This window comes from Gossypium hirsutum, chromosome A12 (genome assembly GCF_007990345.1).
Source record: "Gossypium hirsutum isolate 1008001.06 chromosome A12, Gossypium_hirsutum_v2.1, whole genome shotgun sequence".
Lineage (NCBI taxonomy): Eukaryota > Viridiplantae > Streptophyta > Magnoliopsida > Malvales > Malvaceae > Gossypium > Gossypium hirsutum.
Window position 1 is genome coordinate 99,404,359 of NC_053435.1, and position 56,979 is coordinate 99,461,337.

General features: G+C 33.0%; 5 protein-coding genes and 1 pseudogene across 12 annotated transcripts; 3 read left to right on the plus strand and 3 right to left on the minus strand.

Moving 5' to 3' along the window:
* Positions 1 to 22,645: 22,645 nt before the first annotated feature.
* Positions 22,646 to 24,721, plus strand: LOC121211048 (cytochrome P450 736A117-like; annotated as a pseudogene).
* LOC121211049 (rhodanese-like domain-containing protein 11, chloroplastic) lies at positions 24,680 to 28,452 on the minus strand. Of its 5 annotated transcripts, none has more exons than XM_041083251.1 (11): positions 28,057 to 28,452; positions 27,837 to 27,932; positions 27,506 to 27,613; positions 27,037 to 27,133; positions 26,861 to 26,900; positions 26,649 to 26,723; positions 25,798 to 25,885; positions 25,607 to 25,674; positions 25,425 to 25,432; positions 25,099 to 25,171; positions 24,791 to 25,010 (listed from the first exon to the last, which is right to left on the minus strand). In XM_041083251.1, the coding sequence occupies exons 1-11, from the start codon at positions 28,195 to 28,197 to the stop codon at positions 24,893 to 24,895; spliced, it is 912 nt and encodes a 303-aa protein (XP_040939185.1). In that variant the 5' UTR covers positions 28,198 to 28,452; the 3' UTR covers positions 24,791 to 24,892. The 5 variants fall into 5 exon arrangements, with proteins under 5 accessions (XP_040939187.1, XP_040939185.1, XP_040939186.1 ...); XM_041083252.1 differs by having other exon boundaries at positions 26,649 to 26,729; positions 26,867 to 26,900; positions 28,057 to 28,302; XM_041083253.1 differs by lacking the exon at positions 25,425 to 25,432 and having other exon boundaries at positions 24,680 to 25,010.
* A 924-nt stretch (positions 28,453 to 29,376) lies between these two features.
* On the plus strand, positions 29,377 to 33,588 carry LOC107946581 (E3 ubiquitin-protein ligase RGLG2). 4 transcript variants are annotated; one of them, XM_016880978.2, is made up of 13 exons: positions 29,377 to 29,626; positions 30,213 to 30,278; positions 30,550 to 30,815; positions 31,070 to 31,154; positions 31,228 to 31,368; positions 31,456 to 31,569; positions 31,687 to 31,784; positions 32,133 to 32,212; positions 32,289 to 32,394; positions 32,505 to 32,632; positions 32,735 to 32,915; positions 32,999 to 33,055; positions 33,134 to 33,588. In XM_016880978.2, exons 3-13 carry the CDS (start codon positions 30,573 to 30,575, stop codon positions 33,212 to 33,214), a joined length of 1,314 nt encoding a protein of 437 aa, XP_016736467.2. In that variant the 5' UTR covers positions 29,377 to 29,626; positions 30,213 to 30,278; positions 30,550 to 30,572; the 3' UTR covers positions 33,215 to 33,588. The 4 variants fall into 4 exon arrangements, with proteins under 4 accessions (XP_016736467.2, XP_016736471.2, XP_016736468.2 ...); XM_016880979.2 differs by lacking the exon at positions 29,377 to 29,626 and adding an exon at positions 29,653 to 29,771; XM_016880980.2 differs by lacking the exon at positions 29,377 to 29,626 and adding an exon at positions 29,669 to 30,078.
* Positions 33,589 to 33,947: 359 nt separating this feature from the next.
* Positions 33,948 to 35,645, plus strand: LOC121211050 (aldehyde oxidase GLOX). Its single transcript, XM_041083256.1, has one exon. It carries the CDS (start codon positions 34,152 to 34,154, stop codon positions 35,628 to 35,630), a length of 1,479 nt encoding a protein of 492 aa, XP_040939190.1. The 5' UTR covers positions 33,948 to 34,151; the 3' UTR covers positions 35,631 to 35,645.
* Positions 35,646 to 42,374: 6,729 nt separating this feature from the next.
* Positions 42,375 to 43,370, minus strand: LOC107944137 (flavonol sulfotransferase-like). The gene has a single exon (XM_016877971.2). The coding sequence runs from the start codon at positions 43,368 to 43,370 to the stop codon at positions 42,375 to 42,377; it is 996 nt and encodes a 331-aa protein (XP_016733460.2).
* An 8,396-nt stretch (positions 43,371 to 51,766) lies between these two features.
* On the minus strand, positions 51,767 to 52,345 carry LOC121211460 (cytosolic sulfotransferase 16). Its single transcript, XM_041084227.1, has one exon. It carries the CDS (start codon positions 52,343 to 52,345, stop codon positions 51,767 to 51,769), a length of 579 nt encoding a protein of 192 aa, XP_040940161.1.
* Between the last annotated feature and the right edge of the window lie 4,634 nt (positions 52,346 to 56,979).

Genomic DNA, 56,979 nt, shown 5'->3' on the forward strand with positions numbered 1-56,979 from the left:
TAATTAATTAACTATCAAAACGTTAAAATTTTCTAACGAAACTTTAATACCATCTTAATAACACTCCGTAAATATTTATAAAAATATTTACGGCTCGGTTTATAAAATCGAGGTCTCAATTCCTTGTTTTCCAAACCACTTAACCTAATAAATCATTATAAAACACAAATTACTAATTCATAAATCTTTCTAAAATCACATTTGACTCGTAAATACTAACTAATAAAATTTACGAGCTTACTCATTGAATTTGGTGATCTTGAACCATTATTTCCGGCACCACTAAAAATCAGGCTGTTACACTAAAGCTCTAGACAAACAATAAAAATCGTACTAACCAGCAGACAAAGACGTAGTAAAACAACATAATATTAATTCTTTTTTTCTATATTAATTTATTATTTTTGATATCTTTATTTTATACATTTAAGAACTTTAGTATAATGATAATAAAAAAAGTATGGTTTTTTGGTGTCTTCATTTATGAAAATCTATACTTCAATATTTGATTTTGTGCTATTGACTAACTATCAATTTAGTTTGAAAATAAATATTAATATACGATTTTTTTAAAATGATAATTAATATAAATATAATGATGATTTTATTTTTTATATTTTTATATAATATTTAAATAAAAAAATATACAAATCATCTAGTTGGTCATCCAACCTTTAGAGTGCTTTCATTTTGATCACCCGAAAAGAAATCCTTATAATTTCATCACCGTTGTTATAGAAAGCTTTCATTTTAGTAACTCAAGCGTTAAATTTCTAACGGCAGTTGACTTGTTTATTCTATTGCCTAAAATTCTATATATTTTTTTGTTTTCAATCTTAAAATTTTAAATTTCAAAATATCAAAATCAATTAAATAAATTGTTGATAATTTTTATTCCTCGATAGTTTCAACTGATTTGTTACTATAATATTAAAATTAATTAAATTAATTAATTTAAGAGTAAAGTACAAAAAATAGTCACTCAACTGTCTTGTTTATTCTATTTTGGTCACCCAACAATTAATTTTTGTCAATTTGGTCACCTAACTTTTCAAAATTAATATTTTAATTACTCTCATTGTTAACTTAGTAACTAAAGTCTAACGTGGACTTTCTTTTATTGGCCTAATAAAAAATTTAGCCCTCATTATTTACAAAATATTTCATTTAGTTCTAATTCTAAAAATTACAAAATATATTTCAAAAGTATTAAAAATAATTTTATACTTGTTAAAATTTTTATAATTTATATTTAAACTTTCTATACTTTATATTTATATTTTCTCATCAACCAAACATGTAAAAAAAAACCCATAAATTAAAAAAAATTGACTCAAATTTTTTTATTTAGTCCTTTTTTTCTCTCTTTTGTTACATTGTTCATCTCGGTTGCCTAATTACAACTCAAGAAGTTCAAATTTAAAAAATTTATAAATCCAAAAAAATGATTGGGTTAATGACACTAGACCTGTTCATGGGTTAGGCCATCTGACCTGCCTGAAAAGTGGGAGGTTTGAGAAAAAATATAGGGTCGAAAAATGGGTTAGGGCAAAATAATAAGACCCATTTAAAAAATAGGTTGGGCCTCGGATAAGACAGTTTTGGCCTGGCTCGGCCCGAATTCACAAAAAGACAAAAAAAATGTTGTTTGTTTTAATACTATTTTCTTGTTTTCTTCTTATTTTGCTATCATTTCACTATTATGTTGCTACTATTTTATTGTTACTGTTTGGATATTGTATAACACTTTTTTTTGTTAATTTTGTTATTATTTTAGAGGCATTTACTTGCTAAGTTGCATTTATCTTTATGTTATTTAAGTATACATATTTTTTAAAATTTATTTTCAACCTGTTGGGAAATAATTATTTTAATGTTTTTAGTATGTTTAATATAATTTATATTTAAAAATTATATAAAAATAATATAAAAATTTAATATGGGCAGGTTGGGCCGGGCTCAGGCCTAATAAACGGGCATAAGATTTTGGTTGGGCTTGACCCATGAACACCTCTAGATGACACCAACTCTAATGGCTTTCCTCTTTGCTACAAAGATGGTACCAGTTTCAAGCTCTGGTGTCCTCGTGTTTTTATCATTTCTAGCTCAAGCATTGGAGAAGGATTGCGAATTAAGGTCGTGGTAATTGACATTTCCAACTTGGTTAATTGAATGAAAGAACAAAATGGAAGAACAAAATGGAAGATATTGTTATTTTGAATAAAAAATCTAAAAAAGAAAATCATATTTACATTTTACTTTTTTTTATTTTGTATTTACTTTTTTATATTTTTTATAATCAAGACTAAAATGAAAAATATTGTAAACATTGAGGGTTGAATTTGTTGAATATTTTAGATTTAAGATCAAGTTGATAGAACATGTAAAGACCAATAAAAAAATTCACATTAGACTTCCATTACTAAGTTAATTGCAAGAGTGACTAAAATATTTAATTTCAAAAAGTTGAGAGGATAAAATATTTAGGATGATTTTTTGAAATATTAAATATTAAATTTTAATCACTCATTAAATATTTTATAATTTTAGTCACTCAACTATCCAGTTAATGATAAAATAATATAAAATTGTCAAATGGTACTTGTTTATCCCATTGCCTAAAATTTTAAATTTATAGTTTCAACAGATTTGTTATTATTAATTAATTAATTTAAGAGTAAAGGTAAAAAATAGTCGCTCAACTATTCAGTTTGTTCTATTTTGGTCACCCAACTATTACTTTGTTATATTTTAGTCACTCAACTATCCAATTAACGATAACATGATATAAAATTGTCAAATGGTACTTATTTAACCCAATGTCTAGAATTTTAAATTTCTAGTTTTAACTGATTTGTTACTATAATATTAAAATTAATTTAAGAGTAAAGTACAAAAATAGTCACCCAATTATTCGGTTCAGTCTATATTAGTTACCCAACTATTAACTTTTTTTCAATTTAGTTACTCAAATTTTATAAATTAAATATTTTAATTATAAAAAATAAACAAATATTTACAATATAATTATAAAATGAGAAAAAAAACACATGGATGCTTATGTAACTTGTAACAGCCCGTTTTTTAGTGAAATCAGAACAGTGGTTTAGGGACCACAAATCCGAGTCTGAAAGAAATTCTATTTTAATATTATTTTATATTTTACAGTATGATAGCAATATCGTATGAAAATTTCGTTAAGAAATTTTACTGATTTCATGTTTAATATGATAAAAAGGACCAAATTGTAAAAATGAAAAAGTTGAATTCTAGTAGCTATAGAGTTCAAAATTTGAGGTCCTTATATGGCAATTAGAACATTAAGAGAAGTTAATAGATAATTATGATGATCCATCCATGGAAATTTAAGAAAAGAAAAGGATTAAATTGGAAAGTGGAAAAATAAAATATGATAATTAATTAAAAGACAAAATATAGTCTTATTTCATCATCGTTCCCAAATTATTTTCATGGAAACCCTATCTAGAGAAAATAATTCAAGCAAGCTTAATTGGGTAAGCATTCTTGTCTCGTTTTTAGTAATTTTTATATTTCCGAGATCGTAATAACCTAATCTAGCTATTTTGGGGATTAATTTGCAAAGTTATCAAGGTACTAGGGTTTTTTCATGGATGAATTATGAAATTTATGGTAGAAAATGAAAGGTTGTTGATAGATAAACAACTTTTGTAAAGGAAGTTTTGATGAAATTATGATTTAGGGACTAAATTGAAAAGTTGTAAAATTCATGGAAAAAATTTGAATTTTTTTTGAAATACATGGGCTGTTATTGTTACATGTAAAATTTGGTTAGGCTTGGAATAAGGATTAAATTGCATGAATTTCATTTTCCGAGCCTAAAGACAAAATTGGAATTAATCAAAAGTATAAGGGCAAAATGGTATTTTTGCCTAATATGTGAATTGGACCGAATTGAATATGAAATGTATTAAATTGATGTTAGACTTATTTATATAGATTCGGAAAGATCAAAGAAGGAGTTAGATCGAGGAAAAGAAAAAGTATCAGATCAATAGATTTTTGTACACGATCAAGTATCGAGGTAAGTTCATGTAACTAAGTTGTATATATTTATACGGTTGAATACAATGTTGTATATGTGAATATTGAATTGTATAATTGTTATGTCTATGAAATTAATCATATATCCGAAAAATGCTTGATAAATATTAAATCCTATTTGAATTTATGAAAATCGATTGGATATAGGGCTTCTGGATTGGTTATGTTTTGCATATGTTGCAGACACACCATAGCTTGAAAGAGCGTTCCGTTATTAGCTCTCCTGAGCATCCCGTTATATGGTTCTTGCAAGCTTCCCGTTATAGCTCTTCAGAGTGTCCCGATAGGTTGTGGTCTTACATGTGTTGCGGACACACCTTAGCTCTTGTGAGCATCTCGATATATGGCTTTTCGTGAGCTTCCTGTTAATTGGCTCTTTGTGAGCTTCCCAATATGGCTCGCTTGAACTTCCTGATATATGACTATCTGGACTTTCCCGTTAATGGCTCTTCGGAGCTAGTCGTTATTGGCTCGCATGAGCTTCCTGATTATGACTTTTATGAGCTTCCTGTTTATGTGCTTTTATAAGCACTCCTGGATAAGAATTGATGGATTTACCATATTGTACACTCCTTGTGTACTGCCATGTCTCCATCGATATTTTAAATGATTCAATGGGTAAATGTAACAGCCCGATTTTGGGCCTAGCAGAACAGTAGTTTCGGGACCACTATTTCGAGACTAGAGAAAATTATTTTAGTATTATTTTGTGTTATAATATAATTTTATAAGTGCATGTAAATTTTGGTAAGTTAATTTTAGCGATTTCTAGTCCAATTTCGAAAAATGACTAAATCGCGTAAAAGGTAAAAGTTGTGTGTTAATGCCTAAATGTGTTAATAGACTAGAAATCTAAAATTGGAGGCATTTAAAGGGCAATTAGACCATTTTTAAGTGTGTGGCCGGCCAAGGGGAGACCAATTGGTCAAAAGGCCAAAATTTGTGGGTTTTATGTGTTTTAATTGACTAATTAGTAATAAAATAAAGTAAAGAAAATATCATCTTTTCTTCATCTTATCTCCACCGAAAAATGGTAGCAAAGAAAGGGTTTAGAATGTAACACCCCTTACCCGAGACCGTTTCCGGAGTCGAGCACGAGGCATTACTTAGCTTATCTTACCAGTTCGGAGCATAAAAACTAGGTTTGAAAATTTATTTCATTATTCGCAGCAAATCTGTCTAATCGCGCATCAGTTACTAAATTAATTATAACTTGAGCTACAGAACTCGAAATTTAATCCCGTAAATTTTCCCTGAAACTAGACTCATATATCTACTCACCATAAAATTTTTAGAATTTTGGTTCAGCAAATTAGTACAGTTTATTAGTTAAAGTCTCCCCTGTGTCACCACCAGACTGCCCTGACCTCTAGTCACTAAAAATAAGTTTTCTCGCTATAGGATTTTCATATGAAGTTCTTACTTGTTTCTATAGAAAATAGACTCATTAAGGAATCTAAGCATGTAAATTTCAACTCATAACCATTTTTGTACAATTTGTAATTATTTTGTAAACTCAGAATAGGGGACTCCAAAAACATTTCTGACCCTATCTTACTAAAATTCACATATCTTAAAATATAAATTTCTTTTTTCTACACCGTTATTTTTCCATGAAAATATACTCAACAAGCTTTAATTCCATATATCATTCACCCTCTAATTCATTTTATACTATCTTGGGTGATTTTTCAAATTCACGTCACTGTGCTGCCTGAATTCTGTTTCTTTGCAAAATTTTATCCTTTCATGATTTTCATGCATAATTTATCACCTAATCTTTCATAACAACAAACACCTTCATCCTTAATCATTTTAATAACCATACATCATCAACTACTTACACATCACTCATTAGCAAAATCATCACTACAAACATACAAAATAACTAAATCCCTATACATGCCATAACTTAAACGTGTTTCGATATAAAATACCGAGCAGTTGTAGTTGATAGTGTGGACGATCTCCGACTTCTTTAGGATCCTTGAAGTAGCTTTGCAATACTATAAGAGAGAGAGAAATAAAAGAAGTAAGCATAAAGCTTAGTAAGTTTACTAGCAAATAAATAACAATATTTAACTTAAATAATTAAACTCAATGTCTATATCTCTAGTTTACTCTTTAGTTAATCTCATACTAGTTCTCTTACTTGTTTACTTAGAATATTTGTGTGCATAACTTACTCAATCCTTGCTGCATCGTTGAACATCAATTGATAGTATAATAAGTTCTTAAGTCTTACAACTTACTTGAGCTTGCCATTTATGCTTTAAACTGAACTTTCATGAACATGATTCGTTTACAAGCCCGTTGAACTACATTGGAATAATAAGGATACTCGGGTCTCTTCTGATAATAACATGCCAAAGCCATGTCCCAGACATGGTCTTACATGGGATGTTCTCGTGATGGTGCCCATGCCATGTCCCAGACATGGTCTTATAGGGGACCTCTCATCTCGGTGCCAACGCCATGTCCCAGACATGGTCTTACATGGGACCTCTCGTCTCGGTGCCCATGCCATGTCCCAGACATGGTCTTACAGGGGACCTCTCATGATCTTAAGGATGCTAATGCCATGTCCCAGACATGGTCTTACATGGGATCTCTTTACCCAAATGCCATGACATTCGTATCCAGTACCATCCTTATGTATCAACGGGACTTTTAAATTTTAATTCTCTATCATTCCATGCTTGGATCATCATCAAATAAATTCATAAAATAAATTCATAATTGCTGGAAATTAACAGCATTAATAATAAATATTGAAATATTGCATTTATTTACCGTAAACTTACCTCGGTACCAATTATAGCCAAATTTACCAACTTAGTCTTCAACTTTATTCTTCCCTTTGTCTAACCTCGAGTTTCGTACTTCTTGATCTAAAATAGTAAATTTAACTTATTTAATAATCACATTCATCAAAATAGCCCTCGACTCTAACTTTTTGAAAATTACAATTTTGCCCCTAAACTTTTACATAATTACATTTTTGCCCCAAGGCTCGGAAATTAAACTTCATCTCTTATTCTTATGTTTTATAACATTCTGAACATTTTTTTCCTTCTATGGCAACATCAAATTCTAATTTAATCCCTTATCAATACTAATTTTATTTTTGCATTCTAACTCTATATTCTTTCTTAATTCTTACTATAAACTCAGTTTAATTCTTCAATTTCCCCATAAATCCCTAATTTCGGGATTCTTTCAATTTAATCCCTATCAATTCAAAACTTATATTTTATTTTACAAATCAATCTTTTACTAACTTCTAACTTAAAATTCAATCATTTTAACCTCTAGTTCATCAATTAATTCAACATAACTCATGTCTAACAATCTACTAACTTTCAAAATATCAACATAAATCAAGTAGTATTTATCTCTAGGATTCCAAAAACTCAAAAATTATAAGAAAAAGACTTAATTTGACTTACCAATTGAGCTTGGAACCTTAAAACCTTAAATTTCCCTTTTTCTTTTTCTTTCTTTCTTTCTTTCTTTCCTTCCTTCTCTGCCCGTTTTGCTCTCTGTTTCTTTCTCTGTTTCGTCTCTTCTATTCTGTTTCTTTTCTTTCTTTTTTCTATTCTTTCTTTTGTTTTATGTATATATATAATATAATATAATATATTAATGATAATATAATATAAAAACATAATCATTACTATAATATAATAATATTTTTTAACACATAAAAATCTCAGATTTTTATACTTATGCCGCCTCAACTTTGGAAAAAGGCATAATTGTCTATTTGGTCCTTTTAACTTTTCTTTAATCTATAATTAAACTTTTATCCCTATTGCAATTTAATCCTTTTTCATAATTAACTATCGAAACATTAAAATTTCTTAACGAAACTTTAATATTATCCTATTGACACTCCGTAAATATTTATAAAAATATTTACGGCTCAGTTTATAATATCGAGGTCTCGATACCTCGTTTTCGACCCAATTTACCTAATAATTTCTTTTAAATCACAAAATTCACTAATTCAAAAATATTTCTAACTTCTTCATCGAATTTAGTGATCTCAAATCACTGTTCTGACACTACTGAAAATTGGGCTGTTACATAGAAGCTGGAAACTTTCAGCAAAGAAACTCCCTTTATAGTAAGTGATTTTAATGTCTTTGCTTGATGATTTTTACATTTTTGGAACCCCTAAAGCACGAGCTTTCATAAGAGGGGATTATTTTGCAAAATGATGAAGAGTCTAGGGTTTTACCATGAGAGTAAATGTGTTGTTTTCTGTCTTTTTATGGAAGATTATGAGTCCTAGTTGTCTAATAAAAAACTTTTGTGAAAGAAATTGCATGAAAATACCTTAAAAAGGGCTAAATTGCTAAGCTGTAAAATGAGTTGTAAATGTGTAAAATAGTTGAAATTATGAGTTGCTGTAGTTATGAAAATGGTTCATCTAGACTCAAGGAGTAAATAAATGTGATAAAAATTAATTTACGAGCATTGGGGCAAAAGTGTAAATATGCAAAAGTTTAGGGGTCAAAATGAAAATTTTTAAAAATATGATTTTTAGACCCATATGAATATTGTGACTGATTGTTAGGCTAAATTGATGTTATAGATGATGAAAATTGAGATTTGGACCTAGAACGGAAAGAAATCGATTTATGGACGAGTATGTCTTTTCACCTTTGTGGTATATAGGTAAGTTCGTATGTAAACAATACCATGCTATACATGTATTTAAATGTTATCATTACATGAATTGTACAGATATTAATGTGTATGTGATTAATAGAAATATGATAAGACAAAGCCTTAATAGGCAAGGAAAAATCCCGTTTGAACCTTAGGAATAAATTAGGATACGAGTGACATGTCACTAGGAATTATGAGTCTAGATGACTGGCTCGATAGTGAGCATTGAAATGTCATGAGCTATGAGATAGCTTTAGCTACAATTGAGGCACTTATGTGCAAAGGCTTTTTCGAGTATCCAATTAGTATTCCAAGTGTTCAACGGGCAATCCAAGGAAAGAGTTGATGATGGTCCCAATGAGGTAAGTCATTGGTGAGTATGCACTCGAGTTATGTTACGAGTTGTGCAAGTATGTATACTAAGCCTATGAGAATGCCTTGATATGTGATGATCTATGATACATAATATGTGTTCTTACCATGATGGATAAAATGGTGTTGTATTAATATTATGAACAATGACCATGAATGAGTAACTTAGCCTTGACAAATTTGAGTTACTGCAGTAGTGTAACTTTGAAAATACACTAAAAATAGTGGAAAATGACTTAGAGGCAGAATAAAATATGGGATTAAAGCTTAATGAGTCTATTTTCACATGAAAGAAATAGAGGAAGAAAAAGAACTCTATATTGTGTGATATTTAAATTCTCGTGAAATAGGGTTTGAATGAATTTGAGATCCCCTGTTCTGATTTTATAAATTCATCTTAAATTGTAAAAAAATTATTAAGAGTCATACCTTACATGCATGGATTCCTTATTGAGTCTGTCTTTAAGGGAAAAAAACAGCATGATCATTGGAATTATGTACAGGGAGAAATTCGGTTCGAAGTGCATAGGGGTCAGAGTAGTCATACCCTGAAACATGGGAAACTTTAACTAATAAACTGTACTAAATGGTTTGACCAAAAATTCTAGAAAAAAATTAGTAAGTATACATATGAGTCTAGTTTCAATAGAAATAGACGAGAACATTATTCGAGTCCTGTACTATGAGATAATTGAACTTTAGTGCAGAAGGGTTGAAACTGTCAGACAGTGAATCAGGAGCAAACTTGAGGAATAAACTGTACTAATTGGCTCAGTCGAAAATTCTGGAAATTTTATGGAAGAAAGATAAATGATTCTAGTTTCAGGGAAAATTAACGGAACTTAATTTGGAGTTTCGTAGCTCTAGATATAAATAATTTAGTGACTGCTGCTCAGGAAGACAGCTTGTAGTGAACTTGAGAATATGTTGTCAACATTGATAAAACAAGTTAATGAGTTGCTTATTGTTTTCATATGAACTTACTAAGCGAAAGCTTACCCTCTTCTTTCCCATGTTTTCTAGAGTTTCTAGGTTAGCTCGGGTTGGAGGCCGTCAGAGATATTATCACACTGTCGAGTTAACGCTATCGGCGTAAGTAAACTCAAGTGATTCTAGTCTATGGCATGTATAGGGTTTTAATGTGAGTATGTAATATTATGATTTAGCCAAAGGCATTGGCTTGTTATTAAGGTAGTATTGTAATATTATGATTTAGCCAAAGGCATTGGCTTGTTATTAAGGTAGTATTAGTCATGTAAATTGGCCTATGTCAGCTAATATCGTTATGGGCCCATATGATTATTCTTATGCATGTATGTTATTATCTCTTGTGATGTGGCTTACAACATGTATGCCTAGAGATTGAATTGAGATTCATTGATGAGCTAATAACTAATGCAGGATTAAGTGATTGGTAAATAGTTAATAATGCTTCATGAATGGTTTGTGGATATGATTATGCATGCTTTGTGATGGACATGAGGTTTGATGACATGTTGATAGCTATAGCATTAATATGGTAAAGATGAAAGAAAAACTTATTGTAATGGTTGCATGTGAAATTACCATGGTCATGTCATGTTAGGAAGGTTTAAGTGCCTAATTTTGTCATGTTGTATGCTATTGTATAAGTATGCGTGCATGTGTTGTGAGTGCGACAAAATGGCTTGGAAAATAGCCTTGTATTTGTCCAGGTTTTTGGACATGGGTTCGGGACACGAGCGTGTCCTTAGCACCCGGGCGTGTGCTCTATACCTACACGGGCGTGTGGAGCCTTGATGCAAGAGATTTCCTAAGTTTTTCATGAGATTTCGGTTGAGTCCCGAACCATCCCGAATGCATGTATTGGGCCTCGTAAGCTCGCATAAGGGACAGATTACATGTGAAAAGAAAAGTTTTTAATTATTTGAGATTTCATGGCCTTGTTTAGTATGGAAGTGTTAGTAAAAGTCAGGTAGCACCTCGAACCGCGTCCCGACGTCGGATGCGGGCAAGAGGTGTTACATTTAGTGGTATCAGAGCATGGTTTAGTCGGTTCTCGGACTAACCTAGCGTAATAGAGTCTAGCTATACATGCCATAGTATTACTCATGATAGTGTGATATCTCTCGGCCCTAACAAAACTGTTGGTTAAGACATGAATGAGTTCCAACCGAGCAAATCTTGATAAAGATAAGAGTAAAGTTGAGATTGTTGAATCATGCTTATGATATGCTGAAAATTGGGAAATGTATGAAAAGAAATTCATGATTTTTACATGACCTAGTATTCATTATATGATACTCTTGAGTTAAAGAATGTGAAATAGTGGAGCAAAACACAGTTAAGTTGTGAAAAACGCTTTTATGCATGCTAGTATTCATATGATGTTAAATGTCCAACTTGATTGGCCAAGTGTTTATGAAAAGAAAGAAATTTGCTTGAAGTGACAAAATTTATGTATGAATGCTTTTATTGCATGATTAATAATCAGTATATATATGAGGTTGACATTTATGTCTAGATTAAGAAGTCAAGATGCAGTAATGTTATGTTTTATAATCTCAGTTAGAGAATCATAAATGTCACAATAGCATGAAAGTTGTAATGAAAGATCAAATTGGGTGGAACGCAAGGAATGAGTACGATCGTTCACTAATGAATTGACAGAAAAGACCATGGTTGGACCATGGCAATACATGAGATTTGTGTGCCAGTGTAAGACCATGTATGGGACATGGCATCGGCATTGAGACGAGGGCTAGTGTAAGACATGTCTGGGACATGCATCGGCCTCGAGATGTTAGCCAGTGTCAGACATGTCTAGGACATGCGTCGGTTACGAGATGTGCTAGTGTAAGACATGTCTGGGACATGCGTCAGCACGGTTACATGTGTCAGTGTAAGACCTGTCTGGGACACGGCATCGACCTAGATGGATGAGAGCTAGTACAAGACCATAGTTGAACTATGGCATCAAGTAAACGATGTACTCAAAATCATAAGACGTTCTCCAATTTGATAAATATTGGAAAGTGATTAAGACTAAATGTGGAAACTTGATAAGACATTAAGGGTAATTTGAGAAAAAAGAAATGAAAGTTTGAGTTATGATAAATTCACTTATGTTTAGCTAATATTCGCATGAAATAAAGTTGCATGTATTACTGAGATAAGTGAAAATGTGTTTATAACAAGTTGGAAATTTGAAATGTTTGAATTAATATGCTTAAAGCTATGTTGTTGTTGAATATGTATTTGCTTGAGAGTCAAAAGTTTAGAGGCTTTACAATCTTCGCCCTCTTACTAGAATAGAGTTATACATGAGATTCTCGAGAGATATGTTGCATAAGCTTGCAAAAGTGAAACTGAAGAGTACAATAATGGAATAGTATGAGATTAGCGAAGACAGAATTAGTTAGAGGAATAACATCAGACTCACACAGATGTCTGAGTATAACAGATTCAATTAAACAAAAGTGATGGCTATCTTTCTCTTCTGAATATTCTATGTTTTCCTCAATTCTGGGGAATATGTATGGTTATCCCTTTCGAATGGAAATTCTATCATACGAGGATGCTAGTGACTGTGATATTAGATGAAAAGCTCTATTGGTCCAGTTAGTTATGATTGACATTTTCCCCATCTCTTCAGATTTCTATTCTGATATATTGGAATGAAGTTGATAGTAAAAAAAAATCTATGTGAGATTATTCTGATGTTCTATTGATTATGGTTTATATATGTGAGAATTATATTATCTTTGTTACGAGAAATTCTAGAGCGTACAGACAGTAGTTTCCTTATGGTTTTCTTTGAGGGATTTTCCGGATCATCTTTAGTATTTTCTTCTGGATTATATTCTCGGATTTCTGGTATAGTCTTTATATCTTAGAATTTCTTATATGGGTTTTTTTCTCGTTCTTGTTTCGAGAATTATCAAGCTTGGCTTATCTTTACGAGTAATCTTTGACTTGCGATATTAGAATCTGTTATGATTAAGCTTCTGGCTCGACCATAGAAGTGTGGGGATTTCAGTGTCGAGATTTTTTAAAAATTCCTGGGGTAAAGAATGGTTATTCTGCAAAAGTAAATCTGAGTTATGTGCATTTAAGTTTATTCTCTAGTTCGAGAATACTGTTACGTGTTCCTTGGTAAGTAGTCGTACAGTCAGAAATGATGGGGTTTTATTCTTGAAAGTATGTTATGGAAACATATTAGTTGGATTTCTCTTGTTCGAGAGATTTTATAAGTATAGTTATCCTGATTAATAAAGAGACCACATCTATGAAGTTGGAATCATTTGATTCATGTTAGTAAAGTTTCTAAACAGTTGATGATCAGAGTATAGAAATGTGGCTATAAGTGGTAAATTAAACAAGTAAAGCATGATTCGACTTTTAATTTGGAATTTCAGGGAGGATTTGATTTCTGGTTTCTATTACTATTAATTCAGAGTAAGATTTCAGTACTGAGAAACTCTGGGTATACAGAGAATTGAGTACAGAGTTCACAGCAGTATCTTGTCTATTTGTTCAAAGGATGTCAAATTGTCTATAGGGTAAAGCCAAATATCAAATGTATTCGAGATTATTATTGTCAGTGATGACAGTGGGAAGAAAATGAGAAAGGACTGTTATGAATTTCGTATCGGGATATCTCTCATTCCCAGGAAAAAAGAGGGATGCAAGTTGATTTGTGATAAATTGATGATGGAAGTCCGCATGATTATTTTAGTATGTACAGATATATTATTTGATAGATGTGACTGAGTTGTATGTTTCTGAGTTTATAGTTCCAAGAATGTCAGTCTCCAGTGTTTCAAATTGAGCTCCAAGGTTTATACCTCAACTATGGAAAAGCTATAGGAAATCTTGAATATGAGCTTGTGCTGAGTTGTTTTGTAAGTTGTGAGAAAAATATATAAGTGACTCGTGAAAGTAGAGAACAACTTTTTCTGGTAAGATTTTCGGGGACGAAAATTCCTAAAGAGGGGAAGAAATGTAACAGCCCGATTTTGGGCCTAGTAGAACAGTAGTTTCGGGACCACTATTTTGAGGCTAGAGAAAATTATTTTAGTATTATTTTGTGTTATAATATAATTTTATAAGTGCATGTAAATTTTGGTAAGTTAATTTTAGCGATTTCTAGTCTAATTTCGAAAAAAGACTAAATCGCGTAAAAGATAAAAGTTGTGTGTTAATGCCTAAATGTGTTAATAGACTAGAGACCTAAAATTGGAGGCATTTAAAGGGCAATTAGACCCTTTTTAAGTGTGTGTCCGGCCAAGGGGAGACCAATTGGTCAAAAGGCCAAAATTTGTGGCTTTTATGTGTTTTAATTGACTAATTAGTAATAAAATAAAGAAAAGAAAATATCATCTTTTCTTCATCTTCTCTCCACTGAAAAATGGCAACAAAGAAAGGGTTTAGAAGCTGGAATCTTTCAGCAAAGAAACTCCCTTTATAGTAAGTGATTTTAATGTCTTTGCTTGATGATTTTTACATTTTTGGAACCCCTAAAGCATGAGCTTTCATAAGAGGGGATTATTTTGCAAAATGATGAAGAGTCTAGGGTTTTACCATGAGAGTAAATGTGTTGTTTTCTGTCTTTTTATGGAAGATTATGAGTCCTAGTTGTCTAATAAACAACTTTTGTGAAAGAAATTGCATGAAAATACCTTAAAAAGGGCTAAATTGCTAAGCTGTAAAATGAGTTGTAAATGTGTAAAATAGTTGAAATTATGAGTTGCTGTAGTTATGAAAATGGTTCATCTAGACTCAAGGAGTAAATAAATGTGATAAAAATTAATTTACGAGCATTGGGGCAAAAGTGTAAATATGCAAAAGTTTAGGGGTCAAAATGAAAATTTTTAAAAATATGATTTTTAGACCCATATGAATATTGTGACTGATTGTTAGGCTAAATTGATGTTATAGATGATGAAAATTGAGATTTGGACCTAGAACGGAAAGAAATCGATTTATGGACGAGTATGTCTTTTCACCTTTGTGGTATATAGGTAAGTTCGTATGTAAACAATACCATGCTATACATGTATTTAAATGTTATCATTACATGAATTGTACAGATATTAATGTGTATGTGATTAATAGAAATATGATAAGACAAAGCCTTAATAGGCAAGGAAAAATCCGGTTTGAACCTTAGGAATAAATTAGGATACGAGTGACATGTCACTAGGAATTATGAGTCTAGATGACTAGCTCGATAGTGAGCATTGAAATGTCATGAGATATGAGATAGCTTTAGCTACAATTGAGGCACTTATGTGCAAAGGCTTTTCGAGTATCCAATTAGTATTCCAAGTGTTCAACGGGCAATCCAAGGAAAGAGTTGATGATGGTCCCAATGAGGTAAGTCATTGGTGAGTATGCACTCGAGTTATGTTACGAGTTGTGCAAGTATGTATACTAAGCCTATGAGAATGCCTTGATATGTGATGATCTATGATACATAATATGTGTTCTTACCATGATGGATAAAATGGTGTTGTATTAATATTATGAACAATGACCATGAATGAGTAACTTAGCCTTGACAAATTTGAGTTACTGCAGTAGTGTAACTTTGAAAATACACTAAAAATAGTGGAAAATGACTTAGAGGCAGAATAAAATATGGGATTAAAGCTTAATGAGTCTATTTTCACATGAAAGAAATAGAGGAAGAAAAAGAACTCTATATTGTGTGATATTTAAATTCTCGTGAAATAGGGTTTGAATGAATTTGAGATCCCCTGTTCTGATTTTATAAATTCATCTTAAATTGTAAAAAAATTATTAAGAGTCATACCTTACATGCATGGATTCCTTATTGAGTCTGTCTTTAAGGGAAAAAAACAGCATGATCATTGGAATTATGTACAGGGAGAAATTCGGTTCGAAGTGCATAGGGGTCAGAGTAGTCATACCCTGAAACATGGGAAACTTTAACTAATAAACTGTACTAAATGGCTTGACCAAAAATTCTAGAAAAAAATTAGTAAGTATACATATGAGTCTAGTTTCAAGAGAAATAGACGAGAACATTATTCGAGTCCTGTACTATGAGATAATTGAACTTTAGTGCAGAAGGGTTGAAACTGTCAGACAGTGAATCAGGAGCAAACTTGAGGAATAAACTGTACTAATTGGCTAAGTCAAAAATTCTGGAAATTTTATGGAAGAAAGATAAATGATTCTAGTTTCAGGAAAAATTAACAGAACTTAATTTGGAGTTTCGTAGCTCCAGATATAAATAATTTAGTGACTGCTGCTCAGGAAGACAGTTTGTAGTGAACTTGAGAATATGTTGTAAACATTGATAAAACAAGTTAATGAGTCCCAAACCACCCCGAATGCATGTATTGGGCCTCGTAAGCTCGCATAAGGGACAGATTACATGTGAAAAGAAAAGTTTTTAATTATTTGAGATTTCATGGCCTTGTTTAGTATGGAAGTGTTAGTAAAAGTCAGGTAGCACCTCGAACCGCGTCCCGACGTCGGATGCGGGCGAGGGGTGTTACAGTAAAGTTCTAGTATAAGATGATATGAATTCAAGATTAATGACTATGAGAAATACTTGATATACAATGATGTGAAATGTACATGTTCATTGGAAACTTAAAGTGATAAATACATGTACGTGGAAATAGAATATTGATGAGCTCATCCATATTTCTTAGTATTTATGTGAATTGCATCACTAACATGTTTGATGAGGATGTATGTGTGTTTAGTTATTGATTACATTGATTTGGATGTACTATGTATGTTTACTTTAAACAAATACAATTGGTAAGTTAAATTCTTGTTATACGAACTTACTAAGCATTAAATGCTTACTTCGTTTTCTTTCCTCTGTTTTATAGTACTCGGAAGCTCATAAAGGTTGGAAGCGGGTCATAGCAAAATCACACTATCCTTCAGCTCATTTTGGTATAATTAGTAAAATTACCTTTGGTATAATGGCATGTATACACTAAGTTAAGCCAAATGATGATATGCTTTGGTTGTAATTAGCCATTGGAATGGCTAGTGATGGTACATTTGATGTATATATGCATGAGGTTGTATTATGTTTGGTATGTGAGTGTGCTTTGATTGGTATTTTAGCTATAAACATACTTAAGTAAGTAAATGATCAATTGAGTAAGTTGGAAGTTTGAATAAATGTCATGATATATCATGTATAAGACTTAGTTTGGCTTGATTTGAAAGTTATTAATTGGCTTGTGAATGTGCTTAAACGTTATTATAGGTGGAAAGCAAATTGGGTGAGAAAAGTGGCATAGAAAATGACCTATTTTCATTTACACGAGTAAAGACACGGGCATGTGTCTCAACTGTGTGTGACACGTGGCCATGCGCATAGACGTGTGGATTGGCTGCATGTCCCCTGCATCTTTAAAATTGCAAAAATAGAATGCTTAGGTATTTTCATACGGGCAGAGACACGGGCGTGTGTCTCAACCATGTGTGGCACACAGCCTGGCACACGGATGTGTGTCTCAACTGTGTGTGGCACACAGCCTAGCACTGGGGTGTGTGGCTAGGCCATGTAGCCCCTGCACCTAATTAATATAAATTAAAATGTTCACACGGCCTAGCATACGGGCGTGTGGCTTGGCCGTATGACCCAAGTCAGTAACCACCCTAATTTGGACACAGGATAGGACACGGCCGTGTGTCCCTATTTCGAATGTCCACAAGGTCAGGGACACGGGCGTGTCTCTCGACTGTGTGAACCATATGGCCTGATCACATGAGCGTGTGTCCCCTATACCGTGGAAATTTTTTTGAGATTTTGCGAAAAATTCTCTAAGTACCCGGTTTAGTGACGACTTGTTTCTAATGTTTATTTTAGGCTTCAAGGGCTCATAAAAAGGGACTATATGATTTATTATGAATAGATTCTGATATAATGATAAATTATATGAAATGTCAGTTATATATTCTGTAAATTTTGGTAATGCTCTGTAACCCTATTCCGGGGACGGATATGGGTTAAGGGTGTTACATAACTAAATATTTTAATTACTCTTATCGTTAACTTAGGTCTTATTTGATAAACCGTTGAAAAAAATTTAATCCATTGAAAATGATTTAATATTTTACACATGTTTGATAATCCAAAATAAAAACAATCTGGTAGAATTTTTTCTACAAAAAAAGTGGAATATGATAAGTAGATAAGAGCTACTTATCACTTAAATTTTAGGGATAAATCTCAAAATTATATATGAACTTTGATTTAATGTGCAATTGTGTACATGAACTTTAATTTGGTGCAATTATACATGTGAAACTCTAATTGTAGTTCAAATGCATACTTGAAACTTTAATTTTGGTTTAATTATACACATTTAAAGAAACAAATACATCAATTTATTTTTATATTAGATAAATATAAATATAATTATTTATGTATGCAACATATAAACATAAAATGATGTTATATCAAAGATTGTGTTAATAATTTCTAAGAATTGGATCAAATCAAAATTTCATGTATAAAATTACACAAAATCAAAGTTTATGTATACAATTGCACGTTAAACTATAGTTCATGTATAATTTTGAACTTTATCCCTAAATTTTATTTTATTTATTTTAATATTATATTATCCTATAAAAATTTTACATTTAAAATTTGACTTTTGTTTAGAATAAGGTGAAATATTTAAAAATTAAAAATAAAATGTAAAATATATTATTTATATAATTTAAAATCTATATTTACCAAAAAATATAATGTTCAAACAAATTTCATAACATAAATTTAATACTTCAATTTTTAGTACTCAATTTCTCTAACATTTATTTTTTAAATTTATCAAACACCATCTTAGTAAATATTTAGTTTGATAATTAATTTTGAATTTCGTTAACTTAGTTCAACATGGGTGGTAAAGTGTTATTTTATAATTTTATATTAATATTAATATTAATTAAAATAATTATATTAATATTAAAAAGAATTTCTCTCCCCCTATTGTCCCTCTATATCCCAGTATTGATGTGGCACGATATAATTTATTAATGATTTTTTTTAACTGTGTTAAGAATTGAGATAACTTAGATAAAGAAAAAGAAAAAAGAAAAGTATAGTTTTGAGATCATGAATTCATATATTAATACCTTTCTTCATAATTTCAGCACAAATGTGAGGAGATAGGTGGTCCCTTAGCTAGGAGAAGGACCACCAGGCTCTGCCAATACACATGAGGTTGCGATCACATTAAAACTGTTTTGTAGTGAAAGTAGAATTTGATTCCATTTAAAATAAAATAAAATAAAATAAAATTTATATTTAAGTTAATTGAATTTAATTATTCGAATTAATTTGAATAAGTAATTCGAATTTCAAATTCGAGTCAAGTTGAACTTTACAACTCAAATAATTCGAATAATAGATTGGTGGAAATATCCCTTTAATCCCTGTTAATTTTGAAGATGAATAAATTGGTCTCTAAAGTAATAATTTTGAGGCCGAAATAAGTTAATTATTTATTCAAGTTTATTATACTAGAATATATTATTATTATTATTATTTTTCTTTGAAAAAATATATATGGTTTTAAATTTATATGCTCTAACATGTAATTAGTTATACTGTAATAAAATTTTAATTTGACATGTTTAATTTTTTAAGTTATCTTAAACAATTTTACTCGACTCAAATTTTATTTCAATCAACTTAATTCGAAAAAATTTCAAATTGAGTTAAGATGATAAAATAAGAGTCATCAACTCGATTGATATAAAATTTTTTTATTCGATTCGATTAAAAGCTAACTTGTATCAGAACTAGGAATCAGCTCCTTGTGATAGATATTGCCATCAGCAACAAAAAAAGTGCTTATCATCTCTTAATTGCCAATCAAGTCCCTTAATCAACAGATCTCTTCCAAGCCCAAGAATGAATGATTTTTTCCTTCCTCTTCCAAACCCAATTTATAAGTTGAGTTTATAAATATTAACATGGCAAAGGGTTTAAAATGTTACAGGTAGCGTGGTTTGGGTGGAGTACATGGAAAAGAATTAAAAGCAGATTGTTGTGGGGGTGTGTGGACTGTGGGCTTTCTAAAGGGTTTTGGTGGATGCGTTTCAAACCAGAAAACAGAAAATATCTAAAATAGTTGACGAATGACTGATTAATGCCAAAACGTCCCTCCTATTATGTCATTGGTGTTGAGTCTAAAATGTCGACTGCTAGTTAGTGGTGAGGTGTGCATGGCCGGGCCGGGCCCAAATAAAATTTTAGGCCCGGGTCTGGCCCGGCCCAAAATACGGGCCTAAAAATTTATTCAAGTTTTTCTCTAAATAAAATTGTTAAGCCCGAGCCTGGCCCTGCCGACTTTTTTTAGCTTATTTCATTAAATAAAATTTTTTAAATATAATAAATTAAATATATTTAAAAACATAAAAACAAATATTAAAACAAGCAACAAATAAAAAATGAGACTAAACCAATTCTTAAAATAATACACAAATTGAAAATATAATAAAAAGTAGTTATATTAAAATTGAAAATAAAATGTAAATGTGATTAAAAATAAAAATATATATTTAGTATATAATTCGGGCAGGGACCGGGCCAAAAAAATTTACTCGAGGCCCGGCCCGTTTTCTAAACGGGCCTCCTTTTTTTGCCCAAATCCATATTTCGAGCCTATATTTTTACTAGAACCTTCCCATTTTTCAGACGGGGGCCTCGGGCCGGGCCGGGTAGCCCGGTCCATGCACACCTCTAGCTCACATTTGCACCACTAGAATATAGGTTATCCATTTTTTGATTATCAAGTTAATGGGCATACCATCCATTAAATCATAAAGTGAAATTTGAATGAGTTAAATTTTAAATAGAAGTATCATTCGAAAACACATTATTAAAGAGGTGGGCATGAATTTAAAAATCTCGTAAGACATTGTATATTCTCGAGTCACCTGATCAATAAATTGCACCCTTCACCCTGATACTTTACCACTCATGGGGACAATCTACGGATGGTCTCGAGGCATGGTTACTTTATAACTTACCTCTCAATTAGGGGATTATATCCCTACCTCAATTTACACTTGGTTGGACTTGGACCCTCCATTGGACACTCACATCTACTATAAAATAATCTAAGATATCACTTAGTAGGAGGATTTCTCTCCACACAAAACCCTAATACATTAAGCATTTGTGTGGAATCTTTCTACCTGTTCGACTTTCGGCCCTAGAATGGGTGAACCGGCTTTAATTCCTTGACTCAAGCCCCTTTCCTTCTTCTCGACTTCCATTAATATTGTGCATCAACTATAATTTTTTTATGAGAAATGGTCCCTAAACTTGGGGAAGGGTTAGTGTAGTTATCAATTTTTTCATACTGCTTTTAGGTTTTGGCCTTTCGAGTTTATTTTGACAAAATAAGTTTTGTTGAAGGGTTTGGACAATATTTTATAAAGTAATATAAAGTTCCAGAATTTTTTGATTAATGTTTCTAAAAGAAATAAAATTTTAAGTAATAAAAAATAAATAACTCTTATATTATATTTTAAAATTATTTTTATAGGGTTTTAGTTTATTTTATCTATTTTTAATATAAAATAGTTATTTTTACATCTTAAAATTCAATTCGGCTTGAGTAACCGTAATTTTTTAATTTGTATTCTAAAAATTATCCAAACACCTTAGTTTAGATTAGGCTTCTATTTCTTGGCATTTATTGCTTAGTCCTACTTAAACGGTTATTTTTTTGCCTCATCTTACGTGAAAAGTGTATAGCATCTAATAAGAATGCGTCTCATGTCATGTTCTTAATAGTTAATATCGTTTTTGGGTAAACCGAGACAAAATTGACAATTTAGGGATAACTTCGGCACCTTAGGTACTAATTTGAGAATTTGGGTATAATTTAAGGACCAATTTATTAATTAAACTAAAACATATTAAAAAAAATTATAAATAGGTGTGAATATTTGATGCATTATCAGTAAACAAATAACAATATGTATAGTACCTCTATGGTGAAATAAAAAAAAATAGAAAACTTATAAATAAATAAACTTTATTTAAACATAAACTCAAATACTAAACCATAAACATAAAATTCAAAAAAAATATAATAATATATAATATTATTATTCACTAATAATCCATTAAATTTATATATCGAGAAAAACATATCGAATATCATCCTCACAAAAAAAAAATCCATAGAAATTATTAACAAAGCAACCAACTTTTTTTTTTTTTTGAGTAACAATACATCGTGCACTAACATGACATGAAACAAATATAAACAACAAAGGAAAGAGAACAAGTGTTTTCTAACAAAATAAACAATATTGTAGGGACTGAAATGCTGAAAGCAAATTAATTGGATGCTTTTTGTGTTCCGAATTTGGGTGTATCCCATTTAATTTCATTATGCCAATTACTGTCATGACATTTTTTTTTTAAATTATTTATTGAAGGTGGTGATTGTCCTACTCATGATATTATCACCGAAACCGAAATTGGAAGCTGCTGCGTTGTCTAAAAATATGTAGTTTTTGAATCACGTATTTTAATTTCAACATTATTATTCAAAGCCGCTGAATGAAATTACCAACACAACACGCACAAGTGTCCAATCTGAATTAACCCAAAAACAACCCTAATATCACTTTGCAATCTCTATCTAAATTCATGCGCGCTGATCCTAGAATTGTACATACCCATCTCTTTCATCTTTCATACAGTAATTTGTGGAATATGGTAAAGGATATCTCCAGTTTTCTGCAACTTTTAGAACAATATGAAATCTTTTTCATTTCATGTCCCCTCTTCTTCTCCTTGTTGGCCATCTTCGTGGTCGTCTTCATTCGTACCTTTAACACAAGAAACCTCGTATTACCACCGTGGCCGCCGAAACTCCCAATCATCGGAAACCTCCACAACATCGGACGCTACCCTCATCGCTCACTCAAGTCCTTAGCTCAAAGGTTCGGTCCTCTCATGTCGCTACGCTTCGGCAATGTCCCCGTACTCGTCGTCTCCTCCTCTGATGCTGCCTCTGAGATCAAGAAAACTCATGACTTGACATTCGTAAACAGACCGAAACGCAGCATCTTTCAAAAGCTTCTTTATGACTACAAAGACGTGGCGTCGGCACCTTACGGTGAGTATTGGAGACAAATGAGAAGTATATGCGTACTAAATCTTTTGAGTAACAGAAGGGTTCAATCTTATCGAGGTGTGCGAGAAGAAGAAACGGCTCTAGCAGTGGAGAAGATCGAAAAGTCTAGCTCTTTGTGTTCCCCGGTGAATCTAAGCGAACTCCTTTCCGCAACCAACAACAACGTTATCTGCAGAATCGCTTTAGGAAGAAAATACAGTGAAGATACCAACAAGTTTGGTAAGCTTTTGAATGAGTTTACGAAGTTGTTGGGTGCTCTGGATGTTGGGGATTATCTTCCATGGCTTGCATGGTTAAGCCATGTTAATGGACTCCATGGTAAAGCAGAGAAAGTGGCGAAGGAGTTTGATGAATTTCTGGATGGAGTGCTCGAAGAACATATGAATCGGCATGACAGACACGTAAATGATCATGCAGGGATCCAAGGTGAATATCAAGAAGACTTTGTGGATGTTTTGCTGGAGATTCAGAGGGAAAACACAGTTGACTTCCTTTAGAAAAAATCAGCATTAAGACTCTTATCTTGGTAAGAACTAACAAGTTAATTTTTCATATATGTTAGCATAACGTATCTGTGTATACTGTTGTTTTCACTGTAAAGAGAATTATATATATATATTACAGTTCCAGAACTTCAGCTGAAGTGGATATCTTTCCAGGATATGTTTGCAGCCGGTACCGATACGACATACGCGGTCCTGGAGTGGGCAATGACAGAACTCTTAAGGCACCCCAAGATAATGAAGAAACTTCAAAACGAGGTCAGGAATGTTTCTGCTGAAAATTCAAGCATATCGGAGGATGATCTCGATAACATGCACTACCTAAAAGCAGTCATCAAAGAGACTCTTCGTTTACATCCTCCGATTCCCTTGTTGCTTCCAACAATATCTACAAAAGACGTCAAGCTCAAGGGCTATGACGTTATCCAAGGAACTCAAGTTATCATCAATGCTTGGGCAATCGGAAGAGACCCTGCGTCATGGGAGAATCCGGAAGAGTTTATTCCGGACAGGTTCTTGGATAATTCCATAGATTTCAAAGGACAACATTTCCAGCTGATTCCATTCAGCTCTGGAAGGACTTGTCCGGGAATCTTGTTTGCAATCGCAATAAATGAGCTTCTCTTAGCAAATCTCGTGCACAAGTTTGATTGGTCATTGCCTGGTGGAGCAAAAGAGAAGGATTTGGACATGACCGAAACCGTCGGCCTTACCACACACAAAAAATCTCCTCTAATCGCTGTAGAGAATAGATGTTCTTTCTAGTGCAAAGCCTCGTCTGTTACAGTAAGTATTCTAAGTTACATGTGCTTGTAAATCTATGCATGTTATTTTCCTTGCCATAATGCATTAAATTTCTCTACTTGTAGCGTCCGAAAACTAGATTTTAAGTGAACGGAATGGCTTTCAATCGATACCATTATATGTATCCAATGCCAATGTGATTGAGGACATATGTAATCACAAGGATTTGCACCTAAGAAACAGGCAACACCATGAAACTCTGCTAACTACTGTGGCTTTCAAAATTGGGATCCTCAAAACATCTCCAGTATCTTATAGTTGATCACAAATTCAACTGCCATCTTTCAGATGGTTTAACTTTTAATCGAATATCTTCAAGAAGATCAATATAACTTTAGTGAGTCCGTATATCCTGAAGATAATGACCCACTTGCTGTGCACCAATGAACAAGGCATCGGCAACCACAAAAACTCCAACCTGACGACAAAATCAACACGGGGTTATGTTTGCAAGTAACTACTACACTTGAGCTCATTTTGCTGGAAAAGATGAAGTGAATAATTACCAGGCGAATCGAGTAGAGTAATCGGTAACCCCCGCCTTCTCTGGCCGCTTGAGCTCTCTGCTGATCCGTCCAACTGAAAGTTAAAATGGAATTAGATAAAATGGCTAGTCTACATGATAACTATAAGTTACATAGTCTCTGGTTTTCAATTTCAAAGTTCAAACTGCACTTGCTACTCAAGATCACATTTTAGATGAGATTTTTCTTCTTCTTCTTCTTCAAATTCTTTTACACCCTACAATCAAATATACAGGACCTATTTCCGTATTAAAAACTTGAGCTATAATAAAATGGTTTTAATCTAACTCTTCATTTTAGTCAAATACCTGTGTTTCTACCCAGGCCCAATGCATATCCAAATATAGGTATGAGGGTACGATCATCCATATAAAATCGTCAGTCCAAGTAGCATACGTTTTAATATCCTTAAACCAGTCTTTGGAACAAGGTCCTGGCAGGTCAATTTGTCATATTTATTTTGGAGAGAAGGGAGAGATATATCATGTACCCAAGAAACTCTGAAAGCCCACCAATTCCTGCAAACTTCAAAGGCTGAGTACCTTCTCTGGCAAGATCCTGAAGAAAATTAAATTGAGATTTGCCAAATTAATTGAACTTCTTCATGTACAATCGAACACAAGTAATTAGTCAGCAGGAAAATGAGAATAAAAACTAAAAGGAAATTCTGTCAAGCAGTACCTCTTCTTCAGCAGCCTCTAGACCCCCTTGAACCCAGAAAAGATTTTTATAGCCAGCATTACACAGTAGCTCACAAGCCGCTAGAGATCTGGAAAAAAAGTGCAGTCCAGTGAAGCTAAAGAATTGATGCCATGTTTAGCAGCTAAAGGGTACTCAAAGATGTACATATTTTCGCCTTCAGTCACAGTGACCAAGCAGTGGGTTTCTAAATAAATCCATGGAAATGAATTTCAACTCCGGAAAAGAACAAAGTATAGCGTACAAAGTCAGGGTAGACAGACCATAAATCTGAAATGAGAACTTAAAATGTAGTTATCATTTATCTAATTGACCCATGTGCCTACATTGCATAACAACAATATATACTATCAAATTCTATCTATTTTTCTCCATCTTCTTTTTCTTTTTTCTTTCACTGAGCTCACAAACTGGAATGGTCAAGACACGACACAGACTAATAACTCCAGCTCTGATTCAGAAGAACATTCGCATTCCGAGCACTTTTTGTTATGTTAGTAATAAAACTGATTGTTCAAAACTATCATCCAAAGCATTCCAAAGCATTCATAGTCTCAAGTTCATTCTTTTGAGAGAATTATTGCATAAAGATTGAAAATGACTCATACTGCCCTTAAAAGATCAAAAGCAAACATTATAATAATAGCTGTATCCATAAATTGGGTCCAAATGCTTCGCCTAAAAAGATGCTTCAGCATTTTAAGGTCTAAATAACATAAAACATTTTCAGCTGAGATCAAATTAAAAGGAAAAGTAATCCATTAAATGAAACAAAATCAATACTAAAGTGCAAACACTCTCTCCTCTGTCACTTAAAAGAAAAAAAAAATCACCTCAATCCCTTCTGGCATGTAACGATAAGCTCTGCATCTTTTGGGAATTTCTCCTCAACTTTTGACAAGAACTGACTGTCAAAGAAAGCAGTTAAAGAATAAGTACAAAATTTATTTTATATACATGAAATGTGAGAGTGGCCATGGACAAGCACATATGTGTGCAGAGCCACATACGCAAAATAGAGAAGCAAAGGCAACTTATAACGCACCTGTCATAAGACAATGTAGGCACCCCACTCCACCAACCCCCTATAGAAAACATAAAACAGTTTTAATATATGTCCTGAAAGCGGACCAAATTGGTTTTATCAAGTAATCCTACATTAGGTAAACCATTAATATGATCTTCCTAGAAGTCGGATGATGGAAAAGAATCAAGAGATACCCATCACAAAATTGGTGGCTTTTCTGGAAAGGGTTCCAACGTCAAATTTATTATCAACTTCAAAGATCGGTACCCAGGTGGAGCCCTTAACCCATGCCTTCAAAACAGTGTAAGAAAACATGAATATGTTCCAATCACAAATAAAGTGACACCAACCTTGGAGATACCACGCAACATACAATTCCCTAAATAAGAAAGGGATGAAATGAAAAAAACAAGAATTTGTTGTTTTTAGATACCAATTACTTACCACTTTCCCAACAATAATCAATACCTTAAAGAAATATGCCTATGTAATGCTTTAAACATGGTATTTCAAAAGAAACACGGATTGAAAACAAAACCATAATTTATGATACAATGAATAATAAGACTAGAGTAGCTTCAATCTAGAAGACAAGGGAGCTAAGAGACTAGTTGTAACAATCATGTTTGCGAGATTAAAGTTAAAAGAGAAGTGATTAATTACTTTCTCGCGCTCACTAGACGGGCGAACATCGAGTAGAGGCTTGTTTGAAAGTTGAATTGCATAACCTGCCTCTCTAGGTGTAAGAATCTTTACTTTTCCTTCCCTAATCTGTAAACACAATGCAGCTAAAACTTACTGCTAATAAAGCAAGAAGCCCCCATATTAAAGCTCAATTTACTAGATTTAGCATTGTCATGAGAATCATCCTCATTAGACATGTACAAGGAGGGGGGGTACTTTATCAAATATGGTAGTGAGGATTCAAGGAAAAAAAATCAGATAAAAGAAAAAAGAAACGAAAACTTAAAGCTGAGGAATAAAGAAAATATACCATAGCATCCCATCTTTTCTTCGCAGCAGCCATATCTCTCATTTGTTTCAACTCAAAATCTTCTTCACCAGCTTGCATTCGAATAACCCCACATTGCTAAATTCACAAGAAAACAATAATTTAAAAAAAAAACAACAAAAGAAACCAAAGGAGAAAACAATAAAACAAATTTGAATGAACCCAAAACCCATTAATTTGATTGGCTGGAAGAGAAGCATACAAAACGATGCAGAGTGACACTTGGATGTTTGAAGGTTGACATACTTGGAGTTGGAATTGAAGAGTTCAAAAAAGGAGCTTTCTGGCTATGAAGGCGCGAAATGGTTAAAGAACTGAGAGAAGGAAAAGCCAAAGAAGCCATTGTTATGGTTGTTTCGAGATTTTTCTGTCTAAAAAAAAAAGGTCAATTTATCAGTTGAATTTTTGCTTCATCCTTTCTGGGTTGGGTTCCTGGAGGATCATTATCCGAAAATCCAACTATCCAATTCTTAACGCCTTCATGCACGCCATTAACGACGTCGTTTTTTTTGATTACTTATTTCTCCCTCAAATTTATAAAAAAAAAATTATTATAATCATTCATTTAATTTTTTTAATACTTGAACTTGACAAATCTATATATATATAAACATTTTAAAAGATATGAAAAAGTTATAAAGATTATAAAACCAAAAATAAATTATGGAAAATTTTTGTTATTTGAAAAGTTTGGATTTGATTTTAATGGCAGCTTAGAATATATTGATGATCAGGTAATTATATAGGTGTCTAGTAAGTATTCTAAAAAACAATAAAATTATGGCTTGGTAACTAAAGATAAATGGTAAGTAATAATTTTGATTAAAGAGAAGTGATGCGAGAGAAGTTAATAAGGATTGATTGATGTATGATGGAGGATAGAGTATGAGAAAAAATAAAAAATAAGTAATCATTTTTTAGTTAATATTTGGTACATTAGTAGTATAATTTTCTTATTCCATAAATAATCTCAAGTAGGTTTAAGGGATTGACAAGTATCTCATAGGATATAGTAAAATATTAAAAATATATATATATACATGTTAATTTTTTAACTCATGGAATAAAAATGTTCATTGTCAATATACTAAATATTCACCCTTTTATTATATTTTATAAGACACTTATGAAGTCCTTAATCTTCATTGTACAAACTAAAAACTCTACTGGACTCCATCATCGACATTTTTCTACATCAAATATCATGTTGAGCCTTTATATTATTAAAAATTTTCTATGTCACATATTATGATAACACTTGACGATACGTTAATATTTTAATAGAAAAAGAAAAAACAATATTTCAATAGCTCAAATGATTATATTTTTTTACGAAATACTCAATTAATTCTTTTAATTATTTTTGAAAGATTTTTTTTAGTATTTAAGCCTAATCTAAACTAAATGATTTTAATTAAAATGAATAAATGTAAAAAACAGAAAAAGAAAAAATAACTGCAGTAACTGAAAATAACCGTGGGTAAAGCGGTTATAAGACAAAGATATGAAAGCAGTTGAAAGTGGAATAAAGGTTGAAGTGGATTACGGGTGTCAAATTTTAAAAGAAAAAGTAAGACTGAATGGAAATATCTCAAGAGTCATCAAAAGGAAACTTCCAAGAACCAACCAACCAACCAACCAAGCCGACCCAACCCATCTTCTTCGCCGCTATTTCTTTACTTTTACCGCTTACAACGCATGGTCTTCTCCCTCCACTCACTTCTCTTTCTTTTCTCTTTACTCACCCAATTCTTCACTCTTTTGCTTAAAAGGTGAACAAATAATTAACCCTGTTCCTTACTTTTTTTTAAATATATTTTTAGTTTACAACTTTTGTTCCTCACTTTGAATCTGGGTTTCTTTTCTTTTGTTTTGGTGAATTTTGTTCAATGGATGTAGAGTTTGGAACATTTGAAGGTTTTTATTTGCTTCCTGTGTTTTCGGCTACGATTGTTTATACATCTGAGATCTTGTTTTAAACGTAGTTAGATTCTTAATGCAATTCATCCCACCCCCTTTCTTTTGGGTCTGGATTATAACAAGATTTATGTTTGTGTAAAGTGTGTCTGTTCAGTTTGGGTTCTTTATGAGTATGCTTCCTTATAATGTCGAAATTATAAGCTTGAAAATCTCATGGAGGTATGATAAGGAATCTTCGGTGTGGCTTAACATCTGGTGTTAATAGTGTAGCAGCATTTCTGATTGTTGCATTTTGAAGCAATAAGTATGTGATTGCTTCTATAATGTTAAAAGCGTTGACCTTTCTATTAATTAACTTAAGTTTATCCGGATAAATGCATTACTGAATCCCAAAGAAAACGGGGCAAATTAATGGCATATAATTTGATAACCTTGCAGATAGATGATGGAGATGGGATAGGCGTTAAGTGACACTGCATTTGCCTCAGAATTGAAACTTGATAGGTTTTTCTTTTCCTGCTATTTTCATTGTTGATTACTTGCTACTTCTGATCACAACTTGGTATGGAAATGGGCCTTTCTATGTGAAACTGGTACCACTTTTCCAAAAAAGCTGGCCATTGTCTTAATCTTAATAATAGCACATAATCAACTGAGTTTAAACCTGTTATTTGTTTCAAAATTATGTATAATACCTGCGAAAATACATTATTGCTATTTACAGTTAACTTGGGTTCTTTGCTGCATTCATGTTCGCATATGTTGAATTTTGCAGAATATATATCAATTATAGAGCTGATGGGTGGCATAATATCAAAACGATCGACCACATCACAGTCCTCATCTGTAGCTTCTAATTCATATTCATGGGATTCTCATAGATATGCACAGCCATCAAATGCTCCCTCAGGCCAAGACTATGTTCCAGAGCAGCGTTATGCCCCTCCACATCACAGTTATGGCAGTCATGCCCCAGAGTCGAAGAGGAGGTTGGAGAGAAAATTTTCGAAGATAGATGATAACTACAACAGCTTGGAGCAGGTATACTGTATTTGTAATTCCCGGTGATTTAAATGCAAGAAATCTTCAGTCAATTTGAGAATTGCGGAGCATGTTCCTCGCAGGAATACACTTAGAGACACCCGTTTTTGTTATTTATAGGATACATAGATATACACTACAAAAAGATTAAAACTTCATATCAACATTGGAATTGGCATTGTTATGTTATTTGGCTAGCCAATATATATACAGATTTGGTAAGTAAAGTTTGTTCAAGTCCTCTTTTCCCACAGGTCACCGATGCCCTGGCCCGTGCTGGCCTGGAGTCTTCGAACCTTATTGTTGGCATTGATTTCACTAAGAGCAATGAGTGGACAGGTCTGACATTCTCTCGATGTATTTAAAGGTTTTTTTATAATGGTGCAACACCTTTTAATGTGCTTTAAAATAGGTGCAAGATCATTCCACCGAAGAAGTCTACACCACATTGGAGATGAGCAAAATCCATACGAACAGGCAATATCCATTATTGGAAAAACATTGTCTTCCTTTGATGAGGATAATTTAATTCCTTGTTTTGGATTCGGAGATGGTATTTATTTCGTAAGATTTTTCCATTGGGTCTCTTAATTTAATCTTTTTCATAGTTGAGATGATATGAGATTCTTTGATCCGGCAGCATCAACACATGATCAAGAAGTATTCAGCTTCTATCCGGATGAGACGTTTTGCAATGGATTTGAAGAAGTGTTGAGACGATACAGAGAATTAGTCCCTAATCTGAAACTTGCAGGTTATAATTCATTTCACTTCTTCCTTTTATTCATTCCGTTGTCAGTCCTGTGCTTATCTTATTTTCGGGATATTTTCCTTCATCTCTACACTTACCCACATTTATTCTTTTTGACAGGGCCAACGTCATTTGCTCCTATAATTGAAATGGCCATCACCATTGTTGAGCAAAGTGGTGGGCAATACCATGTGTTGCTGATAATAGCCGATGGGCAGGTAACTTATCTGCTTTGTGTTGTACAATAATTTGTTTAATTTCAAATGCTTGGTAAATCCTCTTTAAACACACACAAATACTTGGTTTGGGAAAAGGGTTCCGCATGCCTTTGCTCGTACTTAATAGGTTTGTATACTGCATATAATTATAAATTATACATTATAATCTAGTCCTAGTATCGAATGACCACAGCACTAGGCAAATTTGTTTTTCATCCTGTTAACCCCGTTAGTTACTGCAAGACTCCTCCGGTAATGATCTTCTGTTGCTGAAATTTGAGCTTTCTATCTAAAACATGTTTTTAAGTGAAATCTTTGTCGATAGTTTCTATCTGGTAATGGATGCAGGTGACTAGAAGTGTTGATACAGAGCGTGGCCAACTAAGCCCACAAGAAAAAAAAACAGTCGAAGCAATAGTAAAAGCAAGGTGCTATATGGTCGCTTGTGTTCCCAAATGATGTTTTCTTCTATGTTCAACTTCCTAATATACGATTACTTTGTAGTGAGTATCCGTTGTCTATTATTTTAGTCGGAGTTGGAGATGGACCATGGGAAATGATGAGAGAATTTGATGATAACATTCCTGCCCGTGCCTTTGATAATTTCCAGGCAAGTGTGGCTCATCGATGTTTTACTTTCTTATATTTGCTCCTTGAAGCTGGTAAGGTGAACCATATTATTCATATTCGCCATCTAATTTGAAAAGCTGCTTCCTGTAGTTTGTGAATTTTACGGAAATAATGTCGAAGAATATGGATAGGTCCCGAAAAGAGGCAGAGTTTGCTCTTTCAGCATTGATGGAAATTCCGTCTCAGTACAAAGCAACGCTGGAGCTCAACATATTGGGGTAATAATTAGTATTGTTTTAGTAGGCTTACAAGGCATTTAACCAGTCTTAATGGGAAGATAACATTGAAGTGCAACTTCTTTTATGTTATTGGTTAAACAGTAATACCAGGGGGAAGGCTATTGATAGGGTTCCCCTTCCCCCTCCTCTTTATGGTGCTGGTTCTTTTAGCAACTCGAAACTTTCGTGGTCGAGCAGTTTTCGTCCAAGTGCACCTTCTTCCGCTAGACGTGAAGCACCAGTCCAAACCGCTCCTCCTGCAAGTTCTGCTTCAGATAATCATGTAATCTATCTTTTTTTCAATGACTTAAAAATCACAATTCTCATAAATCAATCTCTAAAGGTATTTGCATGTTTTTCCGACAGCTTTGCCCTATTTGCATTTGCAATGCAAAGGATATGGCCTTTGGTTGTGGACATCAGGTAACATAACTAAGGATTTTATTATTATCTGACATCCCTTGTTGAATGGAAGGATTCCTAAATTTCATTTCCATGCAGACCTGTTGTGAGTGCGGACAAGACCTTCAGTTGTGTCCCATCTGCCGAGGCACAATCGATACGAGAATAAGACTCTATTAAGCATAATATGCTTTGCCTGGACTTGCTTATGCTCTCTCTGTCGTCCAGCATTCCAAGAGTAAGTCCTTTAAGTTTATTGTGCAAAAGGCTTCATAGTTGGCCATGATTGGATGCGCATCGTATCTTTTCTTTAGAGAGATTGGGCACCCATCATATATGTATCCAAAGTTTTGTACATAGTTGTGGATTTCATCGAACTAAAAAACTTAGTCATATAGCATTATCTATTTCAGTAGATCATATTGTTGTAATGTAATCAGGCACAGAACGAACAGACATGTCTCATTGTCGGATTAGCATCCGTGCCCCATGCCAACTGTAATCTGTACTATTTTTCGTGCTGTGAGAATGCATTTTCAGCCCCCATTTATTAACCTATAACTGGCAATCCTTACTTAAGCCATAATTTGCACAATGAAACAGTTCCACTTGTTGACGGCCTGATCTTTTCTAACCTGGTTGTCCTGGTCAAAAAAGTTTCATAGGTTCTCGCCTTTTATCTGGATGTGCGGATGTGTTTGATACGGACATATTCATTTTTTAAAGATTTTTTTATGTATTTGGAGGATTTTTGAAATATTATATTCTTATACACATGTCCGAAAATATGTCATCGGTCGGAGGAATGTAGTTAGGAGTGGCATGCTACTGTCGCTTTCTTTAGCTTTGCCATAAATAACATGAATATAATAATGAAAATATTAATGTGTCATTTTTTTACACATAAGAAAATACAGATGAATATAGATATTGCAAGATGTAATGAGTAGTCAGCCAAGAATTATGCACTGCAGTGGTACGCTATGTGATGCTTTGCATGAATATCACATTCAGCTCACGTCAAGATTGCTTCGAATAACTTCACGCCATTTTAGGACTCATCGGTCCCAACTTCAGCAAAACTAGCAGCTTACGGAATAATACGGGAGTTGTCGCCATGCACATGGCGTTAACCCATGAAAATACTGTTATTATCTTCGACCAAACTGAAGCAGGCCCTTCCCAGTACCGGCTTCATCAACGGTACAATGGGAGAAGATGCAGCACTCGTTCCCGTGCCGATTTAAAAGATGGGGCGTGTTATGCTCATTCGGTTGAATATTACATTCATGGTAATAACTTGCGGCCGCTTAGGTTTGTCTCGGATCCATGGTGTTCTTCGGGTTCGTTCCTCAGCAATGGCACACTTCTCCAAGTTGGTGGCCATGGTCGAGGATCTCAAAGGATACGATATTTCAGAACTTGCCGTGATCATCTATGCAATTGGCAGCAATCGAAGAGGCCATTGTCGGGTAATCGATGGTATGCTTCGAATCTATTATTGCCTCAACATGATCGAGTTATTGTTGTTGGTGGAAGGAATGCTTATAGTTACGAATTTATACCTAAATTACATACCAAGGACAGATCTTTTAATCTTCCCTTTTTGCATGACACTCATGACGAGGATGGTGGCGGAAACAACCTCTACCCTTTCCTTCATCTTTCTTCTGATGGTAACCTCTTCATCTTCGCCAACCGTGACTCCATCCTTTTCAATTATCAACGAAACCGTGTGGTCAAAACCTTTCCGAGGATTCCAGGGGGTGGTTCCAGAAACTATCCGAGCTCAGGATCATCGGTTATTCTCCCATTGGATCACCAAGACAGGTTCCAAAAAGTCGAAGTCATGGTATGCGGTGGCGCGGCCTCGGGAGCTTACGAAGCGGCAGCCAGAGGGAGATTCCTCCCGGCATTGAGCTCTTGTGGGAGAATGGTGATTACAGGGAACAATCACATATGGAAAATGGAAAACATGCCACGACCTCGTACCATGCATGACATGTTGATCCTTCCTACAGGTCATATACTAATCATCAATGGCGCTAGACGTGGTTGCGCAGGATGGCAAAACGCAGCGACCCCATCGCTCAGGCCGTACCTTTACAATCCTAAGAAAAGTCGTGGACAAAGATTTACGGTCCTGAAAGCCACCAGGATTGCCCGAATGTATCATTCCTCTGCTCTTCTTTTACCGGACGGAAGAGTCTTGGTTGCCGGCGGCAACCCTCATAATACATACACTTTCAGCAACGTTGCTTACCCGACGGAGCTAAGATTACAAGCTTTCGTCCCTGATTATATGGATCGGCAATTCAATGATTTGAGGCCTGGGAATGTAACGGTAGAGTATGAGGGGCATTCATCTGGTGTTGCATATGGGACAGCGTTTACTATTCATTTCTGGCTTGGACGAAGGCCGAGTAAAGACGTAGAATATAGTGTTTATGCGCCGCCGTTCACGACGCATTCCATTTCGATGAATCAAAGGTTGCTGAAACTGAGGTGTGGAAATTGTGTATTTGGTAAAATTTTTACTTGTATTTTCATTCGTTCAATGAATGTATTTATACAAATTACAAGAGAAGAAAACTGACTAAACTGACTATTAACAAACTAAACTATAGTTTGTTAATTCTAACAAACTTTGACTATTTCGACTAATTAAATTAGCAATATACTAATTTAATATACTAACATCCCCCTCAAGCTAGAGAATGTATATTCAACATGCCTAGCTTGAACAAATTTTCTCGAAATGGAGCAGTAGCCAAGGATTTGGTAAACATGTCAGCCAATTGATCTTTAGAAGAACAAGGCAACAATTGTATCACACCAGTTGAAACTTTCTCCCTTACAATATGACAATCAATCTCGATGTGTTTTGTTCTTTCATGGAATGTTGGATTAGCAGCTATCTGTAAAGTAGAATTATTATCACAATACAATCTTGTTGATGAAGAAACTGGTTGATGAAGATCATCAAGTAGATAGTGCAACCATTGAATTTCACAAGCTGCTGCTGCTAATGCTCGATACTCAGCTTCAGAGGATGAGCGAGACACTGTGGTTTGCTTCTTTGCTTTCCAACTAATAAGGGAGTCACCAAGAAAAATACAAAAACCACTTATAGATCGTCTGGTTTCTGGACAACCAGCCCAATCAGAATCACTAAAGCCTCGAAGTAGCAAAGAAGAAGTTGCTGAGAAAAATATTCCAGAACTAGGAGAGTTCTTTAAGTAGCGCAATACATGATGAGCTGCCTGAAGATGCAACACAGTTGGTTTATCCAAGAATTGACTTAGCTGCTGAACTGCAAATGAAATGTCTGGTCGTGTTGATGTAAGATAAATGAGTCGACCAACCAGCTGTCTATAGAGTGTATTATCAGCAAGTAATTCACTGTCATCACTTCGCAATTTTGAGCTTGATTTGGTTGCCATTGGAGTTTTTGCTGGTTTACATTCCATGAAGCCACTATCAGTCAAAATCTCAAGACAATACTTCCTTTGAGATAAATGAATTCCTGCAGTTGACCTTGCAATCTCGAGACCAAGAAAATACTTAAGCTCACCAAGATCTTTGATTTTAAATGCCTGATCTAGAAAACTCTTAACTGTAGAAATTTCATGTTGATTATTACCAGCCAATATCATATCATCAACATAAACAAGCAAGGCTGTAAAAGAATCATTTTCCTTTTTGACAAAGAGAGAATGATCAGAGGAGGATTGTTTGTAGCCAAGGGATAAAAGAGAAGCTGTAAGTTTGGAGAACCATTGTCTGCTAGCTTGTTTTAAGCCATATAGAGATTTTTGTAATTTGCAGACTTTGCTCTTGTCTGATCCTTCAAATCCAAGGGGCAACTTCATGTAAACTTCCTCATTCAATTCACCATGTAAGAACGCATTATTGACATCTAACTGCTGGAGAAACCAATTCTGAGATGCAGCTAAAGCAAGAAGAAGTCGCACAGTAGTAATCTTTGCAACCGGAGAGAAAGTGTCAAAATAATCAACACCTTCTCGTTGTGTGTATCCCTTAGCAACCAGGCGAGCTTTGTATCGCTCAATTGAGCCATCAGCCTTATGTTTGACTCGAAAAACCCATTTGCAACCAATTGCTTGCTTACCAGGTGGTAACTCAGTAATAATTCAGGTCTTAGTTTGTTCAAGAGCAGTAATCTCAGCTTCCAATGTAAATGTTTTACGGCTTGTGTGTATGTTTTTGGTTCGGTAGTGGCAGTAATGGCTAAAGTATAGTGTAAATGTGTAGCTGAAAGGTTTGAATAGGAAAAAGTTTGAGTAAGAGAGTAACTATTACCTGGGAGAAGATTGGTACCAGCCTGCAGAGAAGAGCATTGATAATCATTCAAATAACGAGGTGGTTGTCTATTTCTTGTAGGACGGGTTACATTTGGAGTTGGTGGTTCAATATGTGGTTTATCATGTGGTTCAGTATTTATGGGTGGTGGTTCAATATGTGGTTCAGTATTTGTGGGTGGTGATGGTGTTTCAATAGAAGAAGATGAATCTGATATAGGTTCATCATAGGTAGGAGAGGAAGCTAAAACTGGTAATGAAGGTGATGAAGGAGACAAGGAACTGTGAAGAAATGGAAAATGATGTTCATGAAAGGTTACATTTCGAGAGATGAAAATGATTTTGGTATCTAAGTCAAAAAGTACATAACCTTTAACTGTAGGTGAAAGGCCAAGAAAAATACATGTTCGAGAACGAGAATCAAATTTATGCCTATGAGCTGTTAAAGTAGATGCATAAGTCAAACAACCAAAAACTTCTAGAATAGAGTAATCTGGTTTGGTTTGGTGAAACTTTTCATAAGGTGTAAAGTTGGAAAGGAGAGGTGTAGGTGTTCTATTTATGAGATAGACAGCATGTAAGACTGAATATCCCTAGAAATATTGAGGTGTATGAGAATGAAACAAGAGGGCTCGAGCAACATTTAAAATATGTTGATGTTTTCGTTCCACCAAGCCATTTTGTTGTGGTGTTTCCACACAAGATGTTTGATGTATGGTTCCTTTAGAAGCATAAAAAGAAGGCATAGCAAATTCAGAACCATTATCAGATCGAATCACTTTAATTTTGGCTGAAAATTGGGTCTCAACCATTTGGAAAAAATTTTGAATATGTTCTCGAACTTCAGACTTTGTTTTTAAAAGAATAAGCCAGGTATAACGGCTGTAATCATCAACAATTGTCAAGAAATATTTATGGCCATTAATAGAAACAAGAGGATTAGGGCCCCAAATATCAGCATGTATAAGATCAAATCTCTTTATTGAAACAGAATTGCTTACAGGAAAAGAAAACTTTTTGTGCCTTGCCAAGTGACACGTTTTACAAGCTGAATTATCAAAAAGTTGTAAAGTAGGTATTTCTGGTAAAAGGAGTTTTATTCTCGAGTCTGAAAGATGACCAAGACGAGAATGCCATACATCTGTAGTAGGAGTAGCAGTAAAGGTTGTAGTAGAAAGGGTAAAAGTTTGAGATGGATAGTCAAGTAGATAAAGACCTCGATATGCTCTAGCTGTACCAATCATCTTCCAGGATGGGAGAGCCTGTATCTTGCAAACATTAGAATGAAAGGTAAAACAACATGGCAAAGTAGTAGTAAGTTTGGTTACAGAAAGCAAATGGAAGGTAAAAGCTGGAATATAAAGAACATCATGTAAACATAAATGTTCATGAAAAATAACAGTACCAGATATACATGCTTCAAGTTTGGTACCATTAGGTAAAGTAACAAGGATGGGTTTAATATGTTTATATGAGGCAAAAGATGATAAAGAATAGGTAATATGATCAGTAGCACCAGTATCAATGATCCAAAAAGGAGTTAAAGATATACCTTCAGTGGTAGCAAGAGTAAAGTGAGAGTCACGGATAACATTATTGGTTAAAGAGGTAGAAGAGGGAATGGATGGAGAGGGTGATGGTTTGAGTAAAGCAAGAAGCTGAGAATATTGCTCTTGAGTCAAAGTAAAACCAGATTATTAGATGAGGAATCACTTAGTGTTGAAGTAGGTGGAGGCTCAGCAACATCATCAGAATAAACATTGTTGACACGAGCCTGATCCTTTGCCCTGTATCCATTATTATAACCATTCTTGCGAAAACATGTTTCAATTGTATGACGAGGCCTTTGACAGAAAATACACCATCTTTTGTCAACAGTTGAAAAAGAAGCATCAAATCGCTTAGTAACATCATTCACACTAGAGGTATTATCAGAGGAAGACAGATTATTAACAAACACCTTTGAACTTCCAGTATTGAACTGTCTTTCTTGTTGAATCACCATAGAAAAAGCCTTATTAATGGATGGCAAAGGATCTAAAAGCATAATCTGAGATCGCGCACCAGTAAATTTATCATTAAGACCTTTAAGAAAGCGAATCACATAGTCATCATCATGATAACGCTTGATAGTAGTCAAAACACCACAAGAACAAGGTGTATTGCAAGAACAGCGAGGAAGATGCCTAAAATGTAACAACTCATCCCAGAAAATCTTGAGTTCAGTAAAATAGTCTGTAACTGACCGATCATCTTGCTTAAAAGATGAAATCTCATCTTGCAAATCAGAGATTCGATAAACATCACCTTGAGAAAATCGTTCTCGAAGATCATTCCAGATATCAAATGCAGTATTAACCCAAAGAACACTGCTAAAGATGAAGGAACTGATAGAGTGATTAAGCCAAGAAATTACCATGGTGTTACATCGTTCCCAAGCAGGATAAAGAGAATCAGCGTCAGATGGTACTGTAATGCTTCCATCAACAAACTGAAGCTTGTTCTTCGAGAGAAGTGCAAGACGCATTGCACGAGACCAAGAATGATAGTTGGAACTATTGAGAGCTGGTGAAACAAGTATAAGCGAAGGATTTTCATTTGGATGCAAATAATAAGGACTGGAAATAGGAATTGTAGGATCAGAAAGCTCAATCGTTGATGAATTAACAGGCATAATGGAAAAAGAATCCAGGAAAATGCCAAGAAAATGCAGAAAAGCAGAGAAAATGCGGAAGAATCTTTAAACGTCTGATACCATGTGGAAATTGTGTATTTGGTAAAATTTTTACTTGTATTTTCATTCGTTCAATGAATGTATTTATACAAATTACAAGAGAAGAAAACTGACTAAACTAACTATTAACAAACTAAACTATAGTTTGTTAATTCTAACAAACTTTGACTATTTCGACTAATTAAATTAGCAATATACTAATTTAATATACTAACAGCCGGCACACAACAAGGGACGGCGGTGGTTTGATGAGTGCTGTTTTGGAGGCTCCACCGTCGCCGAATGTGGCACCACCTGGTTACTATTTGCTTACTGTTGTTAATAATGGCATCCCTAGCTTATCTCAATGGGTTAGATTCATCCCTGCTTGATCTTTCTTGCACTTTGTCTTCAATATTCAAAATAATATGTTTTTTAATTTCCTAAATAAAGTGTAATGAGATATCCTGTTATTCTGTAAATTCACTCCTAACTTCTATTGTAGTTAAAAAAATTAGAGATAAAAAAAATAAAAAAATAATTTATGAATAAAAATTAAAAAAGGGAGCGTCACAATTTCATTTTATTGGTGGAATATCAAGCATGAAAATGAATATGATAATTATTTTCATTATCCAATGATTTATTATGATTTAGGGGTTGAATTTTTTTTATAAATTATAAATTTTTTATGAATTTTTATAAGTTTTTTTTATAAAATATTAAATGTTCTAATTTTTTATAATAATTTATTAGATTTTTTATAATATTCATAAGTTTTTATTATTATTTTTATAAGTTAATATCAATTTTAATACTTTTTAATATTTAATAATCTTTATGATTTTTAATATATATTTTTATAATTTTATGATTTTTAACTTTTTTATATAATTTTAAATATTTAAATATGTTTTTATTAATTTTATAAAAATAAAATTTATTAGATTTTATTAGATTTTTAAATATTTTTAATATTTATAAGTTTTTATTATTTTTCATAAGTTTATATCAATTTTAATATTTCAAAAATATTTTAATTTTAATATTTTTATTATTTTTTCTATTTTTCTCTATTTTTATATTATTATGATTTACAATTTTTTTATAGAAATATATTCAATTAAACTAGAAGTTGCAATGTATCATTATTTAATGGTCCATCAATTTATTTTAAGAGTCAACATGATTAACTTTCGTTAACAAAGAAACTTAATTATTTATTTAATTTAAAAATAAATACTTAATTAGATGTGAATGTAATATAAAAATTAATTATTTTTTTCATAATTTTTTAATTTTTTTACGTATAAACCAAAATTTATTAATTTATATTTTAAAAATGGAGACAAGAATGTTATAATTGTTTTGGGTAAAAGTTAAAAAAAATTATATTTTAAATCTAATCAAATAATTAGAAAGTAATGAAATTATTAATTTGGAAGGGAGATCAGAACAAAATTTCTTTATTCAAACCTAACAAGGAGATAGAATCCCATACGCCACCGCTTCGAGCCCATGTGCCACCGCTTCCCTTTCTTTCAAATTGGATGTATGTAGGTTGGTCTTCAAAATCAACTTCCTTTTCTTCCATTTTCCCAATAATAAAATCTAATCACTTCAATCTTCCAAAATTCAAAAATCAATCAAGACATCCAATTTTCTACTAAACTAATTTCAATATATGATCAAACAGGTGAGTATCATTGTACTTTATCTGATTTTATATTTTTTATATAATTATTATTTTAACAATCTAAAAATTGAATTTATTAATATATTTGTATTTATCATCAACATAATTTTTTTAATTAACTCGATATCTCTATCATATAAATCTAAAATGTTATTATTTAACAGTTAATTTTTTATATGAAATAAATAGTTAAAAATTTTTAATTTGTATCGAACATGCATAATTTGCATAAAATAAAATATTAAATATGACAGTTTAATTACTAAAATATTATTCATATAAAAAGTTACAAAAAAAAATTATAAAACTTAATATTTTAGGTTGGTTAAGTGGATCCCTCTCCATCATAATCCCTCTCTATGATAAAATAATCTTAAAAAACAGTACCAATAACAAGTGTTAAATGTTGTGGCAATGCACACATTAATCAACAACCGCAAATTAAGTTAAACGAAACGACAATACAAGGTTTAAACATAATCCTAATCCTTAATCAAAGGATAGTAAAATAGAGATCAAACCCTACCCATGCTTTAAAAAAAAGAAACTAGGCACCATGCAAACATTATTAGTTTCGAAAATGGATCTAATGAAACATTGGCTTCTTATTTAATTAAGACTTAAACCTGAGCTACTTAATTTTTGCTGAGTTATTTGGTCTAACTGTGTGGCCATTTTAGGCGTCAAATAATTCTTCCAATCTCCAACCTTCCCTTTCCGAAAATAAATCTTGTTTTGAATCTCCAAATTCCCTTGCCCTTCACGATGTATCCCACTTTTATTCACTTCCAAGTTGCTTAGATTCTCAAAACTACACATCTTTATAATCTTTTCAGGTACCCCTTTTTGCTGTTCCTCTGTTGAGAAAGGACAACCCATAAACTCTGCCAATTTCTTAAGATACAAAACAGTATCTTCATTCATTTCTTCATATTTCAAGAACATAAACTTGTCCGGATGTTCCAAGCTTGCTTTCCAGTATCCCAGAACATGGTCCCAATAAGGTCCGTACCAACTTACGCCTTCACAAAATAACTCAAACGCTTCATCAAGTTCTATGGGTTGAGTGTTTTGGGATTTCGCATACCTGGTACAGATGTGATACATTGAAACAAATGTATCCTTGGGGTCCCTGCAAATGTAAATAATTTTACAACCAGAATCAATTATTGATGTAGGTAAGAAAGAATAAGGAGCATGAGTGGCCAAGAGAGGAATTCCAAGATGTCGATTAGCGGAAAAATGAGCATGATCAAGCTCCATGAAAGGCACAACATCATGAGGCATCCTGAAAAGCAAAGGGGTGGTAGAATCATCGTATGAAGTTCTTGTAATAGTAGCGAAAGTGAGAGATTTTAACCAGGCTGTGCCGGTTCTAGGGGCACTAGAAAGTATGATATCAGTGGGTTGAGCCTCAAACTGTTGTTGAGCTAACAGGACTCCTTGTAGGAAAGGTGAGGTGAACCAAAAATCTTGATACTGATATAGATGATCGGGAAGACCCCAGCTGTTCCCTTTAGGGAGAGTAGAAATCATCTCTTTGAAAGATTTCTGAAACTCATCTTCGTTATGTTGCTCAACATGGGAATCAAAGTGGGATTCCATGAGTAATGAGTGCAAGTAGTATGGAAACAATGGCTTTATATAGGCTGTGTTAGAAAACAAACCGACTTTCAGCATAAAAATTGCAGCCAAAGAATTTTTATCCAATTGGCTTTCAACCTCATAGAAAACGTGGCCTGCCGAATTTCATGAAAAATCAAGGACAAAGGATAATGATGGCAGCAGCTTGAACAATCTTAGACGGTAAGGCATGATAAAGTTTAAGTCGATTTACTATGCTTATAAAAATGTAAGTAGAGTCTCATGAAAAATGAATTGAGTGTATGCTGAAAACGTTAGCGAGCTTGAGAGAAAAAAAAAAGTGTTGTGAGTTATAGAAGGAAAAACTACCAGCAGCTAGTATAGAAAGAAAAAAAAAGTTTGTATTATATTTTATTTATGTGTTATTACGCTTCCAACAGGCTGAAAGAATTAAAATCACATACGCAACTTTTTTGGACGTGGCGGCAGTGAAAGAGATTTGGAGCGAGACGTGGAGGTGGTGGGTCCTGTCTTAGGGCAGCAGTCGGCCATAAACCACAAACAACCTCGTCAGCCCAATGGGGGACTCCCATTTGAATTTCGTGCATATCCCATTCAATTTTTTATTTAACATTAATAATTTTCAATTTTAATTTCGACGTCAAAAAAGTTATTGGATTAGTTTTAAGATTTTACGCTATTTTCTTTTTTACTATATTCGTTAGGTAATTATTCAATATACTGGAGGGTGTAAACTCCTTGTACAAGGTTAAAAAGTTGGCATGGGTTTCATTTTCTATATAATTAATTTTTATTTTTTACTATATTTTTATATACATGTTATCCTCTTAATTTTGCTGGTAGAGTTCAATAACATCACTAGCTGTATAGAATTAGAAATTGTATTAGGCATGTGAAAATTACTAATATATATTTAAAAATAATATACAATAAATAATAAAATATATAATTTAAAATTAATTAATAATAACTTATAAAAATATATACAATATCAATTTCGACATTAACAAAACTTTATTTTTAAAATTTTGCACTATTCTTTTACTATATCTATTACGTAATTATTCAATATATCAGAAAGAGTTTAATTTTTTTGTATAAATCATTTTTTATCTTTTTACCACACTCCATCATCACATGTTATCTTCTCAATTTGTAGGTTTTAACAACTTCACTAAGCTTTTAAATTTTAAATTTTTATTTTTAATTTTAATAAATATGTATTTTAATTTCATATAATTAATATAAAGTAGTGTTATTCAAACTATAGAACATAATTAAAATTATAATCAAAGTTATAATGAATTTTAATTTATTTTTTAAATAATTAGCTAATGATTTAATGAAAATTGCTATATATTAAATTTCAACTTTTTATCTATTGTTTGATAAACTAAACAAAATTAAGGATAGAAAAGAAAATGAATATGGAATTTATAATATAAAATTATTTGATATATGAATCCATGTGTTGGCTTGATGGTCAGGCTGTTTACTATCTCAAGTGTGGCCTGGGATTGAATTCCTCTAGTCGCGTTACTGTTAGAATTTTATTTACCCTTCTATTGTGATTCATCAAAAAAAAATATTTAATATATTATTAAACATTAATCACTATACCAAATACTCACACTTAAATATAAAGAAAATATTTGATCATTGACGTTTACATGTTTTGTCAAAATAACTCTAATTATATTTTTAAGCATTTTTAGCCATCAACCTTTGATTTTTTCTTTTCAAATTGTTTTTCTAATAAATTTAAAGTTTCAATTTTTTTTCAAAAAATTTCAATCTTTCTTATATTTGTTAAGTTTTTCTAATGAGTTAAATTTTTTTAGGATAATTATATTATTACATCTTATTAAAAATATTTTAATATGAAATTTCACATAATTCTCGTTAATTTATATTTTAATTTATTTTTTGTGAATATAATTTCACTAAGAACAAAAATTTATGGCTAAAAAAGATATGGCTAATGGCATGAAAAGAGGAGAAAATTAAATGGTGGCCAGGCTGTTAAGATGTGACTGGGGATAGGGATAGACTTCCTTTTATTTTTTTTATTTCCTTTATGTTTGTATATTTCAAATTTATTGTCATTTTTTGTTTTGTTTACTTCTAGCAATGTGCTTCTGATTTAGAAGTGGGTTCCCACATCTGTTTTTTTTGTTTTCTAAAAAACACTGAGCCCAATATGTGTTGGAAAGTTTTGGTAGCTGTTTTTATTTATCAAATAATAGCCTAGTCATTTTCTTTCAAAATAAAAATAAAAAATATAAGGGTAAATTACACCAACAGTCACTCAACTTTGGGGTAGCTGACAAAACAGTCACCTAGGTTTCATTTCAGTCACTCAACTTTGGGGTAGCTGACAAAACAGTCACCTAGGTTTCATTTCAGTCACTCAACTTTCAAAAAGTTACAAAACAGTCCCTTTTGTCGTTTTCCGTCACAGACGTCACAGCAAAGTGACATGGCAAGTAACAACGTCCAATGGCAGTCCAGCTGGCCGGTTAGTCACTTAGTCTAACTTTATCAGCCTATTGAAGCACTAGTTTAGGGTTAGAAAAAAATAGTAAAAGAAGAAGAGGATGAGGAGAAGAAGAAGGAGAAGAGGAAAAATGGAGATGCTTGAAGTGATTCCATTGTGCCATTGTGGAAACCCAGCCAAATTAAACACGTCTTGGTCCAATGACAACCCAGGTAGGAGGTTTTCTGGGTGTAAGAAATTTGGCAATCGATTTTGAAAACCATGTCGATTTTTCAGCTGACGCCCAATTCAAGAATTGTGTTGTTGGGTCTTCTAAAAAAAGTGAGGACATTAGAGGATGCAAGGAAGAGAGAGAGAAGAACCTGGTTATTGGTGCTTGTAATTGTAACAGTTTTGTTGTTTTTAAAAGCTTAAAAATCATCTTATGTTCATTGAAAACCAGCTTATGTTTTGTAATTTTGTTGTTGGTAAATTGTTGCTTATGTTGGTATACATGGTTGCTGGTATATTGTTGCTTAACATATGTGATACATGGCTGCTGGTATACATGGCTAACCAGCTCATGTTGTTGTTTACAAACACTTGAAAGACTTGAAATGGGATATTTTTGTTGATTACAAATTGTTTTGGAATATTTTTGTTGTTTAACATATGTTATCCATGACTGCTGGTATACATGGCTAACCAACTCATGTTCTTGTTTACAAATTGCTAGAACAAGATTTATACATGGCTGCTGGTATGCATCGCTAACCAGCTCATTTCATTTGTATTTCTCAATACTCATGTATCAGAAAAAGACAATAGATGGAAAAAACCTATGCATTTGTCAAATTTTCACACGTTAGAAGAGATAACATATGGAAAAAACATATGTATTTCTCAATTCTCAATTCTCACACATTTCTTAATAGTCACACAGTTGTTAAAAAATATAACAGATGGAAAAAAGAAACATATGCTAGAAGAGAATAGATAACAAATAGCATGGATCAATGCTCATATATTAAGGTGAAAACACCAAACTGTTTACAAAAGGAATAAGGGGCAAAATATTGCCAAATTTTCCTACAATTCACCACAATTGAACAGATGTGAATTGTAGGGAAATTTACAAAAAAATTCAGTGACTAGCCTAAGTTTATCAACAGTAGCAATCATAGGAAAATTTATAAAAAAATTATCTGCCAAGTTAATAAATCAGTAGCAGGCAAATTTACACATTTTCAAAAAGTTAACAAAATGCATTTTGTTCACATCATCATCAATAGTCTGTCATGGATGACTCTTGAGTAGAAGGCATCCATCTAACAGTGGTTGGTTTTCTCTTCAATGGGAGCTTTTGTCTTAGAGTAGCTTGTTGATGAGTTGGGGCAGTAGGTAACTGAGTTAGGGTAGCTTGTTGAGTTGGGGTACCCTCTTGCTGATTTGGGGTAGCCTGTTGCTAAGTTGGGACACCAACTTTATGTCTTTTAACCTACAAGAATAAGAGAAATTTGAAAAACAAACAAATTCATAAATAGAAGTATATTGTTACTTAACTTAAGGCAAATGACTTACTGGAATGTTTTGGCCAACTTCCCCTTTGCAACTCATCTTATTGTGGCCTACTCTTTTCCATTTACTGCACATTATCTCCATCCCTCTCTTGCTCAACCTTTCTGTTTTTTGTGGTTCATCAGGTTCTTTCCTTCTCACCTTAGTAGGTTTGCCAGGTGACCTTCTTAGTGGAAGAGGCAATATTGGTAGCATGTTTGACAAAGAGGCCCATTGTTTAGCATGCATGCAAGGGATACCAGTGAGATCCCAATTCCTGCAGGAGTAGAAATTCTCAACTAAGTCCACCACATGCTGGCTGCCTGGACCACATTTAACCTAATACTTGTCACCACCAGCATGTGATGGAACACACCTAAAAAGCAGTCAGCATGCTTATTTAAAACATAATCACTAAACAAATGATACACACACCCCTAAAAAAATAGCCCACCAACATGCATATTATAAAAAAAATACTCACTGCATGCATATTAAAAAATAGGCAACACACCAACAATCACTGCATGCATATTAAAAAATATTCAACACACCAACAATCAGTGCATGCATATTAAAAAACATTCACTAAAATAGCATGTGATCAGTAACAGGAAGTTAGAATATAGGCATCAAAAAGAATTTTTACCTTAATAAGTCTTTTATATTGACATCCACCTTTTTCTTGATCTTTGGACACAACATTCCATTTTATTTGTCAGCTCTTTCTTTCTTCTTGACAATAAGCAACATAATCTTGGTCCTTATTGTTTCCATCATGGTCAGAATAGGTTTCCCTCTTGCTTCCAGTATCATCTGTTAGTAAACAATATAAATGATTAGTGAATTGCTAATTATTAGTAAGAAACATAAAACATAGGGGTTTACCTTGTTAAATGATTCGAAAAGATTATTCACCTACATGTCAGAATGAATCCTAATTGAGAAGTGAGACGTTAACCAGTGAGTAGGGTTCTTTTCCTTCAACCAATCATAAGCATGCTGATTGGTTTTTCTCAGTTCATCCATGGCATCCTCAAACTCCCTTGTAGTGCTTGCTCTGGCAGTTTTCCAAAGCAAATATTTCAATTTCTTTGTTCAAAAACTAGCCTTCTTGAAATTGGCATGTAGGTGCTTAACACAGTGTCTTGTTTCTGTATTAGGAAACAATATACATATTGCTTATACAAGTCCCTGCAATTAAAAAAAATAGTTTAATTCTTTGACAAACCCTAATCGAAACAACATAAAAGAATAAATAAATAGAGTTTTACCTTTTGTTTGTCAGACATGAAAGATATCTGGTACGAGCCCATAATTTCCAAGTCTATTGCAAGCAACTCTAATAACCAAAGCCATGATGCCTGGTTTTCACTTTCGACAATAGCATATGTAAGAGGATAGATGCCATTATTTGTATCTATCCCAACAGCTGCAAGCAAGTAGCCACCATAGTATCCCTTCAAAAAACATCCATCTAAACCTACTATCCACCTACAACCAGCCTTATAGCCATCTTTGCATGCCTGCAGACAGACATACATCCTTTGAAACAACCTGTTATCCAAATAACAGATTGTTGTTGTTCCCTCATTTTGGGTCCTAACCTCTAACAAATACTCATAAATCTTCTCATATTGAGCCTTATGAGCTCCTTCAATTAATTCGAATGCCCTAAGTTTAGCCCTCTAATTTGGTTAGTGAGACTAAGCAACAAAAATCTCTTTTCACATCTTGTTGTAATGATTTCAGAGAATAATCAGGATCAGCAATGAATTTTTTTTTATAATGTTCACCTATCCAAGCTGAGGTTACATTCCTATTTTTATAGACTTTAAAACAAGTATGGTTAGCGTTTGAACTCCTAATTTGCCAAGTCTGGTTAGTAGGGTCATTAGGGTTTAGCCTAGAAGCCCATATGAACCAAGAACATTTTTCACTGCAGACTGCCTTTAACCTTTTAAAATCATTTTTGAGAAACTTAATAAAATAACTATTCAACCTACCATACTACTTGGCAGCTTCTTTTAGACTATCTTTAGACTTAAATAACATTCCAACCTTCAGTCTAGGATTACTCATGTCATTCTCTAGGTTGAACTCAGGCCAATTTTGGCCATCCGAGTCAGACCCATGTGCACTATCTAACCTCCCAGAATCATCACTATCACACAGTTCATCTACTTCTATACCATCCATCTTTAAACCATCTAAACTAACACTTTCTGATGCATCACTATCACTACCAGACACATCACTACCAGACATGTTTTCTTCATTCTCATTAAAATTGTTATCAATTAAACCTGCCAAACAAAGTACTCATCGATAAAGACAGACAACATAGGCAAACACTTTAACCATTTCTGTCAGACAATAACAAATACAAAATACCGAATAATTTAATACAAACACTTCTGTCATGCACATGGTAGACAACAACCAATACAAAAATTAATTTAATCAAACACAACTATTTTTCTTATGCACATGGCAGACAATAATAGGCAATAACCAGTACAATAAAAAAGGTAAATAACAAATTTTGATTTTGCCATATACAATAGGAGCTTGGATACAAACAATGACATATATACACAATAAACATCAGTTTGATCATGACATTCATACAATGGCAGATACAAACAATGACAGATATACACAATAAACATCAGTTTGATAATGGCATTTATACAATGGCATTTATACAATGGCAGATACAAACAATGGTAGATATACATAATAAGCATCAGTTTGATAATGGCATTCGTACAATGGCAAATACAAATAATAAAAATCATGCACATGGCATACAAAACACATTATATGTCATACACTTTAAAAACCAAACCCTAATCTGTCATGCACATTAATTAACAACAAATACAATCAAAATCGAAGTAACCCTAAATCGAAATCAAAATTAAATTCTAATTCTAAATCGAGATCAAAATCGAAATTGAAATCAAAATCAAAATCAGAATCAGTGAGTGCTTCAAAATTGTAATCAAAATCAAAATAGAAATCGAAATCAAAATCAAAATCAAAATCGAAATTAAAATTAAAACCGAAATAACCCTAATTAACTCTAAATCCAAATAATAGCATTGAAATCCAAAAAATTTAAAACTAAATGCAACAACTTACCCGTTAAAGTGGATGTAACACTAGTAGCTTCTCTTCTATTGCCCATTGTCGCTGACAATCAAAAACACTGAATGGTTTCTGGTTTGTCTTCTTTTCTCCCCAAACAAAATAGACAATCGTACCCTAAACCTTATACCCTGTTAATCGATTATTGAACTGATTTCTAACCCTAAACTCTTCTTAATCAATTCTTAATTCAGTTTAAACCCTAAAAACCCCCAAATCATGATTGAAATTTCCCAAATCGATTTTTCTTTCCCCCAAATCCCTTTAAACCTAATCTGCTTCTAACCCTAAAACATTTAACTCATAACCCTTCAATTTTTTTCCCTAAACCCGCCCCAAACCAAGCACCCATCAGCTGTCGCCAACGTGGCAAGTTAACTTGCCACGTCAGTAATTCTGTTAACACCCTAACGGTAACCGTTAATCAGTGACTATTTTGTCACTTTTTTATAACGTTGGTGACTGTTTTGTAACTTTTTGAAAGTTGAGTGCCTGAAATGAAACCTAGGTGACTGTTTTGTCAGCTACCCCAAAGTTAGGTGACTGCTGGTGTAATTTACCCAAAATATAACTAAGGTCATTTAATCTTAATGGCCAAATTTTTCATTAAAAAAAACAACAACAACCTACACTGCAAACTAATCACTTTTCAATGAGAATTGCAAATTAAGTTTGATGAAACTAATACAAGGTTTAAACATAATCCTAATCCTTAATCAAATGATAGTAAAATAGAGATTAAACTTTACCATGCATACATTATTAGTTTCGAAAATGGATCTAATGAAACATTTCCTTCATATTTAATTAAAACTTAAACCTGAACCACTTAATTTTTGCTGAGTTATTTGGTCTAACTGTGTGCTCATTTCAGGCGTCAAATCATTCTTCCAATCTCCAACCTTCCCTTTCCGAAAATATATTTTGTTTTCAATCTCCAAATTTCCTTGCCCTTCACGATGTTTCCCACTTTTATTCACTTCCAAGTTGCTTATATTCTTGAAACTACACATCTTTACAATTTTTTCAGGCATCCTTTTTTGCTGTTCCTCTGATGAAAATGGACAACCCATAAACTCTGCCAATTTCTTAAGATACAAAACAGTATCTTCATTCATTTTTTCATATTTCAAGAACATAAACTTGTTCGGATGTTCCAAGCTTGCTTTCCAGTATCGCAGAACATGGTCCCAATAAGGTCCGTACCAACTTATGCCTTCACAAAATAACTCAAACGCTTCATCAAGTTCAATGGGTTGAGTGTTTTAGGATTTGCATACCTGGCACAAATGTGATACATTGAAACAAATGTATCCTTGGGGTCCCTGCAAATGTAAATAATTTTACAACCAGAATCAATTATTGATGTAGGTAAGAAAGAATAAGGAGCATGAGTGGCCAAGAGAGGATGTCGATTAGCGGAAAAATGGGCATGATCAAGCTCCATGAAAGGCACAACATCATGAGGCGTCTTGAAAAGCAAAGGGGTGGTGGAATCATCGTATGAAGTTCTTGTAATAGTGGCGAAAGTGAGAGATTTTAGCCAGGCTGTGCCGGTTCTAGGGGCACTGCAAAGTATGATATCAGTGGGTTGAGCCTCAAATTGTTGTTGAGCTAACATGACTCCTTGTAGGAAAGTTGGGGTGAGCCAAAAACCTTGATAGTGATATAGATGATCGGGAAGACCCCAGTTGTTCCCTTTAAGGAGAGAAGAAATCATCTCTTTGAGAGATTTCTGAAACTCATCTTCGATATCTTGCTCAACATGGGAATCAAAGTGGGATTCCATGAGTAATGAGTGCAAGTACTAAGAAACAATGGCTTTATAAATAGGATGAAAGAATGAAAATCACATGCACATTTTTCGAACGTGACGGTAGTAAAAGAGACTGGAGCGAGATGCAGAGGTGGTAGTCCTGTCTTTCGTCAGCTTGATGGGACTCCCATTTGAATTTCGTGCATCCATTCTAATTTTTTATTCAATATTAATAATTTTCGATTTTCAATTTAAATTTGGACGTCAAAAAGTTATTCAATTAGTGAACATAATTAAATATATTAATTATTTTGATAATTAAAATATTACAATAATATAATGTTAAACTATATGAAAATTATAGTGAAATTCAATTTACCTTTTTAAAAGTTAGCTAATAATTTAATAAAAATTTCTACATATTAATTTTTGAAAAATATACTGCTGATGAGGTTTTTAACACTAATGATATAAAATAAATAATTATATCCTTAATTGGTATGTCAACAAGATTATATATCAAAATGGTATATTAAAGGCGGTGGAGGGTGATGCATAGGTGGTATCACCCTTTTTTTTTAAAATATTTTTTTAATCTTTAAAAAATTAATTTTATATTAGTGGTGTATTATTGATAGGCGGTATCACAAAAAATACGAGTTTCGGGTTTAGTATATACCCGCTTAGATATATGGGAATGGTATATGGGGTGGTGCCATATCAGTAGGTGGCACTAGTAACCTCTATCTGATAGGCGGCACCAGTGAAACAAATTTGGAGGTCCTTTTAATGGTCCCTGATGAAGAAGAGAATTAGTTTAACACAAAAAATAAAAAATAAAAAGAAAGAAAGAAAAAAGAAGGATAAGATATTTTTGTTTTTTGTTTTTTTAAATAGAATGGATTATGGTGAGGATAAATTATTTTGTTAGTATTGTGTAGTTTATTTATTTTTATTTTTATGTTGATTTTAATTTATTTTAAAGTTATTTTGTTAGTAACTATTATAAATTGTTTGTTTAGTTTAATGTTTATTGTGATTTGTTAGGTTATGAATGTAAATTTTTATTAATTTTTAATTTATTTAAAAGTTATTTTATTAGTAATTTTTGTGATTAGGTTAATTATTTATTTAGTTTAATGTTTATTGTGATTTGTTAGGTTATGAATGTAATCTTTTATTATTTTTTAATTTTTTTTAAAATTATTTTGTTAGTAATTTTTGTGATTAGGTTAATTATTTGTTTAGTTTCACAAGATTCTATGTTTTGTTTTTGTGGAGTGATTTCATCTCCTCTTGCATAGCAAACATCCACTTTTCTAAGTCTTCACAGCTAACTGCCTCAAAATAATTAGATGGCTCTCGGTTTGCATCTGTAATACCCCATACCAGTACCTGAGACCGGGATAAGATACGAGGCATTATCGAGATTTTCAGAATAATTTCAATTAATTTATATTATTTAGTATTCATTTTCATGTTTCATGTAACATCCTTTTCATATATTCAATTCAAAATATCTGTGACAGTCCTAAATTGACCCTAGTCGGAAAGTGGTTTCGGGACCACAAAACCGAGTCATAAAAATAATTAACCGTTATATTTGATGCTTATTATATGTATGTAGGCATGTGTGAAAATTTCATGTTTGAATTTTCTTAATTGTAAGTGAATTTTGCTAAATAGGACTTGTGTGAGAAAATTTAGAAATGTGCTAGGCAAATGTTAAAGTGGCCTATTGATGCATGCTAGAAAATGTTTGTCCTTGCATGTCAAATTACCCAAAACTTAGGATGGTGGCCGGCCATGCTATGGGTTAAAATGTATTATAAACATTTTATGTTAGTGTTTTATGTTAGGAATAATAAAATAAAGAACATGGGTAATAAAATAATAGTGGTTAGTAGGAGGAGAAACAAAAAAAAATTAGCTAGGTTGCTCCTCCATTGCCGTGAATTGAAGGAAGAAAACAAAGAAAAAAATGTTCATCTTTTAACATCCTTGGCCGAAAATGCTAAGAAGAAGGGGGAAGGGGAAGTAAAATATTCGGCCACTCCTTCTAGTCTTGAATAAGGTATGTAATTCATGGTAGCTTTTGGAATTGTTGAATGTATTAAGCTAGTTACTAAGTCCCTTAGTTAGCCCATGTTCAAATTTTGAATCTTGTTGGTAACATGAGCAATCGGTCATGAGAAAATGTTCAAGAAATGGTTGTTGTTCATGTTATTTGGATGAGAAATGGTGAGTTTTGTTGTTTCATGTTAAAGTTAGGTGAATGATGATAGATGAGTGTTTGAACTATAAAAAGAATCATAGGTGAGCATTAGATACTAAGGGAAAAGAATCAACTACCTTGTTATGAGCTAGGGCCGAATGTGAGTTTGGTTGTGTTTGAATATTACATGCTTGGTAGAATGGTGGATGAAAGTGCCGAATGTGGTCTTTGGTTTGGGCATAAGGAATAATAGTATGCATAGGTTTCGACTTTGGTAGTACCTATGTAATTATAATTAGTTCATTTGATGGTTTGGCATGAGGTGATAAGTAAAAGTTTAAAGGTAGCTTAAGTTAATTGATTATATGTGTGTATGCTATTAGAAATTCAAGGAATTCTCGGTAAAAATGTGGTTAGGGGTTAAGTCATGGGAACTTGGGGGTATTCATATGTGGACCTTAAGATTTTGTACACTATGACTATGTGAGTTAGGTGTTAAATAACTTAATCATGTGTATGCATGACCAAGTATAATCGGCCACATGAGTAAAGAAATGGGTTAATTGATATGTGGTAAATGTTAAGTGTTAAACGAAATGGAAATGATATCATATTGGAATATGTATACTCGACCACATGAATGCATACATAGATTGGTGTTGCATGTATTCGGCTATAGGTAAGCATATTGATGATTCTATCTTGACTTAGATAATCGGCTAAAAGGAGAATATTAGCTAATATGTTGAATTTGATTCATGATTTCATGCATATGACTCTAATGTCCAATATATATATGGACTAAGTACCTTGAATTTCTCTCGATGTTCAAGATGATTAAATCAATTTATTTGTTAAATTAAGCTCAAGAGCAAAGGGGAACTAAATCCGATAAAGGGAAGGAAAAAGTAATTGAATAGCCGTTGAAGTCGTTCGACAGCATCCGAGGTAAGTTTTCGAGTAATGGAACTTAGTTTATGATTTGATTAAGTCATGACATATAGCATAACAAATAAACGGAGATATAATGATTCAACTTGAATTATATATTGAGGTGACTAGTTTATACTTGTGACGGGTAGCCGAAAATGGTAATGCTTGATAAGTGACTTGTGTTTGAATTCTAGTTATGAAAATGAAATATAGATGCGTCATGATTTATTGATATGTGCATGAATATCCGGATGATAACCGGGCTAAGTCCCGAAGGCATTTGTGCTAGTGACTAATTCTGGGCTAAGTCCCGAAGGCATTTGTGCGAGTTACTATATCCGGGCTAAGTCCCGAAGGCATTTGTGCGAGTTACTATATCCGGGCTAGGTCCCGAAGGCATTTGTGCGAGTTACTATAACCGGGCTAAGTCCCGAAGGCATTTGAGCGAGTAGCTATATCCGGCTAAATCCCGAAGGTACTTGGTTTGGGAATGAGCGATCTTGTTGTAAAAATTTCAATTAATACGCTCGTAAAATCCCAACGATGAGGTATGTTTTGTATATGCATTGGAATAATTGATTCCTTTTAAATAGTATTCGCTCAATCGATTAACAAGCTTCCGGCCTTTAGTCAAGTTAATACCTTATGTATGAATATAAGGGTTGGAAATGTGAAGTAGGTATGATTTTGAGAATATGTGTATATGAAACTATTCGTTTAGTCATATGAATGCTATACTTCAGTTGTGCATGATTTCATTACTCAAAACTTACTAAGCATTAAATGCTTATTCCGTTTCTTTGATTCTCTGTTTTATAGATTTTGGTTCGTCAGCTATCGGACTCGGGAGTGTCAAAGTCGAAGTCATCCACACTATCAAAGCCCTTTTGGTACTCTTTTAGTTAAACTCTGAAAATGGCATGTATAGGACTGCCCTTTGTTGTTAGTCAAGTACCTTCGGTAATGTATATATTTGGATAGCCATGCGAAAATGGCTTATATATATTTTGACCATAGCGTTATAATCATTTTGTATGTTGTTCATTGAGTGGTATGGAAATGTTGGTAACGATTAGCCATTGGAATGGTTAATCACGATCATTTTGGTGCTATGTATGACAAAACTCTAGTTGATCCATGGAAAATCATGAAATAGGTATATTCTACCTTAAAAACAAATGCTGACAACAGCAGTGATGTGAATTTGAAAAATCACTAAAAATAGTAGGAATGGAATTAAATAGCGAATAAATTATGTAATCGAACCTTGATGAGTCTATTTTCATATGGAAGAAACGAAACGATCATATGAGCCTTATTTTAAGGGATGTTTAAGTTTTCGTGAAAAAGGGCCAGAGCGATTTCTGGATCCCCTGTTCTGACTTTGGAAATTCACTATAAATTAACCAGAGATAATTATAAGTCATGCTATATGTACAGATTCCTTTTCAAGTCTAGTTTCTTTAGGAATAAACGGCATAAGTATTGAAGCCCTGTACAGGAAGATATCTAAGTCGTA

Excerpts from the sequence above, each read along its gene's own strand:
- LOC121211049 (XM_041083251.1), bottom strand. The coding sequence starts at position 28,197 with ATGGCTTCTTTGGCTTTTCCTTCTCTCAGTTCTTTAACCATTTCGCGC. Across the intron at positions 26,901-27,036 it reads AGCCACCAATTTTGTGATGG|GGGGTTGGTGGAGTGGGGTG; the intron begins GTATCTCTTGAT and ends TGTTTTCTATAG. Across the intron at positions 26,724-26,860 it reads CCTACATTGTCTTATGACAG|TCAGTTCTTGTCAAAAGTTG; the intron begins GTGCGTTATAAG and ends TTTCTTTGACAG.
- LOC107946581 (XM_016880978.2), top strand. The coding sequence starts at position 30,573 with ATGGGTGGCATAATATCAAAACGATCGACCACATCACAGTCCTCATCT. Across the intron at positions 31,369-31,455 it reads TTGTTTTGGATTCGGAGATG|CATCAACACATGATCAAGAA; the intron begins GTATTTATTTCG and ends TTGATCCGGCAG. Across the intron at positions 32,633-32,734 it reads CTGGAGCTCAACATATTGGG|TAATACCAGGGGGAAGGCTA; the intron begins GTAATAATTAGT and ends TTGGTTAAACAG.
- LOC121211050 (XM_041083256.1), top strand. The coding sequence starts at position 34,152 with ATGCACATGGCGTTAACCCATGAAAATACTGTTATTATCTTCGACCAA.
- LOC107944137 (XM_016877971.2), bottom strand. The coding sequence starts at position 43,370 with ATGGAATCCCACTTTGATTCCCATGTTGAGCAACATAACGAAGATGAG.
- LOC121211460 (XM_041084227.1), bottom strand. The coding sequence starts at position 52,345 with ATGGAATCCCACTTTGATTCCCATGTTGAGCAAGATATCGAAGATGAG.